Raw genomic sequence first — 65,784 nt, 5'->3', positions numbered from 1 at the left:
GGGTGTCTCTAACGTCTTCGTTGATTTTAAGTACTATAGTTTGAAAACGGGTAAATTGTATTTACATGAAATCCTCTACAGTTCGAAAAGGGAAGTTTCGTTTGATTGGCAGGAGTATCCAAGATTGATGCACGTTAGTGATATCTCCTGAAAAGCATCTGTTAATTCGTCAACTCCTGTCAGGGTCTAAAGTATGAGAATAGTTAGATTATCAAATTCATTCGTGCCTTGTGGACAGGAAAAGCCACGTTGAACATTTCTGAACTGAAAACTTAATGTAACCACGATGTTTTCATTTTGTAACAAGTTTCTAGTGTTTTCTGAAGCCAAGACAGAAATGAAACTGGAGCGAGAGTTACAATCTGAGTCTCAATATTAAGTGATAATAACTTTTGTGTGCCAACGTTATTTGAGTAGAGTAATGGTATAATCTTCCTTACATGAAGCCACTCGTACTTTAGAAGTAATCTACATGCTATATATCCTATTTTAAGGAAATCACGAGTATTACATCAAATAATATCCTTAATTATGTTCTTACTGTTATTCTTAATAGAATATTAATATTCTTACAATATCATATAGTCAATGTCCTTCCAACGTAAGTATCTTTGATACATTTATCAACCAATTCCGACTCCACAGACTAAAACTTAAGAATCATTATTAAGCTATGTATGCGCACTTTGTACCTAACAACTTGGAAATCGGATGCCACTTCGAGGGTGGTGTAGGCCGAGGTCCAAAACACTCTACAGAGCACATAAGCTTAGTACACAAGTACACTATTATTAATATTATTATTATTATTATTATTATTATTATTATTATTATTATTATTATTATTATTATTATTATTATTATTATTATTATTATTATTATTGCTACATAATGAAGAGTTTTATGAAATTTCCTTAAAAATGTATATCCAAATCCCTCATGTGTTACCTCTATTCCATGCGTCCGCTATACTCATAACTGAAATTCTTGTGCAGTATATATCGTATTTTTTTGTTTTAAAATAGCATGCCATCTAAAATGTACTGAGCTTTTTCCCCAAGAGATTGTGTTAGTGTCCCAAATCTCAGGCTTCATAGGTTGGAGTGGGTCTAGACCATTGTAAACCTGACAGTTGACGCTAGTAGCTTCGATAAAGCTAACAGGTCTCGCCAGAAATTAAACTGGAAAACCATTTTGCGTGTTTTGTGCAAGTGACAGAGAAACCGAAGCAGTACCTCCCACAGCCTGTATCGAAAATCATAGTATGCCACAAGTCATAGGCGCCGACTTGAAGAAAATATTGGGGGGGCCAAAACAATGAATAAATATATAATCATATTCAGCCGTTTTCTACCAATTTCTTGATAAAGGCCCCCTTCCCTCCAGATCTCAATCTGCTGCATCCGCTCCGCTGCTAAATTCATGACATACGTCAAATTTGTGTAAACGCATTAAAACAAATTCAAGTTCAAATTCTGGGAACTTCACTGCACCACATTAATCTTCACTTGTCATATCAGTGTTACCATAGTGTTGGTTGAAGCTTCAGTGCTCTATTAACTCTTTTAGGATTTTTGGTAACGTTTGTTAACATGGCGTATTATGGTCTTTGACCTCTTATTTAGGTTCTATAACAGGTACCTAAGTCGATTTTTATTAGTCAAGTCAAGAATGAACCAAAGAACACCACAGATGCGTTTTGGAATCAGATGATCAACTTGGCTGCGCCAAGTGGGTGCGGAAGGGCGTGACTATTTACTTTTTCTTTAGGCAAATTTCAAAAACTTTTCACGCCTGTAGTTTTCACGATATCAGATTGGAATTGTATGTACTTTTGGATATTTCTCAAATTTTTGTGATATCTCTACGTGAAGCCGAGTCTGGGCACGAGGGTCGCAAGTGTTCCGAGGGGCTGATTTTTTTTTTAAATAAGTTTTCCCGATTTTTCCGGTTCAGGAATACGATACGTACATATGTGTGGCGCCATTGGAAAGGGCTTGTTATACTAAAGAAAATAACGTTTAAGCCATGACTCTAGCCTAAATAGTAATGACACAGTAAATTTTTATAATAAATATATACATATGTGTGTGTATAAAGATAGAGCCTAAATTCAGACTTTCAACAATTTTTCTGCCCTTTGTTTTTAAGATACAAGATTGGAATTCCGCACACGTATTATGTATATAACAATGTATTTTTGAAAAAAAAAAATCAGATCCCTACGTCAACCCAGGCCTAGGCCAGAGGGGCAAAGTGTTTTGGTTGGATTTGCAAAAATACTTCCGAGTTTTTCCCTAATTATCTGGTTTAGGTGTATGATACGGCCATGTGAGTGATATCGTTGGAAAGGGCTTATTATACTGAAGAAAATGGCGTTTGAACCATGACTCTAGGCTAAATAGGAATGACGCAGTACATTCTTTAAAAAATATAAGGTATATATAGAAAAAGTTCGGGTATTATGGAATACCATTTTTGTTTCGCTTGTAACTCAGTTAATAATTGCACATTGAAACAAAAAGGAAAACAAGTATACGCCTTACATATTTGGCTTTATTTATGTATATCTTGATAAGGAAGTTTCGTTACAGGGGTGGGTAAAATTTATAATTTGTAAAGAAACCACTTTGGAGGGTAATACGAAATAGTCGGGTAATATGGAATACAAATGCTATATAGAAAAGAAAAAAGTTTTCTGTTGAACATACAATGAATATTGTGACAATATATGAAAATTCTTAATGCCAAGCCACAACTGATTGTGATTACTTTCAAAAGTCATGAATATAATACCGTACTCTGCTTCAGGATCGGCACAGTCATTGTGTGCTCATATTAAACATGATGAACGCTGGACCCAAGCTTACCCCTTGTATCATCAGAAAATTTGCTGTAATAAAAAATGCACTTAGCATTGTTGTCATCATAAATGTATGTTTAATTGCCCAATACCGATAGATATTTTTGTAATCGGAATACCATACGGAATACGGAATACCATGCTTTTCTTGCGGGTATTCTATATTGCCCTCCACGCCAGCTTGGAAACGAAAGAGCTGTTAAACGCATTCGAAGGCGTATAGGATAATGGCGCTTATCAAACTACCACTCTGTATATCCAACGTCATAGTAAATAAAGAATTATTGTTCTATTACATTTCAATAGGAAAATACAGGTTGTAAATTACTTACCTGTAAAAGTATTCCTGAATAAGAAATCAGATTTTCACGTCTACCAACACAACGAATGTCACAATCACACGGAGACTAACTGTAGAGCATCATGGGGACGTGAGGTAGTAGTTTCTTTCCTCTCCGCTTGAAAGCAACACATCACAGGCGAGCTAATGAGGTATTCTATATTATCCGACTATTCCATAATACCCGAACTTCCTCTATTTATGTACATATATGAAAAGATGGGTCAGTTTCAGGCTTTCAAAAATTTCTCCCGACCTCAGTTTTCAAGATACAAGAACGAAATTTTGCGCACGTATTATGTATATAACAAGATTTTTTTAAAGATTCAGATCACTACGTGAACCCAGGCCCAGGCCAGAGGGGCACAAAAATTTTGATTTTTTTTTTCAAAAAAATCTCGTTTTTTTAAAAAAATTTCTTATTTCTGGTGTATAACACGGACAAGGCAGTGGTACCGTTGGAAAGTATGATCTATCCTGAGAAAAACGAGGTATGAACCACGATCCTATGATAAATAGTAAGGAAGCAGTAGCTGTTTGAGCGAAAGTCTAAAATTTACCTCAAAAAGTGGAAATCAGTAAAAAGGTTAAACGCCGATTTAAAAACAGTGATTTTTATCGAATAAGAAGGCTATTCCTAATGTTGAATTAAAGGCACGACGTAATTTACGACATAAATTATTGCTCCTCTTTGGTAATTCTTCCTCAACTGAATTATATTGGGGGGGCGAGGACCCCACCTTTAAATATTGGGGGGGCCAAAAGTGCCCTGCCCCCCCAAAGTCGGCGCCTATGCCACAAGTTATATGCCATGAACATACGAAGTCAGATTGCTGACTCGAAACCGCTGAAAAGAAGCTATAACGCTTTAGTTTGATTCCAATGGTGTCACGAACATGCGAAATGGACCACTGATGACTCGAAACGTGTGATATGGTCGGATGTGTCATCGTTGAACATATTAAAAATCACAAGGCATCTTCATATGTGACGTACGCCCAAGGAAGATATGATCCACAGTATCTCCGCCCAACTGTGAAACATAGTAGCGCCTCAGATATGGTGTGAGGCGCAATAACCTGGTTTTCAGTAAGTGATGTATTCACGCTTACAAGTCGCATCACACCCTGTGATTGTATCCCTTTTAGTGGATTTTTGCATTCTACGGTTCGGATGTTGTTTCCAGGCAATGATGCCATATTCCAACATGACAATGCGCCCATTCATACAGTTACAGCTGATGTGACGCAATTTGAGGTACATTAGAATTAAGTTGAACATCTTCCTGGACTGTCCAATTCCATAATTGAGCATAATTAAACATCTATGATCCGATTTCGAGATAGGAATCCGGCGTAGATTTCCGTCTCGGTCGTCCCTTGAGGAAATGAGCTTGTGCTGCAAGCGGAGTTTCGTAATCATTTACTTCCTGCCATTCATCAGCTTTATAACTCCATCCACCCATGAAATCTGTTCTGTGAACGAAAGATAGTTCGTGATCGTCATCATCTCTTAAGCCATGCTTTTCCATGTGCCTTGGTTAAATTTTTAAATATCTGTATGAATAGATAGATCCCGTTCGGCACATTTCTAGCTCGCTTTTTCAAATTGTAGATATTTCATTCAAATATAATTAGCCGTTTTCATGTTATCTATATATTAAAATGCTAGCTTATATGTTTGTCTTCAAAGAAAAGTTTATATGTTTGTCTCCAATCCTTTCGACAATGAGAATTGGAAAACCACAAGTGCTAGAAAAGTGCCATCTTCACTGGTTGATTTCAAATTTTTTGTAGATTGTAAAGTTGTAATTGAATATTTTTTTAAAAAAACGTGGCCGTTATTTTTTGTTACATTCTTTAAGGGTACACTGAAAGTATTGATTTTTTTAAAAAAAAGCATCATATCCTACGAGTTATACATTCCAACACCACATAATTGTATACAGGAGTAGTATATCTCTCGTTTGTTTCATGGCCACATAATAATACGTCTGTGAAGTTGTCCCGCCCACCTAACGAATTTTCTTTTTTATCTACATCGTTAGTTTATCGTTAGTTTACATTAGTTTTGCTAAAATTATAGTTAGTTTTGCAAAAATAACGATTTTATTCAAGAAATAAATGGGCAGGCCAACTTCACGGTTCCCCGCCCACAAACGAATTTCAAAAGTTTTTCATATCACATCGTTAGTTTATCGTTAGTTTATGTTAGTTTTGCTAAAACTATCGTTAGTTTCGCAAAAATAACGATTTTATTCGAGAAACAAAGTTTCCCGCCAACTGTGAATTAGCCCGCCCATATTGAATTCTCATAAAATTCCAACTCACATCGTTAGTTTATCGTTAGTTTACGTTAGTTTTACTAAAACTATAGTTAGTTTTGCAAAAATAACGATTTTATTCGAGAAATAAACTTCACGGTTCCCCGCCCACAAACGAATTTCAAAAGTTTTTCATATCACATCATTAGTTTATCGTTAGTTTACGTTAGTTTTGCTAAAACTATCGTTAGTTTTGCAAAAATAACGTTTTTATTCGAGAAATAAAGTTTTCCGCCAACTGTGAATTAGCCCGCCCATACTGAATTCTCATAAAATTCCAACCCATATCGTTAGTTTATCGTTAGTTTACGTTAGTTTTGCTAAAACTATCGTTAGTTTCGCAAAAATAACGATTTTATTCAAGAAATAAAGTTTCCCGCCAACTGTGAATTAGCCAATCCATATTGAATTTCCTTAAACTTCCAACTCATATCGTTAGTTTAACGTTAGTTTACGTTAATTTTCTAAAATTAACGTTTGTTTTGGAAAAATAACGATTTTATTCGACAAATAAAAGTTCCCGCCAGATGTAAACCCTAACAGCACATTTACATAACAGGCATACGTAAGAAGTATATAAGGCACATACTGGACACATTCTCATGTATCTGAGGGAACATGATAGGCGTATGTCTGCTATGTAATTGTGTTTACATTTGGCGGGAACTTTTATTTCTCAAATAAAATCGTTATTTTTGCAAAACAAATGTTAATTTTAGCAAAACTAACGTAAACTAACGATAAACTAACGATATGAGTTGGAATTTTATGAGAATTCAATATGGGCGGGCTAATTCACAGTTGGCGGGAAACTTTATTTCTTGAATAAAATCGTTATTTTTGCGAAACTAACGTAAATTAACGATAAACTAACGATGTGATAGAAATAAGTTTTGAAATTCATTTGCGGGTGGGGAACCGTGAAGTTGGCCTGCCCATTTATTTCTCGAATAAAATCGTTATTTTTGCAAAACTAACGATAGTTTTAGTAAAACTAACGTAAACTAACGATAAACTAACGATGTGAGTTGGAATTTTATGAGAATTCAATATGGGCGGGCTAATTCACAGTTGGCGGAAAACTTTATTTCTTGAATAAAATCGTTATTTTTGCAAAACTAACGATAGTTTTAGCAAAACTAACGATAGTTTTAGCAAAACTAACGTAAACTAACGATAAACTAACGATATGAGTTGGAATTTTATGAGAATTCAATATGGGCGGGCTAATTCACAGTTGGCGGGAAACTTTGTTTCTCGAATAAAATCGTTATTTTTGCGAAACTAACGATAGTTTTAGCAAAACTAACGTAAACTAACGATAAACTAACGATGTGATATGAAAAACTTTTGAAATTCGTTTGTGGGTGGGGAACCGTGAAGTTGGCCTGCCCATTTATTTATTGAATAAAAATTTTATTTTTTCGAAACTAACGATAATTTTAGCAAAACTAACGTAAACTAACGATAAACTAACGATGTAGATAAGAAAAAGAAAAATTCATTAGGTGGGCGGGACAACTTCACAAACGTAATAATAATGAAAAACGAAGGATAACCATTTCTCCTGTCTAAGATGAATCTTTAATGTTTGGAGTGTTTTGTCCAATTAACACCATATATCACCGACATACATACTACGTGCAAATAGAAAGAAAACACTGATTATACATGAATTACCAATTCCAACCGGAAGTAGGCTCAAATCTTGCAAAGATGAGAGATATTGAAAAAATAATAAAAAAAAATCTCCCCTTTCTGTACCCTTTGCCGATTTTTCAAGACGCCTTTTCCTTGTGTCTGTAAAGGGACATGTACAGATGTTGTGAGGAATGACAAGGAAATTCATGCTCATACGTGAATGATGTGCTGTGTAGAGAGCGCAGGTTCAGTTAGTTACTCTTTAAAATTGAATGAAGACTTTAGAGACACCCTGTAGCATAAGCGATATTTTTTAGACGAACATGAAAATTGAATCGGAACGTCTATTTACGAAGGACGTCAATGTCACTTCCACATAAACTATTCTAATACAACTGAAGGAAGGTTCATAAATACATAATTGCAAGACCAAAGGCTTCATTTCGTTACGGTCTTCGCAAAATTTTCAGATTCCAACACAAAAATGGGACAAGTAATTATGGAAGCTCTCAACTAAAATTCAAATTTTGAGTTGCGTTGACACGAACCGCTACGTAATGAACCACCAAGATTCATAAAAAGGATAAGTAAATGATATGGGTGTCTTTGAAGGGAATTAAAGGATATAAATATCCTTTTCTTTCGCTTACATAGTTTTCTTTCAAATTAAACAACTTAAAACTTTTTTTTTTTTTTAATGTTACGTTCTATTCCATTTCCTTACTTGTTGTATGGCCTGTGTCCCCACAGATGTGCAACACTGTTAACGCAGAAGGTGGTATGCAGGAGTAACAGATGGCGGAAGAAGATAGGAACCAGTATTGAAACTGATAAGTCTTCGTTCCAAAGGAAATATGGAACACCTCCTGGCACGAGGAAACAGCAGATAATTGATAGGATTATGTAATGCCTTAAAAAAAAGATAAAAGTTTTTTAGATAGAAATTTTTAAATTTTACATGTAAATACTAACAATAGTACATTTTCATACACTTTAATTAAATTTATCTATGTTACAGTGAATTAAACTATGTATTATAAATTTATTTAAGAGTAATAAATTGATTTTTGAAATTATTATGTTCGCTTTCTTATTCATTGTAATTTCTTAATCTTTAGATTTTACAAAGTCGTATTCAACTATTGTCAAATATTTTGTAATACTATACCTTAAGAACTTTAAAATGCATAATAGTGCGTTTCCATAAAAATACCATCATATTTTATAGTGTTATTGGTTGTTTGGATAATCGTATTTAAATGAAATTAGTCACATTTGAAAGAAAAATTCATTTTTTTTAACTGTACCTCATAGACATTGAATGTGGGCCCCTCGAGTGGCGATGCAGGCATCAAACGATATTCCCATTCACGCCACACACGTTCGAACATATCTGATGAAATGGACTGAATGGTAGCACGATACAATCTTGCACTTCTTGCAGGTTTTGAGGCAAAAGTGGTACATAGACACAACCCTTCGTTGCATAGGAGTCTGATGTTGAAACTTTTGCCTAAAAGCACATTGAACCTGCAACAAACTCTGCGTGCGGTGATATTCCAAAACACCCCAAATTCGTTCTTGTGGGGTCGCCATAACTCTTTTAAACTTATTCTTTAATAACAACACAACACAACGAAAGGAAATAAATTTACGTTTTCACATTACGGCATAACAGTAGGAAACATAAAAGCTTCCCAAGTGATCTCCACCAGAAACAGCAACTGAGTGCTAAATATCCAACAATGAACCGATATCGGCAATATGTTTTAAAGCTTCCTCAAATAGGCTGAAAACTAGGATTAGGGATTAGGATTTAGATTTCTGGGCTTTCGACTAATCACAAAATAAACATAAGTGAATTTACTTTTTCTGTGTTTGATTCCGTCCATTATTGACATTCCTGTCCATTGTTGACATACACAAAAATATTTGAGTTTTTCTTTCAAATGTGACCAATTTCATTTAAATAGGATTATCCAAAATGGCGTAATACCACTTTAAACTATGACAGTATTTTTTGAACACGCTGTATAATATGTTCAAGATATCTAGTTTGTAATTTGACGTTGCCTAATTTGTGAGTATTTACTTGTGTCCAATACCTTTTTCTGCTTCTAGTCGCAATGACATTTCAAAATATAATTTGTACTTTACATTGCAGCAAGTGATACTTAAAAATAGGGACAAAATAATAATCTTTAGTAACATTGTATATGCAGTAAAAATGGAAAGGCGTTAATAATATGTCCTTTCCACTAGTCTAGCATCAAGCGCAAGCATCTTTGCTCTACGTTATCCTGAATCCGATTCTCGGCAGGAGAGGATTAAAATAATTTAAACGAATGACGGTAAAAATGAAATGAAATCTTTGAGTTTTACGTCCCACGGTTATGCCGGTTAGGCTAAAGGAGACGGTGATGATGAGAGATGAGTGAAATGGTGGAATGAAGAAAGTAGGGGGAAACGGGAGAACCCCGAGAAAACCCACGAGCACGGTGTTTGTCCACCACAAAGTTCACTTGGCGGAGGCTGGGATCGAACCCGGAACCCCAAGCGCCATAGGTGAACTATCTACCACTGAGCCACCGCGCCCCCCACGAATTACGGTAGTCTGGATTCCATCTTAAACTGTAGGTCGACGTCTCATATAGTTTTAGTGCTGAAAAGGAACATTAAATTTTTACGAACAAAAAAGCAAACAAAAGATAATGTCGTTAGATAACGAAATCATTATGATTTGTGAGGATCTTTGTTAGACCTTTCCATAGATTAAGTCTAGTTGAAATAGATGGAATCGTTTAGGATATATTCTGATTATTTGATTCCGAGATAATAGAGGAAAATGATTTTTCATGATGATGAGCAGACAGGCCAGTATTTGCGGGGGTCTAGGGAGACGGCCCCTTAAAATTTTACTGGTCGTCCTAAAATTTTCATAATAGGCTTGCAAATGAACTATAATATGGTGATGAACTATAATATGGTTGTATCAGCCCCACCTATATTTTTGGGCTGGCTACCGGCCTGTGAGGGGAATGTCGTTTGTTTCTAATCTGATGTAGTTGATAGTTTATATTGAGTTAGAATGGCTTTTCTTATTATTTATTCGTAATAATTAGTATATAACTATGCTGTACATGAAAAATAGACTGTTAATTAGCATATTGTATGTATTGTTATTTGATCTCTCCTAACAGTGTCACACATTCTTTTAACAGTGATACTCGTCTACTTGTAAAATTTGCAACCTTCGGGAGGTGTTCATTTTCCTGTTATCGTTCCTAAGTAAACATAGGTTCTCCCTTGTGGCTAAAAGATTAGCACTCTCTCTTTGGCTCCAAGAGATCCGTGATCAATGTCAGGTAGAAGACTATACGGATAGGGTTCCACAAACCTATGTCACGTCTAATCTCAATGCTGTAAAGAAACGCTAAATGGGACACTCGGTTTACTGAAGGAGTTTGCTCATTTTGGAGAGATTTCATCTCTAAGCTTCTATCTAAAGCTCCATTCATACTTCAAGAGATTAATGCCTAGACATTTTAAACAACTTGTATAAATTTTACTATTTATTATGCTTGGAAAGAAGCAGAATATTTCTTTCAGAGCACAATGAAAACGTCTCCATACATTTGTGCGTAGTTTGTTTAGAAATAAAATGAATTTTGTATGAATGATTCATCTAGAGATATGAATATGAACACATCAAAATTTCAAACTTCTTGCTCATCTTTCATTTCAAGCGAGCTAATTACGTTGTCAATTGAATTTATGAATGTAATGATATGAGTTAGTAACCAGGGTAGGTTTTTGGAAGATAGAGTCGATAGTGATGCTAAAGCAGGGGCTGCTAAATATGCGATTCGAACTGGCATTGGTCGCTGGAAGTGTGACGTCAGGCGGAAGAGAGGAAATCGCGTCTTCTGCTTTTAGCATATACTTTTTGTATAGGGAAAGTGCGCACAGTATAAAGCGAATAAACACTTTAGCCCTAATTCGCAGATATATCAAGTTATTACAATAAACCTATCAACTTCAGATTAATATGTCATAACATTATACATACCAACTAACATCGATTTATTCCTTTTATTTACACAAACATATTCCATCTATATTCGTCCATTTCGTGTATACGTCCATAATAATCTTTTCCATGACAACATGTCATGTCAATAACAATGTTTTTTCTTTTAACTATATATAGGCTATATGCTTGATTATTGCGCCTCTGATCAGTATTGACAAAATAGGTACAGATTAATTATAATAGGGATATATCGCTGTAAATGTCGCCCAGAACGGGAATTCCGTAACAGTATTACAGTGAAGGAAAGAACCCTGGATATTTTCAAAACACTCACTTTTTGAATAGCCCTCGTACTAATTATTATTACATCAACTCTCGTATCAATTATTATTACATCAATATAAATATTTTTCTTTTCTCTTCTTTCTCCATATATATATATCAATTCATTTATAACAACATTTTTCTTTTATTACTAATTACGTATCATAAAACGTCGATTCATTAAAAATATTATTTATGGGTCTATTCAAAATTATAACTAACTGATGACTTACGCAGAGTTACTAGTTAATTGTTCCTCTTTTACACTGAGCGATAACATTCATATACAAACAACATTATTTACAATTAAGATTGCCATCATATCACACGTCAATAACACGATCAGAAGGTAATAATTACATTTAAAAGCTTCAATTTAAGTTCACTGTCATGGATTTCAAGTTAACACAATCAAAATCTCTTTTGAACATGTAAAGTAAAATAAAGGTAAACATAACATTCAAAGTTAATACAAAGATAAGATAAATTAATCACATCATAACATGTTGCTCAAATATAAAGTCCAAATGAAGTATTCATAACACAACTCATAACATCTGAGAGAATAAATTAAGAATTGTTATCCAAGTTTAATTTAGTTAACAGCGGGTTTTAGTTTAAATTATGATTAATAAACGAGTCAATTAAAGTACATTGAACACCACAATCTTGGTTATTTTCTCTTGATCCATTTCCTGTTTCATTTATTACTTCGGTCCTATTCCGACAGTTCCTGCCATCTCGAGATCTCCAATTGAATCTGTTTTGGGTCACACTGGTATGCATGACATTGTTACTGTAATTACGTCTTCCACGAAAGTTTCTTCCGTTCGTCCAACTGTTCCTCGGATTATTATAATTCGTTCCATTTCTACCGCTGGTATCGAATCTTCCATTAGCTCCAGTTCCAGTACGCATAACAAATCTTTCACTAATTCCAATGCCAGTATTGTCACGTGATCTCTCATCGCTGCGAAGATTTTCGGTATTCTCATTAGTTATATTCAGGTTTCTGACGGGAATCGGATTAGGCGGATTACGGTTACTTCCGCTAGGGTTCGGGAATTGATTCTCAAAGTTCTGAACTAAGATTATGAGATGATTGAAGTTTACGCATTGAGCTGACAACAGAATTTGTTGTAATTTATACGGCAATAAAATGCGTACGGAAGCAATTATTCTGGATTCGGGCTGAAACGGATTGACGAGTTTGAGTTCATTATATGCATTGATTGTAAAATCCGTAAGAGATTTATCGACCCGAGGTGAATAGTGTCGAGTTCGCACCATCGCATCGCGGTTAGCTAACAAGAAATCATTTTCGTAATTAGCCAACAGGGCCCGTTTGAATTCTTCGTAGGATTTTATATGGTCGCGAATAGCTTTAAACCACAAGGAACAAGGAGGAAGTAACAGATGTGGTAACAACTTCATAAATTTAGATTGAGCTATGCCCATAATTTCACACTCTGCTTCGAATTTTTCTAAAAACGAGCTTGCGGTTTCGTCACACTTACCGCTGAATTTTGTCATGGCCTTGATTTCGCTGACCTTGACATTTATTTTGCTATCGTTGTGGTTTCGTTGATGTTGGTAATAACCTATACCCCTTTCACGCTTATTTATTTCATTCTTCCTTTTGCGATTACGATCTTGGAAACGTCTTCTGAGGTTTTCCGCAGCCAAATCATCATCAGTGGAACCTTTAGAGGAAGATGATCTGTCGGTTTCCATTAATGGAGTTCTCGGGCAATGATACGATATTTCCTGTTGATTGGGAACATCCAAAACTTCCTTATACACAGGATTATTGTGGTTACCTTCCCTTTCTTGTAATAATCTCACTTCCTCCTGTATGTTGGTTATTTGTATACTATGTGAGTCGACCTGGGCAGTGATACTCACTATTTGAATTTTTTGTTGGTTTGTAGTCGACTCTAGGACTTCGACGGCTTGCTTTATTGATTCAGTTTCCAGGGTTAGCTGATCTTGTCTGCCCTGCCAATTATTGCTGAATTGCTGGAACCTGGTATCTATTTCACGCGTTACATCATTGGTGATTTTGATAATAACCTCATCAGTCAGTACATGTAGATCCTCTTTCAAATTATGCTGTAGCCTATCGAAATTTTCATGGATACCCTGAACTCTATCTGCAAGAGATTTGTGTTGGGTCAATATTTGCTCGAACTTCTCATCATTTGATTTCTTCATATGCTCCAGCATCTCATCATTCGATTTTTTCATATGCTCCAGCTTCTCATCATTCGATTTCTGTATCTGTTCTAGCTTTTTATTTTGTTGTTCGTATTTAGCATCTAGTAGTTGACTAATCATATCAATAAGATTAGAATGGGAACGTTCGGACACAGTTACGGCATTTCCAGACATGGTTTCAACTAAAGTACTGGGCACTTCTTCAATCTCCGAATCCTGCATAATTCCAGTTCTTTGGATTTTCTTTCCACTTCTCAAAGTAGTGAAACTCATAAAAGGTAAAATATGCACATAAACTCCGTTCTTACTATCCTTCGGAACTAAAGGTTTTCGGTATAGTCTCGGGTCTACGGCACCAGATAAAGCGAATAAACACTTTAGCCCTAATTCGCAGATATATCAAGTTATTACAATAAACCTATCAACTTCAGATTAATATGTCATAACATTATACATACCAACTAACATCGATTTATTCCTTTTATTTACACAAACATATTCCATCTATATTCGTCCATTTCGTGTATACGTCCATAATAATCTTTTCCATGACAACATGTCATGTCAATAACAATGTTTTTTCTTTTAACTATATATAGGCTATATGCTTGATTATTGCGCCTCTGATCAGTATTGACAAAATAGGTACAGATTAATTATAATAGGGATATATCGCTGTAAGTACCGGACACCTAAGGTTTTTTTCGAATCCACGAGATAAGTAAGAGGTACATCATGAAAGTAATGCAATCATATTAAAGTTGGACATGTATTATAAGAGCTGACATAAAAGAAACTACAACAATGGAGAGCATATATTTTTAAAATGAAAATGAAAATCCGGTTCAAATTCACACACACACAAAAACGTTACCCAGTACCGGACACAACATAAAATACATTTGTTTCCTTTTATGTGCAATGAATAGAAAGATATACAGTATGAACGTAAGACACTTCTATAAATATTTAAGTAAATAAAACACATTTCGTGTTATCGTTGCAGAAACAATAATAATACAAGCAAAGAAATGTCAAGCCGATATCCCAGTACTGAACAAGGAGTGTGAAAATGTGAATATTAGTCTTACCTCACCTGAACATAAACAAACACTAAAAAAATTGCACCGATCACATATGTAATAGTCAAGATTCTCTTGACTTGTGCATGCAACATGAGCCCATTTGTGACACAAAATACACTGCACCCACTCTTCGTCGGCTTCACGCGAGCAACAAACATTTCAAGATATTTCTGGAAACCTACAGCTGTCATCCATCCACTTTCTTCAACAATGAAAACACTATTCGTTGGCGCATCTTTCTTCAGTTCCTCAGATATCCTTTTCCGCGGAAAGACAAACAACGGGGGCAGAAACTGATCACCAGTTGCATTAATCGTGAGCAGTACTGTGATGTTTCTGCCTCTTTCTCCTGAAGTAATGTTTGCGACCTGTTTCTTTCCTTTCTGCGACAAAACTTTAGTTGCATTATCGTGAACCACCGACACTCCAGTCTCACCATAGTTAAATATAATAGAAGGTTTAAAGTTGTACTTTACAAGTAACTCTTCATATTTGTTAAAAAATAAATCAACGTGCTTTTTACTAATCCCCACAGCTTTCTGCATGCTCGTCGACTGAGAAATACGCAACGTCAGTTCAGGATGACGTTTCATGAAACTGTAGTAGAAGTTCTGTCCCGCACATTTTTTGTCTTTATTAAACTGATGATTAATTTTGAGGTGCTCTGCTAAATCGAAAACAAATTTCAAAAACTCCTTTTTGTTCATTGGCAGCAATTGGTTGCTCAAGTCCTTTAGATGATTAACAAGCTGCGAATCCATTTCTTCTGAAAAAGTTGTATCAAAACGGCCCATTTGAGGAGTCATTTCTATTGTATTTCCAATTTTCAAGTCTTTCACTCTATCCCCTGAAGTGCTCTTAGGTACCAGAAAGTTACGTGCTGCTACCCTCAAACTCATTTGCCCTTCCATGACTGCTTGCGTTGCCTTCTTCATATCATTTTCCACCCACTTCCCCTTTTTCTTGTTTGCCATCTTACCTGGAAAAAACAAGAACGAGAAACGCTACTATTATAAAGTTTCCGTAAGGACGACATTGTGTCCTTGTCCGATACTGGGAACATACATACTGTCCGGTACTGGGAAATTAACATGTTAGCATATAATGTCGAATCACGTAGTAACACTTTCCGTAATTCAATATTTATTATCATACTTGGGTACATTATACAATAAGAGAAGTCATATATGTAACAAAATGTTCGCGTACTTACCCGTACAGTCGACATAGTAGACAAAACTTAACACAAAGCACCAACATACACAGCAATTCAGCTACACACGCCAATATTTCGCTCCACACTGGCGTGACACAAGTCACAACTTGCTCACCTACACCTTGGACTTACACAATGGTGATGATAACCAGCAAATGTCTGTCATCTATCAGATACGGACTCTACTACTACTGTCCGGTACTGGGTAACGTCCGGTACTGTGCGCACTTCCCCTACTCCGAGCATGTTCTAACTTCATTTGATTGTTGAAACTTCATAGAGACAAAAAGTGTTACTAATTCTAACACTACAAATACGCAGGTTAAATTGCTATATTATAATAAATATATACTAATGTTATCATCCACTCATTGTTATTGTTTTATAAATATTGATAGGAAATGTTAGTGATAATTCTAATTGCAGCCATCAGAAGTAGTCACAGAACCCTGAAAGAATTTATTGATTTTCCTTGCATTGTGTTTCTGTATTGTTTGGGCATTATTTTTTTAGATTGAGATTGCTAAAATAAATGTTCTTGTTTTTACATATGTTTCTACCAAGGGCGCCGACTCCTCTGTTAATTTGAGGGCGGGGGGGGGGACATTCAGATGCAGAAGGTATATATATATATATGAAGATTTTAAGACAAATTGCACTCAAATTATGCCAAATATTGTATATTCATAAATACAATAGGGGGCCCACATGAGCTTGGGGGGTTTCCTTGCCGCTCCAGGATCGGCGCCCTTGGTTTCTACTATATTTTGGGTTTAGTTTGCGGAAAATGTGCCCGAACAAAATTCGTAAGCGCGAGTGCCAGGAGGCTAATAACTGCAAGTCTCATTAAAGGATCTGAACCAGAACCCGACTAAGCACGAGCCTGAGTAAGGGATGTGAGCCCAAGCAAAAATGAGTACAAGCCCTACAAACGCCAGTGAGCTCGAGTCCCACTGAGTGTTGAAGTCTGAGCCCAAGTAAGTGCTTGCCCGAAAGAGATCAGAGAGCACTAGCTCCAAGGAACCTAGTTAGTGCAAGCCTCATTGAATGATATGAGCCCGGGGCCAAATAAGCACGAGCTTCAACGAGAATAATGAGCACGAGCCCACTAAAGGTAATGAATCCGAGCTCACGAGTGAGCACGAGTCAAATCCAGATTAGTGTGCCCGAACCCAAGCAAGTGCGTGACCGAAGGAGACTAAAGAGCGGGAGTTTCAAGATTCTAGTGAGTTCGAACCTCATTAAAGAATGTGAGTCCTAGACCAAGCAAGCGTGAGCCTCAACGAGAATAAATAACGCGAATCCCACTGAAAATAAGGAACCCGAGCCCACATTAACGTACACCGGTGCCGTGAGTTTGAGCCCCATTGATGATTGAGCTCGAGCCCAGTTGACGGAAGATATCGCGCGCGAGTGAGCAAGTCTAATTAACATTAGTGACCCCAAACTTAACTAATCGCGTGCTCGCTCGAAATAGATTAGGGTGCGCGATCTCCAAGGAGCCTAGTGAGAGTAAGCCTCACTGAAAGATGTGAGACCGAGTAAACGCGAGCCTCATTGAAGGATATGAGCCTGAGCTTGAGTAACAGCGAGCCTTAACGAGAATAGTGAACGCTTTCCCCACTGAAAGTAATGAACTCAAGGACAAATCATCGCAAGCCCCACTGACGTCATTGAGCACGAGGTCATTAATGGTAGTGACTCCTACTCTAGTTCAGATCAGTGAGCCCGAGCCTCTTTGAGTGTAGTGAGCCCAAACCCAATAAACGCGTACCCCAATGAAATTAGTGAGCGCGAGCTCCCAGCAGTCTAGTAAGTATGATCAGGGCCGGATTTAGGGGGGTTCACCGGTGCACGTGCACCCCCTTTGTTGTAAATATACATTATCTAAAATGAGAAGCTAGCAGTGAAAATAGCAACACTTTCCGAAACTTTCTGCCATTATTTTTCTGTTTGGGGCTTAAGAGAAAGCAAAGCTTTGCAAAAGCAATACTTTAAGTCTATTTTCTGAAGGTTGAAGGTAAAGGATTCACCAAGCAAAACAATGTAACATTTGTCAAGTAGGACAGAAAACAAAAGCTAGGGAAGAGAACATTTTTTCCTGCATATCACTTGCGACCCTCTTTAAAATACCCTCCGTTCTATGTATCAGCGTTGTCACGGGTAAAGAATATTGTCGCATGCCACTTTGAAGAGTTTCAGTGTGATTGGTTAGTTTGGTAATTATTGGTGCACTCCCTCTCAGAAAATCCTGGATTCGACCTTGAGTGTGATCCTTATTGAAGGATGAGTCCTAGACCAAGTGAGCAAGAGCCTCAACGGAAATAAGAACGCGGGCTCCATTGAAGGTAACAAACGCGAATCCATAAGCTGCACATGTAACCATTTTAAACGTTAAAGCGAATATTTAAATAAGAATAAACGCAATGAACCCTACATGTTGGCATACAGAAAACCTATGTTTTGAGCGAGCATTACTGACGGAAAAAAGAGCAGGCAATCAGGTTTGTCTCAATTATTTTTTGGCTTCGTCGTGTTATAGGGAATAAAACGGGCAAATCCTCTTTTATAACATCTTTGCTCGTCCTGCATGATCTGCATCCATGACTAAAGTTATTTAAATTTCTTTCAAGTTCTTCATATGTTTGAAAAATAAATTATTTTCTCAACCTTTTACTTCTGTTCGTTCTTAACAATTCCATGCCAATTCGATATATACAGAGAAGAAATTGCATGAGTGCGGAACTTTTTTTTTTACAGGTAGCTTAACCCTTAACTGTTCACTATCTTTTCTGTCTGTTTCCGGCACTGCTTGCAAAACAATATATCCACAGACTACCTTCCGCGTAAAATTTACCAGAGTTGTCACCAGGAACCAACAGCTTCTCTGGATCGCGGAAAGCATGTACACAAATAACCACAAGGAACAATACCTAAAAATAATAGTCTTCAAACGCAATAGGCAAGATCAAAACATGTGTAACCAAATGGTTACGAAAACTCGTTAAGGGTTAAGAAGTTCGTGTTGTAAGTCTGTCTCATAATCTTTCGGTAAGAAATGAATAGAATAAATATTACCATTGTTTACATCAATTGTGTCTGCCCGTTTACACCGAGAAACTCACTGTCGTTGTACCAACAACGTTTTAGGAAAGGGGTGCTGTATCATACCTGGAGTCTTCCTTTCTCAATTCGAACTTTGAGCAACAACATAGTTATTTTTTATTCATTTTTGTCTCAATAATTACCCTTCTTTATAAATTTCATGCATCAACACCGTATACTGTATTCCCTACAATGTGTTTGTTTCGTGCTCTCTTCCACGTGACGTCACGTCGCTCAACAATTCTGGGTATTGTTTTCTCTCGATAGCAGAAAATGTGCTACCTGTAATACTCTATATACATTGATGCTAAAGCAAAGAAAACGTTCCCTAGCTTTGAAGTCATTGGGATTATATTCTTTCATTTTTTTCTATCAACTCGTAGCTCGAAGAGTAGATTAGCAAACAGAAAGAATTCAGTTAATGGTTTGGCTTTAACAGGCTGAAAATCATATAATTCAATTATGAAAGAAATTCTTCTCTTACTCTAACATTTAAGGAGACTCTACAATCTGATGTAGAATTTTACAAACTTGACTTAAGAAATAAGTCACCTGAGCGTCATGTGTTACATTTATGTAAGATTCAGTAATACCTGCTATATACCCCAGAACCAGTAACAGAAGTTAAGAAGAAGGATATGGAGGATTTATTACCATACAGTCCGCCAGTGCATCATCGATTTTTCAAGGAACTACCATCTGAATCTCCTACAAGAGCCCATGTAGTTTCACAAGTGTAAGTAGATTGTTTGAATTAGATTTCTTTGACGGCAGTTCCTATTTCCAGATGTTTCTTAAGACAGACATATGAGATAAAATTTTAAAAAGTAACATGAGTATACAAGCTTTTTTTTTTTTTTTAATCTGGGTTTAACATCCCATGATTAAGCACCGAGGCTGAAGGAGAAAAGGATGATGAGATAGGTGATAATGGTACAATGAAGAAAGTAATAGGAGAACTCCGAGAAAACCAATGTACAGTATACGGTGTTTGTCCACCATAAAGCCCATTTGTCGCGGGCTGGGATCGAACAGGAACTCCACGCACAACAAGAGGGTGCTCTACCATGGAATCATAGCTAGAGGTGTTTTCGAGATTATCCTAAATGACCCGAACTGAGAGAGAAATACAATTACAGAACATTCAGATCATAAAGAAATTAAGTCGCACAATTTTATTTCACATTAAAAGTATCAGGTAAAAGCATTTAGTAAATTTGTCCTTTCTTAACATGCAAATGTATTACACAAAGGATCTTCTCTTATTCTGACGTTTTCAAAGACTGTATTTTTTCCTGTACAGTCTTACCACGAATTATGAATTTAAAAAAAATCATCATTAATTTTACTCATAAAAATCATAATTTGTGAGTGAAACTGAACGAAGATTTTCTGTAATATTTTAAATTTCGTGTATGTTCATAATATAATTTTTAAAACTACATGGACGTGTAATCAAGAAATTGTTGGAAGCTAAAGCAAAATAGTGTAGAATCACCTGTAGTTAAATAATATAGTGTTTATTAGTAATAATTAACAGTTTGGATAAAATTACGAACAATTGAAAGCAAACCTTAGGGTAAATTAAAGTTTAAAATACTTTTTACATTTTCATCGTTAGGTAACAACAATATTTTTCAGAAAATGCTATTTTTTTCCAAACTCAAGTCTTATAATTTCATTACACCATGGAGAAAGGAAAACGTCTTAGACCTACAGAAACTGCAACTTCAAGCACGTCTGTTCATCCGAAATACAACATTACTCTTCCGAAATTTAAAAAAAAAAAAAGCGACAAATTGCACGTATCAAACATCGATCTGAATTTTTTTACTATTTCTCCATTTCACAAGTTTCTTCAGAGCAAACGAGTCAAAGGAAATGTTAAATCAAAGAGAAAACTCTTTGATCAGCCCGATGAATCATCCATTTGAACAGAGAATACTGCAGCTGAGATCAACCAAAACTTCATGCGCAGTGTGTCACGAATTGAATGAAGAACCAATTGACGAAGACTGGATTCAGTGCATTAATTGTAAACGATGGTGACATGAGCAGTGTTCGTCTTACGAAGGGGTTTAGGTTTCAAGTATGATAGGTGTTGAGTGCGCCCTCTTAGGGATCGCAAAACGCACTCTTTGGGACACTGGTCCTTAAGAGTACGCATTTGAGTTTTTTTTAACTTTTTAATGTATATCTTCATTTCTACATCTAGTAGTAAACTTTCCTATTTCTTACAATGTAGCCCAAACTTCAATTAAAATTTTGTATAATTTATATAATTTTTGCTTCATTACTTTCGGAGCTATTTGAAAATGAATATTAAGTGCGTGCTCTTTGGTAATATTCCTCTACATTAACATATTTTATCACGCTTGCGCGGGACTCTGCGTGTTGCTAGTTTTAAATATTATTTTATTGTGAATCTTTTAAAAAATCCAAAATTTTGCCGCCCCCTAAATTGTGCCGCCCTGTGCTCGAGCACAGAATAGTACTTACCTAAATACGGGCCTGGTTGCAATAGCAGCTCTCAGATGTTTCGTTTTGATTAGTTAAACTTAAATTAGGATTTCCACACTATAGAACACAAGATATAACAACTTACCTGTACTGAAACATGAGCAGAGGATTCTGCTTGATGTCGTCCATGTATATACGCTCCTGAGCTTGTAAATTCTCTGGAAGCCTCTCCAGCATTAGCCATCCGATATGGGAATAAAAGAAACCTCTTTTAGCATTGTGAGGATCGGCTTCTGTTTCACTGTACTTGTGGTGGGTTCTGTGATCTCGCACCCATCGTAGTACGCTCAACTACAATAAAACACAAATTCAATGTAAACAATACCATTAAGTTCGGATTAATTTCCTTCCTATTTTGACGTATTATGTTTATAATTTCTACTTTGTGCGTGTTACAAAACTGGCTTCAATTATTGTTGACTTATTTCAAAGTGATTCATGTCATATAACGTACTGCTTATTAACTGAATGTTCAAAATCTATATAAATAAAAATGAAAATGACTATGTTTCTGACTCAATCCCTCTTGAACCACCCGACCGATCTCAATCAAATTTGCACATAGGCGAGGTTCTGGTCAGGGATGGTTTTCAACATTTCACTTTGATAGTGCAACGTAAGGAAAGAAGAGTCGGAAAATATTTTAAAATGATCGAAAATGACCGATATTAATAATGACTCCATAGTTTTCGGGGTCATTGACACTTTCCCCGCCGTTCGGCACTAACAGCGACACTTTCGATGCCATTTATATCTAATTCAACCCGATAACTTGGGGGAGAGGGAGATATATAAAAATGATCGAAAATGATTGATATTAGTGCCGAATCTATAGTTTTCAGGGTCGTTGAGAGCAACAGTGACTTCCGATGCGGTTTAAATCCAAATTCAACGCTGTATGCCCAAAATGAAAGTATTCTCCCCGAGCGAAAAACGGGTTTTCTGCTAATATAATATAAATAAGAATGTTTCGCAACTTTATTCTGTTTTGGCGCAATTGACATTTTGTACATGGGCAATATAGTTATCATCCAAGAGGCGATGTACCCTCTTCAACAACAAGTCTGGATCCTAATTCGTGGTGGTAGAGTCTGAGGAACCGGAACGAACCGGGCGCGCCTGGCCCGTGCAGGACTCTGTAGTGCAGTGGATGCACCGAAAAGCTATCGACCAAGATTGTTACAGAAGAATCGATGATTAAGCTGCATGTGTTTTGAGTTCAAAATTTAATAAATAAATACTGCGACGACTTTCGAGCCATTCTGAGCTCTCCATTGGCAGTGCACATACGGCTTTGAAATTGCACCTCTTTAAAATCCATCAACTGCTTCCTGAAGACATGGGTGTCCGAAAAGTCTATTGTCATTGGTTCATGGAATCTGTAATTCCTCCAGAAGGGGAGGAACTCGATTATTGGTACTGGACTGATGATCAGGCGTTCTTTCATCTGGAGGCAAGTATGGCAAGTAACAGCACACATGTACTGCAGAAGCTGCCTCTGTATTCACATAAGATTGGTATTTGGTGTGCCATGTCACGTAGTAGCGTGTTTATTACTCGCAAAGAAAGAAAAGGAAGTCACTTCAGTGAAAAAAAAATAGATCATTAGCAGTAACAACAGATTGGAGAGAGAATCGTTCATTTGAACTTGGTTTGCTTTTTAGTTTAGCGCCTTGTTCAGCAACGAGGCTATATTATACGTGGACCTACAGCTTGACGTGGAATCAAAACATGAGCTCCCGTTGGGAATCGAACCTCAGGTCTCCCACGCCAAAGGCGCATACGCTAACTGCTTAGCTACGAGAGAGCTTCATTTGAAATCCGGTTGTTTGTTCTACTGTTTAAAAAAAGAAAAAGAAAAGAAAATGAAAGAAAGAGAACTGTATTTTAAAATAAGACTTGCAAGTGGAATAATTTCGATCTTATTCTTCTTTTATGTGTATGGATATGAATATAAGAAGATAAAGAGCGCAAAAGTATGATGTTTGGTGGCGTGTAATGAACGTGAAAATTCGAAAGTGGTTTAGAGAGGATAATGATATAGCCTTAGGAAAAACGTCCGTTATATAAACAAAAGGAAAAACAGTCAAGGTTAAAAAAATAAAGATTATTTATTAAGTGTGGCAACGTGACGATCTGGCTTTCATCATAATGGTCTACCAATTTAACTACTTCGAAGCTTATGAAGAGTTGTTATTCCAGTTTATTGATATCTTTTTTTTGGGGGGGGTCTTTACTGAACATACCTGTAAAAATCTAATTCCAATAGCATTTTCGTTTTTATTAAAACATGATTTTAGACTAATGTTAAATTTGAGAAGCTTACTTACCAGGTAATACAAAGACAACCTAAAACAAAATTATATATATATACAATTTTGTTTTAGGTTGTCTTTGTATTACCTGGTAAGTAAGCTTCTGAAATTTAACATTAGTCTAAAATGATCTTTTAGTATATCTTAGCTGAAATGCTCAATCTTCACACGAAAGAATACGTTTCTGGGACTAATCTCCGCAAAATAAATAAATTTCCTACCCATTTCAGATACACATATGTGTAAAAGAGAAATTATAAAAAGTCAGGTCGACTTAAATTCTATGGTAAGAAATTCGTTTTAAACGGTTGAAACGTTTACTTGCTTTTGCTACTTCATAAATGCAAAATGGCAAATTAAGATACGAGTACTTTAGAAATTAGCTACTCCATTCACATAAATTCTGCCCCTTCCACAAGGAAAGTTTCGAAAATGATTAACCCTGTGGTCACACAGTTTTAATATGGAGTTAGTATGCCGAGTTTAATCTCAGTAAGATGACAGACTCATGAGATATTCTATGCTTAGAGTGTATTTTTAATCCTCCTCTCTTTAGAATCTGATTTTAATTAAAGTAACACGATAAAAACAATTTACCTATAATTATAATATTTACAATCCCCACGTTTTTTTTCTTTTCACCCCGTTTTTTTTTCTTCTCGGCCAAATCTCAACACGTTTTAATATTTTTTAATAATACTAATTAGTAACTACTAATATTAATATTAATTTAGACCTACATAAATTATTATTAATGTAAATTGTAGTAGTGTAAGATTGTAAGTTTGTATGAAGTATTGTCTCTATGTAATGGTGAGCAATATTACTTCCTCTGGAGGCGTTGACTGGTACAACCTATCTCAAAATTGATTTTAACTAGATAATTGCGAAGTGCTTCATGATTTTTAAAATCTAAAATTTCGCGACACACCTTATGGAGCTCGTGACATATCAGTGTGTCGCAGTACACCGATTGAGGACCACTGATGTCGAATAATGCTGTGTCGTGTTCGGCCACTTAGCTCACCTCACTGCTCACAGTTCCAAAAGTCATGAAAATGAAATGAAATGAAATCTTTGAGTTTTACGTCCCACGCTTATGCCGGTTAGGCTAAAGGAGACGGTGATAATGAGAAATGAATGAAATGGTGGAATGAAGAAAGTGGGAGGAAACGGGAGAACCCCGAGAAAACCCACGAGCACGGTGTTCGTCCACAAAGTTCACTTGGCGGGGGCTTGGATCGAACCCGGGACCCCAAGCACCAGAGGTGAACGCTCTACCACTGAGCCACCGCTGCCGACCATCCTGATTGGGGTTTTTTAGGGTTTCCCTCAATCCTACCAGGCAAATGCCGGGATAGTACCTACTAAAACAGGCCCTGGCCGATTCCTTTCTAAATCCTTTCCATTGTTGTTGCTGTTGTTGTTGTTGTTGTTGTTGTTGTTGTTGTTAGATATCCAGTATAAAATGGCCTCAGAGCTGTATCTGGTAATTGTTAAATAAATAATAAAATAAAATAAAATAATTCATTTGCAAGCTTACCGCGAAAATTTCAGGGGGCCCGCAAAAATGTAGGCGGCCCGGCCCCCTTAGACCCCCCCTTGGATACGGGCCTGATCTGTAAGGAATCTGTGGCTAAATAACTTACGTCACGCGCAACCAATACTGAGTAAAAATGAAAATAACAAGAAAAAACATTATATTTAGCACAAAAATGCAGTAACAATAAATTGAGGAGCTCAGCGCAAGAGTGGTCTAACCCTCTCTACCACGAATTTCTGTATTGAGGTGCAATCTGTTGTTCACATGAAAGACTATCTAGGCATGATGTTGGTTAGACCACAATGTGATAATTTTAATGTGTACAAGTTTTGTGATTTTTTGCCCTGAGTAAATTGTATAAATAGCTGAGTGCAACAGTGGTCTAACCCAATTCAGCCAATCAGGAGAGAAAGAATGGTCACATATCAAAACAAACAATATGGCGGAAAATAGACAGTCCGTGGACATAGAAAGTCCCAATCTTGAAGTTGGTATGTCTAAAGAAGAACAATATCGGGGCAAAAAGAGAAAACGAAATGAACAACAATGGTCAAGGAACGTAAAAAAGAACAAAAGAAACAGTGGACAGGAATATACAAGTAGCACAGGAAAGAAAATATCTGCCCGTCAACCTGGTCCCCCATGCAGCTGTGTGAAAAAATGTTACGAAAGTATTGGTGAAAGTGCTCATGAAACATTGTTTCAAAACTTTTGGAGTCTTGCTGACTTTAGTATGCAAAATGCGTTCATAAATGGTTGTGTTAAAGTTAAGTCTGTGAAGAAAAGGTATGGTATGGACAAAGACAAGAGCAGACGTCAGTATACACGTGAGTATTGTGTGCGTGTTGATGGTAGTGATAAAAATGTGTGCAAGGAAGCATTTATTTCTTTGTTAGGCATTAGTAAAGGTAGACTTTCTCGTGCTGTGAAAATGAAACAAACTGAAGGTGTACCTAAGCATGATAATAGGGTTAAACATACTGCGAGGCCTAACAAAACGTCGCAGGCTCAGATAGACTTGCCAGTCATTATTCACGACAGAAAACACCACACAAAGCATTTCTGTCTGAAGGTCTGAACATTGCAACTATGTACAAACTTTATGTTGATTGGTTGAAAAGGGAACATAATGGGGAAAGTGTAGTGAGTGATTATATATACCGGGACATATTAAATACACAATTTAACCTAAGTTTTTGCAAGCCTGCGAGTGACACATGCAAAGTTTGTGACCTACTGAAGGTCAAAGTACAGTCAGCTGATGATAAGGACAAACAAGCTCTCCAGTGCCAACTTGACCTGCACCAAAGTAAAGCTCAAATGGCATACCATGAGTTAAAATGCGATATTGAGGAATCAAAGAAAGATGGTAGCAATATTAAAGTGATTGCGTTTGACATGCAACAGGCATTGCCAACACCATATATTCACACAGGGGAAGTGTTTTATAAACGACAGTTGTGGACATATAACTTCTGTGTGCATGATTGCACTACTGAAGATGCGTATATGTTTGTTTGCCCAGAAAACATCGTAGGTCGTGGGGCAGATGAAGTGATATCATGTCTACTTAAATATACACAATTTAATGAAACCCTACATAATGTGGACAGACTAATCGTGTATTCTGACAATTGCTTTGGACAGAATAAAAACATTTCGTTAGTGGCACTTTGGTTACAGCTTATACATAAACAATGTATCAAAAGAGTTGAACAAAAATATCTTGTTTCTGGCCATAGCTACCTACCTTGTGACAGGGACTTTGGTCTTATTGAAAAGAAAAATCGTCTACAGAAGTACGTGTTTACACCAAGTAAGTGGGCTGGTGTTATAAAACAACTTTCACGAAAACCGTTTCATGTTACAGAAATGCAGCAGAGTGATTTTGTTACAGCGAAGCCTTTGCTTGCTAAAGTGTGTAACAGAAAAGTTACTGAAAGCAAGCACCCAGTTCGGTTTTCTCGCGTTGCAGTGTTGAAAGTAACATGTGAGCATCCATGGAAATATTTTGTTAAATATTCCTATAGTGATGTAGAGGATTTTAGTGTGATAAATGTTGTTGAGGGTAAAGTTCGCCGTGAGAAACACACTCTCGAACTGCATACAATAGGTTTGCCTCAAAAGTACGAGAACCAAAAACCAATAAAAGCTAGCAAATTGAATGATATTAAGGCTCTACTGCAGTACGTTCCACCAATGCATCACGCTTTCTATGAGAACTTGATATCCGACAACTCACACGATTGTAGCGATGAGGAAGAGGCAATATTTGAGTTTCACGACTATCTCTAAAACAAAATATTGCGTAACAGTCTAAAATCTAACAGACCGGTGTGTATTAATGGTATTGATCTTGAAAGTAATCTAAAAATGACTTTATGTTTGCCTTTAGCTGCAAGAGAGCATTTTTTCTTATGTTTCTAAGAATGCTGCTTATACTGGGACAGAAGTACTTGTAAAACAATGATTAAATAACATGACTAGAACACTGTTGTAAAATGTTGTTAAAAGACACAAGTGCTGTAATAATGCGGAGTTTGCTGTGTTATCAACAAAATTTAGTAGTAGTAGCAGTAAACGAGTTATTCTTATAAGCATGGTGTGTTTTGGGAGTAATTAGATGTCCCGTATTTTTTGAGTATTGTCGCGTGAATAACGGGACATCCCGTATAATACGAGACAAATGGCAACTATAAAAAAATGCTATTCATACTCTCCATTATAATATGGTCGTAAGTTATTCACAACTTTGATATACATACGCGGTGATGTGGGGGGGGGCACTACCTCCGAAGGCTTCAGTACAAAATGTGTACAATAGCTTCATATACTTTTATAGTACGTTATCAGTTTGACCACCGCCCCAAATGCACCCTCCTCAGCGATATTGCCGTATTTCCTCCTATGTTCATAACATATGCAATATACATTGGTAAATAGTACCTTTTTTTAGTCTTCACGGTATTAATTTGGGATAGACCATTCTTGCACACAAACACCTGACAAGTGCAGCACTTCGGTGCAAAACTGGTCTAACCCGACATACAGAGGTTTCAGGAATCATTCTGCATCTATTTCAGCACCTTATCAACGAAAATGACAAAACAATGTTTCTCACATGATAAAGAGATTACTTGCTAACAACCTGACCAAGTACAGAAACGTTTTCTCTTTATCATGAAAAACCAGACTTTCTCAACTTTAGGTTTAATTTTCTCAAAACTAACAAAATGTGGGTTAGACCACTCTTGCGCTGAGCTCCTCAATTGTAGAAGACAATTAGACAAACAAAATGGAAAAAGTTTGTATGCTCTAGCTCCAATGGTTACGGAGTAATAGTAATAGAAACGGCTAAAATTTCGTCTTTCCCCTCCACCTCCTCCCCTCCCGTAAGGTCTTTTTCTGGCATCCGGCATTTTTGTGATTGGTCATAAGTATATATTCAGAAAATATCGGACGTCAAATTGTTACATGATTTGCCCTTAAACTCGAAAAGGAAAGCAGTTTTGTCAAGTTGATGCCTAGACTATTAACTCAATTTCTAAATAAAGTAAAAATACTACTTACAGTGCGACCAAGCGCTGGCTCCTTTTTCCTGAGGTCGCTAGTATCTTTTGTTTATATGGTAGCAGATAGTGATTTTAAAGGTGCTAAACCCATCCCAGAGTTCGGAGCTCTTAAAAGTAGCTCTAAGTAGCAGTATTACAACCCACCGACCCCCCAGAAGTCCGTCCTGGATCTGCCCCTGCCTCAATCGCCCCCCTCCCGTTAGAAAAATGAAACAATAATACATTTTTAGCTATAACTTTTTTCTTCTCTTTTTTACTGGTTATTTTTAAAATGTCAACCCTACTCCTTTCATTGTTGTTTCGGTGCAATCGGTAGGAGTGGTGTGGCTATAGGTGAATGGATTTATTGTTTGGATTAGAGATAAAATGGTGTTTTAGAAAAAAATCTATATACGCGAACGATGGCGTTACTCCATAAGGTGCGACGATCGGCATACAGAAATAATTATTATTTCAGAAATAATTCAATTCATAATATATCATATATTATATTTCATAATATATCAATTTTTATTATTTCAGAAATAAAAACTTGTGTTTCCTTCGAACATTAAACAACACGGCATGACCATTTGAAAATAAAATAATTTATTATTATTATTATTACTTGTGTCAGTGGCATCGCAAGCGGTGGGTTATGACCCAGCGCCTCACACTTTTAGAGGCCTCTCAAAGCCAAAGAACCTAAACACAATTTGACACTGATTTTATGAAAACTCATCGATTCAATGTAAATAAAACAATTATAAGTTCGGATTTGTTTACATAAAACATTACATAATGGTGGCTTGAAACAAACTTATAATCTATTATTGTAACATCAGGGCATTAACATAGGCGACAGTAAGTGAGCTTACTTTAACATTGCAATAATGAAAGCAAACAAATCTCTCATTTGTTTAGCCCTAATAACATTGTTGAGATTAATTCATTTTGAAAAGTTATTATTATTCAAGGTGACCAGACGCCCCGTTTTAGCCGGGACAGTCCCTTTTTTCCAACCGTTGTCCCGTTTTTATCTGATTCTCGAACGGGACGCCTAAATGTCCCGTTTTTAAGTAAAAATGACCTAGGTGTCCCGTAATTATTATTCAAAATATAAATCGTCAATGCAAATTCTACTCTCTTCCGTACCAACACTCATTGGGAAGTTTCAACCGTGTCTAGAACTTCTGGATTTTCAAATGGGAATTGAGTGTTCGTGGTTCAAGTGGGAATTGAGTGGGAATTCTGAGTGTTCAACCAGTTAAAAGAATTGTTGGGTAGAACTTGCAATCGGGAACCACTATTTGTTGTGTGGTACACGTAAAGTTAGAAACGGTGTGTTATCACTCTTACTTGTGTATTTTGTAAATTGAGAACACTGCTGAGTCCCAAAATGCAATCTGGAAGTCAGATATCCCCCTTCCCCCCGTAGCCGACTCCTATGCGTCCCGTTTTCGCAAGTGAAAATTCTGGTCACCTTGTTATTATTAGCTATTTGAAAAAGAACGGAGGCGTTACAAACTTTTCTTGCCCAGCAATCCGCGAACATTTCTCGCCAATATCATCGTAAGAATTTACTACGCTGCTAGCTGTATGTTACCATAATAAATTGAAATTAATTTCTTTATAATAAGCAGCGTTCGAAAAATGCTTCTGCAAAACGTAAGTGTAATGTATGTAATACTGAAGTGTATCATTTCTGTAAACCTGTTAGATTTTACTATGATTTGACTGCCGACTGATTTTGTCTTTCTTTCTGGTTCTTTACCGGAAACAAAGGAAATATCTGGAGTAGATAACACATGAAGCAGAGGTTAAAAGGAATATTCAGGTGGTGAGGTTAATGCATGCACCTCGCATATTTCGGTGAATTAGAAACACCTGTCAGTTCCTTATCATACTTTTCGTGGAAACATTCGAAATTCCATAATCCGGTCTTATGAACTCTGCGTAGATATCTCATTCTCATTAGTGTCCGTAATTGGTATCGAGTTGTGTTTTGTGTACTCGGTATGTATAATTGGTAGAACAAATAAAAGTTAGCATTTAACATTCTGGTTGCAAAATCGCTGAAATCTCGGGTTCAAATCCTAGATTCTTCTATTAGTCCTAGTTTTTCTATTAATTCTATGAATCCTGGATTCAATATAAACTATTGTTCTGCGAACTACAGACTATAAATCAATGTTACTGGCGAAAACTCCAATTGTCCATCAATTACCAGTTATCCGACTAAATTTATCGAATTCCCTCTAAACACAGTAGGCCTATTAATAATATTGCACATTATTAAATTAATAATGAACTGAATAATATTTCAAAGTTATCGTACATTTCATACGACATTCGATTAAACAAAAATGCGTGGATGGTATTTTACTTGGAACGCAGATTATTGAAACATATTCTGTAGTTGGTAACCCTGCTGGCAAGATATGTTTTGATGTTAGTTTCACTTGTGGCCAGGACCCGCTCACCGCTCTGTCGACCAGAATGTCTAATTGTAATTAAGTGATCTTCCTTCGGGAAATCTTTAGTGTAAATCCTCTCAAAATAAGGAAGGTAGGTGGGTAACTAAGGGTGGTAGGTAACTCCACCGACAAACTTTGGGAGGTGATTCCTTATATGAAATGAAAGAAAAAAGTTCTAATGAACATGGGACGAAAAATGTCTCCTTTCAGAGTTATGAACCGCCGAAAATTCGAAAATTCACGTTTAGAAACACTCTGCCTTAGAAACTACAGGACCGATCCCAAGCGGTTTAAGGAATTACAAAGGAACTAGTATGCGAACTATCTAAATATCCATGTTTTACCATCCTCCGTTATCGGCGAAACGAACTGTAAAAAGGAAATTGAGGAATAGGGATACTCCTTTAAGTACTAATAACGCGTTCGTTTCGCCGATAAAGGAGGATGGTAAAACATGGATATTTAGATAGTTCACATACTAGTTCCTGTGTAATTCCTTAAACCGCTTGTTATAGGTCCTATAGTTTCTAAGGCAGGGCGTTTCGAAACGTTTTTTCGAATTTTCGGCGGTTCATAACTCTGAAATGAGACGTTTTTGACCTATATTTATAAGAACTTTTTTCTTTCATTTCATATAAGGAATTACCTCCCCAAGTTTGTCGGTGGAGTTACCTACCACCCTGTATATATATATATATATATATATATATATATATATATATATATATATATATATATATATATATATATATATATATATAATATGTATTTTATAGTCTTGACAAGATTCATAATAATTGATTTTCATGGAAATACGAGTATAATTTTGTCAATTTTCCGTATTATTTTTCTGTGATACAAACAAGTGATATAAACTATTCTTGTTGATTTTCTCATTCGTTATATAATGACAGATTCCCAGTACCGAGAAATCCCCCAGGAAGGTTTTATAGTTTGTTGGTCCATTGTATAATAGAAAATATTTCAAAGCAATAATTTTGCTGTTGTGCAGTTACATTATGTTCTTTTGAAAATACTTGGTATTCTACAATGAATACAACTTCCATACATGTCTGCTGGTATGTGAAGTTATCTAAAAACCTCTCGAAGTTATTCCGTAGGGCATGCGTTCTTATTATATGTCCACACAGCTGCTTTCTGAGGTGCAGTATTAGATTTTGGACTACTACACCTTATTTTACGTTGGGATCTATAACACAGCAACGATGCAGAGTTACAAGCTGTGCATTACTACCTGACCTACATAGATATGCAGGGTTACGCATGCAAAATTTCATCGCTATACGATATGTGGAAGTGGGTCAGGGCAAAACTTCGTCGCGCACTTCTCGTTAGCTCTCGTAAAATGAAAAATCTGGGAATCTTCACCTGTGTCTGCTTTTTAATTAGTGAATATAGGCAATACAAAATCAATACATTATATATAGAATTCATTGTAAGGATCTTTCAGTCTCTAAAGGATCCTTTTTGCAGCGAAAAGCCAATCATCTAAGATTGCAGACTAATGTAAATAGCAGAAGATTTATTATTCTTATATTCTATCAGTGGATGAAAATTCAGATCTACTGAGAAATCAGTATGATTAGCAACGCTGACTCAGAGACTGATATACGTACAAGCCGTACTTCTCTCTACTCTACCAAGGTAGCCAAGGGCAGTGATGACTAGTCGTTACCATCACAACCCACTTCAGCATAGCTTTTAACTAATGAGAAAGCTTCCAGAACGGAGTATCTCTTCTCTACGAGAACCAGTTACGAGTTACCAGAACGAGTTACCTGAATTGGCTGCCCCTCCCTTATGGTGTGAGCTTTGGACGTACTCAGTAGCAGATCTAGCTACGGGCCGGGGGCCTTGGGCTCACCCAATTTTTGTGATAAAAATAATTTAAGTTATTATTTATATCGGGTGTTGCAAAATAAGTGTTACAACTCTTGGGAGGTGACTCCTGTCACTGAGACAAGAAAAAAAGTTCTCTTCAATTTTCTGCTATCGGACATAGTTTCAGATCTACAAGGTGCCGAAAGCGTGGGAAAATGACTTTCGGACGCCAATAGTTCGGAAACTATCCAACATAAAGAGGGCGGGTAAAAAATTCACTGAAGAAGTCATACCTGGTCTATTAAATTTTGCATGTTTCACAATCCTACCGTGCACGCGCAAGGGATTCCCCAAAGGAACGTAGGGAGTCCCGGATAATCTGCCAAATGAAACTTGGTTAAATGGATATGAATTGATAGGCTTTCTACCAGGTAACAATAATTCGTTTGTCTTAAGTCGTTATCTAGAACGAATACAAAATGGCGGACACCTTTATGCCCGTTGTGTGTGGTTGCATAATCGCCAGGAACGGATGCTGGCCAACAGTGACGTTCTGAGTATTAATTGTAGCGTATTTGTACTCAAATGCTCTAGAAAGACATCTGGAGTGCCGGTAGAGCATAAGAGATGAAGCAGGGTGATTCACATGTGTGGAAACACTTAACGAAAAATGCCAAGAAATGCACTCATACTCAATAAACGTGAGTTCAAAGCGTCGGAAATGTAAGGATTAGCGTCAAGAACATGAAAACCATTGCCAACTCACCAATAATATTCCCTCAAACCGATGCAATATGATGTGCATGGCTGCATACCAATAAGGATGAGGCCAAGTTCAAATTGTGCAATGGACTCACAAAGAAACTGGGTAAACTAAAGGAATGTCACTAGTGGGATCGCATGATCGATATTGAAATGTGGCCAATGTGTGTGTTGATATCAACATGTAGCTAATGGACAAATGCCAACATGTCGCACTACTGCCGGGACATCGTCCCACGTGCGAAAAATAGGAAAATAACTACTCGGGTCTTGAATCTGAGGCCGTGGGCTCCCAGTAGGATTGGAAACTGCGACCACGCGAGCAAAAGCGAGCGCTCTAGCCCTGAGGTTCGAAGGAGCCTCACTTTCTCTGTATTCATTTCTTTGAAGAGTACCCACTTTGGCAAGCCCTCTTGTACAGCCTCCCGACATACTTGTGTGTTTCATTTTGTTACTTCTACTGCACAGTTGTAAACAATCAGAGCTTTAAGACGTTTCTTTTTATTTCTCATGTCGTTTTATTTTCCATATCTATGGTGTTCCAGCTGTAGTGTTAAATGTGCCAAATCGGTTCATTTTCGTCTTTGTCTTGGGATGTGCACTGTGTGTAAGACGAATTTCTGGAGGTGTTTTCCTATATTTCGAGTACGTCATATGTCTCAGAAGACGTGGGACATGATACAAGTTTGTTATTTTCACGCTCTATCAGAATTTGAACCATGCATTATGAGATTTCTTTCCATATGTGTCGACTGTGGGACAATGTCCCAAACAAAGAGGGACATTGATACAATAGTGTTCTAGTTACGTTCTACCAAAAGGTGCACCAGATGTAATAGCAGAATGTACAACGTTATTTTCCTAGTTTTCGCACGTGAGATGGTGTCCCAGCAGTAGTGCGACATGTTGACATTTGTCCATTAGCTACATGTTGATATCAACACACACATTGGCCACATTTCAATATCGATCATGCGATCCCACTAGTGACATTCCTTTAGTTTACCTAGTTTCTTTGTGAGTCCATTGCACAATTTGAACTTGGCCTCAGTTGTTGTATCCTTATTGGTATGCAACCGTGCAGATCATATTGCATTGGTTTGAGGGGTATTATTGGTGAATTGGCAATGGTTTTCATGTTCTTGACGCTAATTCTTACATTTCCGACGCTTTGAACTCACGTTTATTGAGTATGAGTGCATTTCTTGGCATTTTTCGTTAAGTGTTTCCACACATGTGAATCACCCTGCTTCATCTCTTATGCTCTACTGACACTCCAGATGTCTTTCTAGAGCATTTGAGTACAAATTCGCTACAATTAATACTCAGAACGTCACTGTTGGCCAGCATCCGTTCCTGGCGATTATGCAACCACACACAACGGGCATAAAGGTGTCCGCCATTTTGTATTCGTTCTAGATAACGACTTAAGACAAACGAATTATTGTTACCTGGTAGAAAGCCTATCAATTCATATCCATTTAATCAAGTTTCATTTGGCAGATTATCCGAGACTCCATACGTTCCTTTGGGGAATCCCTTGCGCGTGCACGGTAGGATTGTGAAACATGCAAAATTTAATAGACCAGGTATGACTTCTTCAGTGAATTTTTTACCCGCCCTCTTTATGTTGGATAGTTTCCGAACTATTGGCGTCCGAAAGTCATTTTCCCACGCTTTCGGCACCTTGTAGATCTGAAACTATGTCCGATAGCAGAAAATTGAAGAGAACTTTTTTTCTTGTCTCAGTGACAGGAGTCACCTCCCAAGAGTTGTAACACTTATTTTGCAACACCCGATATATAATTTTAAAGCTTACACTTAACTCATGATATACGTATCATAGTTTGAGGTCTGGCTGATCCCCCAGTTTGTACCTTCTAGATCCGCCTCTGCTTGTCTGCCTGCAAGTATATAATCCTGATGATTAAGTCTGTCTATGATCTAATTAAAGGTACTCATTTTTAATATCAATTGAGTTTTTCTTTTTCTTTTTTCCTTTTTTCTTTTTTTCTCTTTTTTCAAAAATAACCCTTGTCAAAACAAAATTTCTCTGAACAATGAAAAGAAAACTTTCTCTAGTACACACTATGAGAAACTCTGCAAATCTGTTTCCTTATACGTGTCTCTGATACATTCTAAAACATGCACAATCATGCAGCTTCCTATTCATTCTTCTGAAAAAATCCTGTTTTGACAAGGGATGTTCTTGCTACAAGTCCTTCGATTTATGTACTACAATGGTACGGAACGAAATAGAGTGGGAACCAGGTTACCAGGTTCCAAATTGTCTTCCAAGAGGGGATCATGAACAATATGCCATTCATTATATATATATATATATATATATATATATGGTCCTCCAAGTACGAATCGAAGTCCTCTGGCCTTGGTAGATCGATGTCACACTTATCAGCGTTTTCCCAAATTGCTGTTTGGTTTGGAATCTCTTTATATGTTGTTTCGGAGCATCACTAGTTGGAGGTAATCTCTCCATTTTCCTAAAACTAGGAGACTATCTTCATCACAGGTGTTCACATTAACCTTAAGGAGGTTTGTGAAAAAGAGTTCTGCAGATTCAATAGCGCTTGCTAATAAAGGAATCTGTCCTAGGAAAAATAAAAGTTCACAGTATTCTGGGTAAGTAGACCAGTTCTTTGATGTTCCAACTGAATATAAGTTATATCGCATCCAAGTAGAACGTGGTAAGCCATTATACCTCTCTTCTCATTCACAGATAACTAGTGGCAAAAGTGGTGAACTGGAATCTTCTTGTCTTTGAAGTCCCTGCCATCATGTACAATTCTTTACAAGAAATTCTGTCATAATGGTTTATCAACAGCAGGAATACATCATGTCTCTACTCATCACAACAATTCTTTCTGAATTGTGATTCACTGCATGAAGTATCATTCCAGAATTTGCTTCTTCATGCTTTCCTTCAAGATTTTGATCATCAATCCCGAAGTTTGACCTAACAGTCTTCTGATCTTATAAATTAAAGGAAACAACAACAAAGAGTTTTCAAGGTGATAATTCCAGCAATGCAATATCTACTTATGGTCTACTTACTCAGATAACTATGACCTTTTATTTTCCCTAGGACAGATTTCTTTATCAGCAAGCGCTATTGAATCTGCAGAACTCTTTTTCACAAAGCTCTGCAAGGTTAATGCTAAGACTTTTGATGACGCTAGGCTCCTACTTTTAGGGAAATGCAGCCTGGAGAGATTACCTTCAACTAGAGATACCAAACAGCAATTTGGGAAAACGCTGATAAGTGTGACATCGATCTACCAAGGCCAGAAAACTTCAGATGGTACTTGTAGGATCAAATTCTAAAGCCAGTTTTGAAAACACTCGAAGATATTCGCAAGGCTTGTTTAGAGATGACCATGTGTAGCTGTCTATGCAAGTTTGGCATGCAAATGTAAGAATCGCGGTTTCTTTTGCACTCCAATGTGTAGGTGTCCGAGTGAATGTAAAAACTCAATATCAGTTAATGAACAGAGTGACAAAGAAGACTGAATGATGCCTTAAAGACATCACAAAATTTATTTATTTATTCGAGATATAAGATCGATATAACATTGCTGAGAACTAATTCTAGAAATCTAATAATTTGTTCTCTTGTGTAGAGATTTCTTAAGCATATGGTTTCCTTCTATTACGTTTCTTATTATAGGTTTATTGTATTATAGCAGCTGTACACAATCTCAATAAGAAGAGAGTGCTTCTTCTGTAAACAAGATTTAACAGTTTAAAAATTGATCATTTATAAAGTATGTTAGCCATATCGTATTTCATGCTTTTTCTCTTACCGTTACAGTAAGTATTAAGAGGGAAAGGTGGTAATATATATATATATATATATATATATATATATATATATATATATATATATATATATATATATATATATATAATGAATGGCATATTGTTCATGATTCCCTCTTGGAAGACAATTAGGAACCTGGTTCCTACTCTATTTCGTTCCGTACCATTGTAGTACATAAATCGAAGGAATTGTAGCAAAAACATCCCTTGTCAAAGCAAGATTTTTTCTGAAAAATGAATAGAAAGCATCATTTGCTTTCTATTCATGTTATAGAAAGTATGAAGGTACGTTTATGCGTGTTTTAGAAGGTTTCAGAGACACGTATAAAGAAACAGATTTGCTAATTTCTCATAATGTGTACTAGCGAAAGTTTTCTTTTCATTGTTGCCAAAAAAAAAAAAGAAAGAAAAAGAAAAAAACTCAATTGATATCAAAAATAAGTACCTTTAATTAGATCATAGAAGACTTAATCATCAGGATTAAATACTTGCAGGCAGACAAGATTATATATTAATCATCATCAGGTGCTAATATCTGCAGTTCGTGGGAAATTAAATCTTCGGCCGTGCGGTGATCACTTTCGCACACGAGAGAATAAAGTTACTTATAACTCGAGCACTATTAGTCGTACGCTAATATAAGTATACATTTTTTGAAAGAGTATAAAATGACGAAAAACGTTTAGAGGAAACATTTTTCCGAATTCGATCTGTAAAGAATCTGCGGCTAGAAAACTGATGTCACACGCAACCAATACTGAGTAAAAATGAAAATAACAAGAAAACCATTATATTTAGCACAAAAATACACTAACAATAAACTGTAGAAGACAATTAGACAAACAAAATTCAAGAAATTTGGATGCTCTAGCACCAATGATTACGGAGATATAGTTAGTAATAGAAACGGCTGAAATTTCGGCTTTCCCCTCCACCCCCTCCTCTCCCGTAATGTATTTTTTTCTGGTATCCGGCGTATTTGTGATCAGTAGACTTCGGATCGATATGCACTAAAAAACGGCAAAATATGCATGCAAATATGCGCTAAAAATTACGAAAATATGCACTGAAAATATGCAAATATGCACTAAAAATTGTAAATATGCACCAATCAAAAGCTAAAGTTAAATGAGGATTTTTTTTAATCTTTAGAGAAAAAGGCTGTATTACTTAAACTACATATTCTATATTTGTGTATAACAATGATGCATTCATGCTACAATATACAACTATGTAGTTTTCGGTGTTTTCTTGCTAAAACGTTCCTTTATTTGTTAAAACATTACTGTACATGGAAAATGTTCCTTCCGTGTCACGGGTCGTTAAGGGACAGTATTTCAAAGAAACAATGTTACTTCCCGATAAATCTGAAATCCGTGCGTCGTTGTTCCCAGGAACACTTTATTCACATTAGACAAGAATTTTATGCCAGAATTTTTCGCGTTTATTGAATGTGCGTTTCGAAGAAATGCTTCTCCGATTGGTCTTCTGGGCGTCTGCTTCGTTATTGAATCAAACAGCTCAAATGCACTGCAAAGTCCTAATCATCGCTCTTCTAACCTCGTTATGAACTGAAATGAGTATTGATAAAAGCAAGGTCGCTTTTAATGTTTTCAGCTCCGCAAGCGTCCAAGGCTTCTTAAATAAATTTGGTTTCTGTGGGTTCAAACAGTTCACAGTCAGTATGTTAAATTAAAATACATCTTATATATATAATATATATATATATATATATATATATATATATATATATATATATATATATATATATATATATATATATATATATATATATATATATATATATATATATACAGGCGGGCCCCCTTTGACGCTCAGGTATAAACTGGATAAAATGTATTTCAATCCTGCTTAACACTGGGTAAAGCTGCAAACTATGGTTTTAGCCCCTCCCTTGATCATATCATGGATCCGTCATTGTTTCACAAATAATGTGCCAAGTATCTGTGAATAAAGAATAAATATACTAAGAGAAGTAAATAAACATTTCTGGCATAAGCACATAATAAAACCTGCCTACCGAAATTGAACAGGACTCGCAAATATTTCCGTTAAAGGTTTCAAAGTTAACCAAGATAGCTCTATGCTTAGAAAAATAAATAAGGTACATACATATAATGGACATAGTGAGATAAAATAAAATGTTGTATATAGGCCTAACGTATTCAATTATTTATTTATGTTACGAATTAATACATATAAAACTTACAGTAAACAAAAAAAAAGCCCACATACGGTTTCAAAGGCCAAGACAAGAAGTAGATGCTATGCCAGGGTGTCTATCGGTCACGAAAGTCCCGAAAGTCCCGAAATGAGAAAACGGTCACGAAAGTCAATAAATTTAGCTTTTGGGTCACGATTTTTTTTTTAAATCTGTACAAATATACATACATACTGGAAAATTTTGTTCTACAAAACATCAAAATTCACAGCCAAAGATGTCTATGGTCAGCTTTAGACGCTACAAAATCGTTACCAAATCGCACGCATGAAAATTCGGCCTAATTCGCATCCAACTTCGCTCTTGAGAATGTTCCGAAATTTTATGGTTTGATAAAGGAAAGGTCACGAAATTTCATTTTGGAATTTTAGTAGACACCCTGTATGCCCTTTTTAGCGCTCCTCCCTCTACTTTTGGCTCCCTTTTGATCTATTGTGTATATTATGCTCCTTGTTCCTGTCTCTAGAGCAGCTAGAGAACGCGTTATTGATATTTGCAGATAACTATGTAAATTGCACTTCGTTCAAAAGTTCGCACGGTATCTAGGGCCTTACATGGTGGTGGACTAAGAGTAAATGTGTAGGGTGACAAGTAAACGAAGATCTTTACAGACAACGCAGTTCATATACCTAACCTCTCACAGAATGTCTAAAAAAAAAAAAAAAAAAAAAAAACACTGTATTACGGAACTTGAAAATTTCTGTTAAAAAGTGTATTTTAATATCCGTTGCTCGCAGCACAGGTTCCGCCTAATCAAGAGAATTTAACACATTTTGTTTTACCTTTAAATTCATAGGATCGTGAAATATTTCCGTTTAAAATAAATGTTCGTTTAATAAAGGGTCTGTTGAAGGCAATTTTTACTGTAATAGAAGTCTATATTAAAAACCCTTATGTTCTTGTTTAAAAGAAAATAAATCCACTTGAAATTACTTTTTGTATCAATTTTCTGCTGCCGTAACATTGTCCTCTCAAACGGCAATAATTTACAATTTAGACTATAATATTGATCATTTAAATGGAATAAAGTTATTTGAACAAGGAATAAATGGGAAGAAGGGAAAGTTATCGAAAACATAACTGAAGACTTAGTAGGGAATTTACGTTTGGAGACAGAGGTGTGTATGAAGCCACATAAGCTTATATTTAAATACTCTCATATTTAGAGCTCATTTTTGAAAAGGTTGTTCATTTATTCCCGAAATACATTTTTCAACGGTTTCTTTGGGATGAACTCTGTCAAGTATGCAAAAAGAAAGCTACATCTAGGCTGTTTCATACTTGCGTAAACTTTTTACCAGACTTGAAACTGCTATGAAAATATAAGAAGAGAAAAAAGTTGCTGAAGTTTGAGCTTTTGCTGTCGAACAAAATAGAAATGTCCTTTTCTGAAAACAAGCTTACTTACTCGAAAGTATTACACTTTTCAAAATATATTTTCATGTTGAATTGTTAACGTTTCTCAGCTTCAATCTATTGCTTTAGAAGATAACTTCTAGAAGATTTTTCGAGCCCATTTAGTTGTAGTGCGACACCTTTGTCCGATTTTTGTCCACCCAAGAAAAAAATTATACCATTCAAATTATTAAAGAGGGCCTTTTACAAATTTCGACCACTTCGATCATATGTAGTCCGACATGTTCAAATTCGAATTTTAACTGGCTCAGAATTTTGTCCATTTTTGTTCGCCCAAGAAAAAAATGTACCATTCAAATAAACGAGGGAGGGCCATTTAAATTTTCGGCCACTTCGATCACCTGTAGTGCGACATTTTCAAATTTGAATTTTAATTAGCTCAGAATTTTGCCCAATTTCCTTACATTTTTGTACCATAAAAAATTGTACCATTCAAATTAACAAAACAGGGCCATTTCAAAACTTTGGCCACTTCAATCACCAGTAGTGTGACATCTTTAAATTCGAATTCTAACTAGTTTAGAATTTTCCCTATTTTTTGTAGATTTTTGTACCATCAAGATAGCTGAAATTCGAATTTGAAAATGTCTCAGTACAGATAATTTCAGTGGCCAAATTTTAAATGACCGTCCCTGGTTTATTTCAATGGTGCAGAATTTATTCTTGGTGGTACTAAAATGTTTAAAATCCGACACAATTCTGAGCTAATTAAAATTCGAATTTTAAGATGTCGCACTACAGGTGATTGAAGTGGCCGAAATTTTGAAACGGTCCTCCCTCGTTTATTTGAATGGTACAAATTTTTTTCTTGGGTGGACTAAAAAGGACAAAAAAATTGAACAAAATTCTGAGGTAGTTAAAATTCAAGTTTTAAGATGCCGCACTACAGGTGATCGATGAGGACAAATTTTGAAATGCCCCCCCCCTCGTTTATTTGAATGGTACAAATTTCTTTCTTGGGTGGACAAAAATTGGACAAAATTCTGAGCTAGTTAAAATTCGAATTTGAAGATGTCGCACTACAACTAAATGGACCCAGATTTTTCTTTTGGCATTCTTATACTGCCACAATTTCAAATCTACACACACACAACAGTAACAACTTTTACTTCTGAGATGGATGACCTGGAAATTTTGTTGTGGGTGACTTGACACCGTTATTTATATCTTCTTTCAAAAAGGTGACAGTCACGCATCATTGCCGGGAAGATGAATCACTCACCCTTTTGTTATTTTTTCACATGACCTTGGAAGATATTCTAAACCGACAACAATCAACCATTTTAAGTTCTTGAGTCTAATTTATATTAGAAACTTGAAATTCCATTTATGAGGAAAGTTGTTGGACGTTAAAAATTATCAATTTGGTTGTTCCTTTAGATATGCATTTATATGCAGTAACGACATAAACATGCACTAACCTCCGAAATATGCAAATATATGCACTATAAAACTCTGTTATTTTACCCCAAAACACCTGAAACGAATTTCTGTTTAAAGAGCATATCAATATCACATCAGGAAAAAAACATGCAAATATGCAAAAATCCGAAGCCTAGTGATCAGTGATGGGTATACAGGGTGGCCCATTCTAATATTTCCTCGGAGATATCTAGAAAACGGTTAAACATAAATGAACCAAACAAAAACTCAAATAGGAAATGCCATGGGACACATCATATGGTGTTGTCGCGATGTCCCACAGTGTCGCTATTCTTGGGGGCCCAGGGCTCAACTTTAAAATTTTAAATGGAAACATGAGTGGAGTGATACCTCGTTCGATACATCTTTAAATATTAAAAAGTATTGTGGTAAAACATTTTTCATATGGGTCACCGTTTTCAAAATGGCATGGTCCCTGTATCAGTTAAAACGTCCAGTGCCTTTAATATGAAAACGGTTGGAGAGAAATGAACAGAATAAAAAGTAAAACAGGAAAGTGTCATGAGACACGTCGAATGATGTTGTCGCAGTGACCCTCATGGCCGAATTTCATTAGGGGTCAGGGCCCAACTTCGAAATTTTAAATGGAAACATGGGTCGAGTGTTATCTTGTTCGATAGATCCTTAAACACTAAACAGCGTTGTGGCAAAAGATTTTTCATGTTTGTCATCGTTTTTTAAATGGCCATCAAGACATGGTGTCTGTATCAGATAAACGTCCAGTACCAACGGTTGAAATAAATAACCTAATAAAAACTCAAATAGGAAATACCATGGGACACATCGAATGATATTTTCATGGTGCCTCCAGGGCCGCACTTCATGGGCGTCCAGGGCACTACTTCAAAGTTTTAAATGGAAACATGTGGTGAGTGACACCATGTTCGATAGATTTTTAAAAACTAAAGAGCGCTGCGGTAAGAGATTGTTCATATGGATCTGTTTTCAAAACGACCAAAAAGACATGGTACCTGTAGCAGATAAAACGTCCAGTGCCCATAAAATGAAAACGGTATTTGAATATCTATCGAATGATATCACTCGCCCCAAGTTTCCATTTAAAATTTTGAAGTTGGGCCATGAGCGCCCATGAAGGGCGGCCCTGGGAGCACTGTGACGATACCATTCGATGTGCCTCATGGCATTTCCTATTTGAGTTTCTATTTGGTTATTCATTTCAACCGTTTTCATATTAGTGGTACTGGACGTTTTATCTGATACAGGCACCATGTCTTGGTGGCTATTTTGAATATTGTGACCGATATGAAAAATCTTTTGGCACAATTCTGTTTAGTGTTTGAAGATCTATCAAACGAGGTATGATTCGAACCATGTTTCCATTTAAAATTTTGAAGTTGGGTCCTGGGCCCCCATGAAGAGCGGCCCTGGGGGCACTGCGACGATACCATTCGATGTGTCTCATGGCATTTCCTATTTGAGTTTCTATTTAGTTATTCATTTCAACCGTTTTCATATTAGTGGTACTGGACGTTTTATCTGATACAGGCACCATGTCTTGGTGGCCATTTTGAATATTGTGACCGATATGAAAAATATTTTGCCACAGCTCTGTGTAGTGTTTGAAGATCTATCGAACGAGGTATCACTCGAACCATGTTTCCATTTAAAATTTTAAAGTTAAGCCCTGGGCCCCCATGAATGGCGGCCCTGGAGGGCACCACAACAATACCATTTGATGTGCTCCATGGTATTTCCTATTTGAGTTTTTGTTCGGTTCATTTGTGTTCAACCGTTTTTGAGATATGTCCGTAGAAAGATTAAAATGGGCCACCCCGTATGTCGGATGCTCAATTTTTAAGCCTGACGAACATCGTGCTCGTGGGTTTTCTCGGGGTTCTCAAGTTTCCTCCCTCTTTCTTCATTCCACCATTTCACTCATCTCTCATCATCACCGTCTCTTTTAGCCTAACCGACATAACCGTGGGACGTAAAACTTAAAGATTTCATTTCATTTTTCAATTTTTAAGCCCCAATGCCTAGACTATAATAAAAATCTTATAAAGGGTGGAAGTTTTTATACCTTCTGCCTAGTCAGTGGCAGTCGAATTGCAAAAATTTACACGAGTACTTATTTTGAAGTGCTGGGTATAATAATAATAATAATAATAATAATAATAATAATAATAATAATAATAATAATAATAATAATAATAATAATAATAAAGAAAAATTAAGTTTATTTCTGCCCCAATCCGAATGTTTGCTGTGAGTGGACACCTGCTAAATTTCTTACCTGATTGCTTCCAACGACATTCCTCGGTTCAATGAGAAATGGTAAAATTTATTGCTCTCTTATCGAAAATTTAGATACAATTAAATGTAGTCTACTATACAATGTGTTTCAAAACAACACCGACAACGTTTGGGAGGTGATTCCTGACACCAAGATAAGACAAAAAGTATAGGCCAACCTGGGTGCAGAAATGCTTCCTTTCGGAGTTATAGGCTGCCGAAAACATGAAAAAATTAACTTTAAAGGCCAATAGCTCCAAAACTATGGGAACTACCGTAGTCATGTCAAAACGTCACTTAGGAACTAATATGTGCCCTATCCAAATATCCAAGTTTCAGAGTCCTGCAGTACTTCCGCAACCATTTTTATAGAGGTAGTTGGTGAGTACTTCAGATTATATGCCCCTAGAAAAATTTCATCTACAAAAATTGTTATGTGAGTACCTTAGGATTCTCAAACATGTATTTTTGGATAGAGCATATATTAGTTCTTTAGTGAAGTCTTGACCCGACTTCGGTAGGTCCCATAGTTTTGGAGCTATGGGCCTTTAAAGTTCTTTTTTTTTTTCATGTTTTCGGTAGCCTATATCTCCGAAAGGAAGCATTTCTACATCCAGGTTGGTCTATACTTTTTGTCTTATCTTAGCGTCAGGAATCACACACCCCCAAACGTTGTCGATGTTGTTTTGAAACACTCTGTATAAGCGTTTAACCAGTAAATCCATTCCTCTACTTACGCAGATCAGATAATTGTTTTTAAGATGACTTACCAGTAAATATTGTTGCTAACAAAGAACTACTAAAATTTCTCATTATAATTATCTTGTTGTTAGGATATATCTCTTAGTGAAATAGCCTATAATGTATATTGTCCATGCGTTCTACATTGTGAAATAAAAAATTCCCTGCTGCTCTTAGGTGCACGTGGTCTCAGGTTCGATTCCCCGTGGAGAGCACAAAAATTTAATTTCATGATAATTCACTTCGATTAATAATCCGTCTCCTTTAGCCTAAAAGGCATGAGCATTGGAGGTTAAGCTGAAATTTCAGTTCGTTCATTCATTTCGTTGGGAGACAACAAGTTTAGCAGTCAATTATGATATCAGAGGTGTAAATGATGAATTGAACAAGAATTAAAACAATCTTAGAAATATTGACTAGTTAATAGTGTACTACGTACTTACTATAAAGTTAGACAGATAATTATTACATTTCGGTTTCTTTTATATTTCTAGAACACTGTACGAGTGTGAATGGCACCGATGAAGGCCATTATGCTCAGAAATATTACTAATAAAACTACCATTTTGCTGAAACTGCCAAGAGTTCTTAGAGCGAGTAGAGCGAAATATGACCTTTTCGATTAAGAAAATCAGACCTGCACAGCATTTGTACTAATGTCGTATAATTAATTCTGTCATAATTTATTCAGTCACTTAACAGTAATTCAGTAATTAAGATTTTAAAAATTACAACATAATCTTGAAGAACTTTTTAGTGCATACAGATATTGATTAATCACAATTTAACACAAACTAGCAGCGTTCACCCCGCTTCGCTGCGGTCACCCCGGAACGCAATAAACTTTGTTACTTAGATAATTTTTACTTTTTCGCTTTCAAGTGATATGATAAAAACCATAGAAGATTGCAGTAAATGTTAACATTATATCGCCTGTCATTTATGTTAACCCGCCCCGCTTCGCTGCGGTCACCCCCGAACGCAATAAACTTTGTTACTTAGATAATTTTTACTTTTTCGCTTTCAAGTGATATGATAAAAACCATTATAACGCCTGTCATTTATGTTAACCCGCCGAGTGACACGGTCATGCGGGTTGCATATAAATACGTTTATTTTTATACCTATGATGAACTAACAAAAGATTTGTACGTAATGGACACCTGAATGGTCAATTATCTCAAGACACTGGTAATTGAAAATTAAAGTGATATGATAAAAACCATCTAGGGTCCAAATCCTAATAACCCCCCAAAAATAAAAGAAATTGGTTCAGCCGTATTAGCGTGATGAGCGGACAAAGGATTTGTACGTTCTCTTTTATATATATAGATTATTGTAGATAATAATCACAAATCTATCTTGAACAATGTGAAAGATCGAGAGAAACAAGGAGATAAAAATTAAAAATTAAAAATAAATTTCAAGATACTCATACTATTTTGTGTTCTTACCTGATGTGCTATTGTGAATCCTATTAAGAGAAATAATTCAAGAGGCCATTTAGCTTTGTACGACCTATGAGCCCATAATCTATGTGCGCCAGCAGTTATACAAATTCCACTGTAAAGCATTAAGAAGAAGGCTACGAAAGAAGAAGTACAAAACATTTTATAATATAAATAAATTGTCATATTTCACAACTATCTAAAAGTTTGTAACTTAACATAACGGATAATTACTTGGAGGAAAATGTATGTGCATCTCTACAGATCGCAAAGGAATAATTGTGTGACACTGTTAAACTGGTCTTCTACTCTATTCGCATATACTGGGAAGTTAGAGAACATTTCCTTCTTTTTCGGAGAACACAATGGTGCATACAAGGATAATCAGCGTATATCAAACGTTTGTAAATAATTTTACTTATTGTTTTGCTATATATGTACGTAGAAAAAAATATACACATATGTATTTGTTAATGTTTCAAATGGTACGATAATTACAGTTAACGAAAATATTTAGGATGTTCCGTTTACATTCGTTGCCTTCAAATTAACGGCTTTAAAATATGCTTATTAAAAATTATGTATAGTGTAAGATCAGAATTTACTTTAAAAGTAAAATGTACTATATAGTTCTACAATATTTCTCGACAATTGAGGTGTTCAGAACACAAGAGAATTAAGTCCAATTAACAATGTTGGGTGAAAAAAAGACAGACAATTTGTATGATACATATTAAAACATGAACATTTAATACTGCCTTTCACATTATAAACATTATTTACAATATCTGCTCATAAATGCTTTAAGCTCTGGAAAGAGCTTCAGATAGGGATCTTATTCTGCCCCATATACCACAGTACTTCACACGAAATATTCCATGAGACTTTTTCTCAACTTTTTATTCAATAATCTACAAAAAATACTTCTCTAACTTCTAAATATTTCTTCCGCCATTCCTATTTTGCTTTCATTTCACTATTTCACTTCATGTTATCAGTAATAATACTAACCAGGTATCAGAAACTACTCACCTGTTGTATTTTCTCACCTCCTACTTCTGTATTATATACCGTTAGCTTCGTTTCAACCGCCGTGGTTTTTGCCTTCCCAACATTTATTTTCATATCCCATATTCTTCACAGCTCTTCCTCAAGTTTTCTAATATTCTATTGATGTTCTTTTCAGATTCATGCACCATATCATCTAGAAACCATATACACCTAATCATTCCAAGTGCTACCAAAATACCGAATTTATTATGTAGGCTCGCTCTTCTTCACTATCTCTTTCGGGTAGATAGTAGATTATGTAGATAAGGTCTGCGAGAAACATATTTTTCGAAGTTTTCTTCACCGATTACACTTAGCATATCTTGCGCCCTTACCTCTCCTGAACCCTAGCGGTTCTTCCTCATTCCATATAACCTCTTCAGTATTCGAAGCACAACTTCTGCTGCATGGGTAGCAATGATTTTGTGGTCCTCACACCTTTCTGAGTTCGATTTCTTAGTCAACGGTATCATGATCATCTTCAGGAAATCTTTTGCTCACTCTTCTGTTTCATATAATTAATTGCAGAGTCGGAATAATTCCTTCTTTCCCTGTCTACCATATGAGTTCGATTCGTATATTATCTATCCAAATTGCCTCTCCATTCTTAATTTCGTATATAATTTTTTCAAACTCATTTCGATGAATATTAAATCCTCCTGTACTTCTATTTCTACTTCATCATCTAGATCAGGCGATTTATCCCTACTCTCATAGAATTTCTCGATGTATTCTTTCCATCTTCCTAAGATTTCACAAATCTCGCTGACTACCTTTTCCTTCTTATTTTCTCACTCCATTTAACACCTCCTTCTTTCCTTGAAGTTTTATAGATTTCACATCAGTGGTCGAAGTGAGACGGTGTGCGGTGGTATGCCATACCACCTCTGGTTTTTCAGTGATGAAGCCATACCGCCTCTGGTTTTTCAGTAATAAAGACATACCTTCACGGGAGAGTAAATGCTAAACACCTTTAATAAATCCATTTTTATAGACAGTAATTGACGAATAGTTCTGCATGTAAAAAGATTTTATTTCTTATGTAGAAATAATTTCTAAGTTGAGAATACCGACATTTTCGTTATCTTTTTCCTACCTTTTGTTTATAAATGAGGTGTCTTCTAAGAAGATCATCTAGTTTATATTTTGATGTGCCATATTGAATTGTTTCTTTCGTATGCACATGTGTGTGTCTTCTTGTCTTAATTCATAAAGCTAAATGTCGTGTTTTGAGCATGAGCGGATTTAGGGATTGTCTGCTGCGGGGGCGATTCTTTCGGGCCTTTGCAATACCTCTCAGTCGAGGGGGGGAGGGGGTCCGGGAGCTTTTCCGCAGGAAATTGCTAATATAAAAACTCCATTTTTGAGCATTTTCGTGTATAATTGTCTATAACACAACATAATGGAATATTTTTAAATTTTATTCAGAAAGTTGTTGGCGAGGGATAAAAGTCTCTCCATGCCCCTTCCCCTAAATAAAGAGAAGCTCTCCAGTATTTTTCGGTTATTATGTAAATATAAATGCAATGTTTTAGGCAACATACCCTCACTGTATTTCACTATTTAGATAGCCGGTATGTCGAGTTAAAATCGTAATAAAACATACCACCTCTGCTTTTTATCCACTTCGATTTCACATCCTTGTATCTTCACAATCAAAAGTGATTTAACATCGCCTTGCAGAGTATGTAACCACGATTTAAGTCTAGGAATTGCAAGCAGCATAGAAATCTGCAATATAGTTTTTATTTTGACTTGAGAAATAAACAGCAAAGTTTGTGGTTACGGTTCAGATTCGTAGCATCACTATAATATAATCTCTGAAAAGATTTGGATTCTCAGTTTTTCGACTTCTTGTCTCGTACGTTAAGGCAAGCATCATAATATGTACAGTGACTGGTTAGATATTCTGGTTTTGAAAATAGACTTTGTAGTCTCTTTGTTGGAACATTCACCTCCAGAGATGAGCTAGAGAGAAGAGAAAGAAAGAGATATAATGGCAATGACATCTCTTTGATTTACTATAAAAAAAAAATAAAAAAACTATACTCGATTTTCAAGGCATATAAGAGAAGAGTGGAGAGATATAAAAATCTGAACTTCTTAAAACGTCCTAGAGAGACGCAAGTGTGATTAAAACTAGAATTTTAGGAATGATCCAAACTGGATCAAAAGATTGCGATCTTGGCCAATAATTTGCTTTTGGATCAGAGGCCCAAAAATTTTTGAACGGCCCCAAAATCCAGTTTTCGTATTTTCTACGGAATATTTCTAAGCACATCATACTGACTTAAGTGATAGGTTGGGTTTGGCTACACTATATGTAGTTCTTCAGATATAAAGCGTACAAGCAAATTTTTTAATCAAAATATATTGGATCTTGGATCAGGGGCTACAAAATTTTTGAACAGCACCTAAATCAATGATATAGGAATAAGCATATCATACTGAGTTTAGTGATAGTTTGGATTTGGCTACACTAGGCCTATATTTAGTTCTCCAAATATAAGGCCTACAAGATAGTTTTTGATTGAAATATATTGGATCTTTTGGTACAATTACCAATATAATAACGTAGTTTCTCTCTCTTTCCATAATTTTAGTATTTTGAAGCATTCTAACGTCCCCATATAAAACTCCGAAGTAAAAAGAACATTTCCCCTTCAAGATTTAAATATAAAAAAATGCTGTTTTCCGACGAGGGTTTGAACCAACAAGCTTCTCATTATACATTCAATACTCTACTCATCTATTAAATACAAGTTCTTCACCACACTTCAAAAGTTAGTATTCCTGGAACGTGAAATACTTGCTTGTCAGATTTAATATATTTGCATTTTAGCAAGATATATAAACGTGTGTCTGTTGGAAGTTGTTTCGTTATAATTGAACATTGATTATGGATTAAAACAATAAATATCCAGATCTAATTAATAGTTTATTTTATGTTATACTATATATAAAGTTAGAAGTTTGTTTCTTTGTCTCTGTATCCGTGAGTTTACTCGAAGTTCTTCTGTTTCCTCCGCATTTTTAATCTTTCATTGTGTCAGTTTCCAACATTTATTATCAATCTCTTTTAGCCCAATGATATAATGGCGGGACGTAAAGCTAAAAGGTTCATGTCAACTCTATTTTGCCCATAGAAATGCACACTGTTGGCTTGTATATTTATAGGATAGGTATGTCATACTTTTATGCAAGTAACTTTAGAGTAGAGACCACTGAGTCTATAAGCTATTGATAACACAGCCACACACACACACACACAAAATAAAAGTTCTGTGCATGGGACCTCAGGGTATGAATTAGATGTATGTGTAACACAGAATCCAAATTTCGAAACCTCATGACGATTGATCGTGTGAGTTTCTTTTTATGAACGAAAAACTTGAGCGATTTCGGATAGGGAGAATATACGTAACACAGCCATACGAAAAAAAAAAAAAAAGTTCCGTTCAGCGAACCCCAGAGTACGGATTTCATGTATTTCGTTACACAGAATAAAAATTTCGAAACCCCAGAACGATTAACCGCGCCACTTTTTATGAGAGAAAAACTTGAACAAATTTGGATAGAAAGGATACATGTAACACAGCCTTACAAAAAAAAAAAAAAGGACTCCAAGGTATGAGTTCTATGAAGTGGACTCCAAGGTATGAATTCGATGTATTTTGTTACATGGATTTTGAGCAATTTTATATAGAGAGAATACATGTTTTTCGCCCAAAACTAAACATTGACACGTTCAATTGTCCTGGGATTTGAAAATATGGATTATGTTAAACAAAATACATCGAACCCATACCCTTGAGTATGGTGCTTAGAACTTCTATTTTCATTTGTGTGGTTGTGTAATTAGAACTAGAAGTAGAGTATTAAAGATGCCCATTCTTCGCACAAGAGGAAAATGTTTGTTTGAAATATTTTAAAGCCCTTCCGCACTACGCTATTTATTTGAATAGAAATGATTTAAAAAAAAAATTAGTTGGACCCAAGTGACAGTTTTGTTCAAAAATACAGTTCAGACAATGGAGTATTTTATATTTGCGAGTAACTTAAACTGCATTTTCTCCTTATGAAAGTTTCCTCGGCACTGTATAGGACGGGAGCGCACAAACAGCAGGCTGTCTTCAATTGTGGTATAAAATATACCATATCGAGTGTACACAAAAACCATTTCGATGGTGTCACATTATATCAAATAGTTTTGTGGCACTAATAGCAGGGGTAAAAGTGAGAAGGAACGAGGGAGACCCCGTCCCCCACTTCCAAAAAATATCTGTGGCTCTCCCTACTTTCTAAAAAAATACAATGGGCAAAGATAGGTACAGGGGATGGCATGACGTCATGCGTCCTCCTACCTTTTCAGATCTACTTTTACTCCTGACTAATAGAATCATTTCATGTTACAAAAGAATCATGCACTACCAATAACACTTTAATAAAATTTTCCACATTTACTCCACAATATTCCCATGTGGCAATGACACAATTATTAGGAACATAAATGGAAAGTCGTACATCTAGATGCACTTTCCGAGGACGTAGAAGTGTTTGAATAAGCGTGTCTGTAGATGTTCTTCCCGATTTACTGTCGGCTTCGAATGGAGTCTACGTACGTATTCAACATTAAAGCGGAAAGTACAAAATATTTGCATATTCTCTGCATTCATGAAATTATTTCTTATGCACTGACTCTGGCAAATTACAAATAGAATAAATAATACACATCGGATATGAAAACTCATTCCTTGAATGGAAAGAGAACACAGCGGAATCAATACAAAAGGCTTTGGATACAATGTGCTCCGTGGGCACATCTTCGATCAATTACGCACTGGAAAATAAAACGTAGCATTAGAGTAAGAGAACATCTTCGTTTCATGTGTTTGTTTTCACACTGTTGGAGTGTACATTAAATAATAATAATAATAATAATAATAATAATAATAATAATAATAATAATAATAATAATAATAATAATAATAATAATAATAATAATAGTGAATGCGGTCTATTCTAACACGAGTTAGCACCTAGGCTGAGTAGGCTAGAAACTAGGACGCTACGTAGTTTAGGGACGGAAATTTTTATTCCCTCTTCCTTGTCTTATATATTACAGAATTAACTAATTTATTGTATCAAATACTTTCTACGTGGACGTTTCTACTTTATACAATACAGCACAGTTTGCCTTTTTAGAAGTCAAAATATAGCACAATATAAATACACAATTTTCTGAATTATTAAAGCAAAGTGGACAATAATACACCCGGTGTACCTTCAAATTCGGTAAGTAGAAATATATTTAGCATTAATTTACATTACTTTTTGCGAGAAGGGGAAACAAAACAACTCTCGAAGTATAGCCCACGGATCAGAATATGCTAATCCGACAATGCCTTCATTAATACAAACATTAATCATTTTAAAATTAAACAAGGATAATTTTGCAAAAATTAAATTAGAAAGCCCTGTTTAAAATTGCAGAAATGTCGTACACACACGAACTCTTTTGACAAAGTTTATATTATTATCAGCACTTATATTGTGGTGGTAACCGATTGTATTCACATAGATTATACAATCTTACTTTTTCGTACATGCATACCGAAGGTATGTAAATCTTAATTGACGCACATCGTGTATATAAAATTAATATATATAAAGTAAAGTTACGTTTGTTATACTTCTTGATATTTCACTTTTTACGTAACAAAGATTTTAAGCTCATGATGTATTTTATATTTCATGAACGCATACTTTCACTTCTTTGTGCGCAAATGGATTATACACAGTTTATTTTTTAAATCAAGATGAGTTGATTAAAAACACCAGGTTCACGTAAATGCTAACTATGTTCAAAAAATCATTATAAACGGTTCGAATATTTTCATATTTCGTCCATTTTATAAATACCAAATAGATTTCTTTTTTGAAAAAGAAAACAGAAATTGCTTCCTGACCGCCTTCAGAAGCAGAGTTTTCAAAAACAGTGGAGCTCGTGGTCACATTTGTAAGAGTTTTGAGAACGAGAATCATCTCTATAATATAAGTTTCGTGAGATATTTAATTTTTGGCGTACTACATAGTAACTTCCCATTTCCGTTAAAATACACATTTTAATTAGAGTGACATGAAAGCCCGGCTCAACCCAGGTGCTATGTTTGAAAGTTCATTTCAAGCAATTTAGTCGCTTTTCTGTAATGTTGAAACACATAAGATCTATTTCAGTCTATATATTGACAAAATGTTGTAGGAATATTGTTCCTTAGAAGTGGATCTTTGATAACGCTAGAGCATGGGACCATTTTCTTTTAATCTGGAATTTATATATGCATTTTGATCACATTTAAGTAGATGTTTCGAAAATGCTGAAACACGTCTTCCGTTAGTTTCGATTTAATATTTTCAGTGACAAATTTCACATCTCTAACTGAAAGGAATCCTTATGTTTGAATTTTCTGAATAGATATTGGGAAATTTTAATATTACTGATCTATAGAATTACGAGATAAAATTAAGGATATTAAAATTAAGGGTAAATTTAAACATTGAAACGACTCTCCTTCAATATAGGAATCAGAAAAAAAAATATTGTTTGCTGACCAGGATTTGATTCTAAGACTGTTTCATTATAATGTTGTTTGTAGGATATTATAGTCCTAATCCTAAAGTTTATAGTTGACTTTGTTGATATAACAACGGGAATCTCTGACCTCAACAATGTACAGCATCAGTACTACTTTTCTGATACTATCACTATATCAGAAACAAGCAACTTTTGTTAAATTAAAATTTATATCGCCTTACTGATCATCAATTGCTATCCCAAGACCATATCTATCTGTATCTACTAAAAAGACGCATACAATACTTACAAAGAGCTTGGATAGCGTAATTAATACGACGTCTATTTCTTAACTGGGCTGACTAGGTTCCATTCTCGGTAAGACAGAGAGCTTTTTTTAAAAAAAATATCTTCTTTATCTTTGTCCCAAGAGCATTCATCCTCTTTGGAACGTATACACTGTTTCAAGCAAGTACATTTCCATGTTGAGAAAGGTTTCATATCCAGTCTTGTAATTATGAAAATGTTTGATATTGAAACGGTAATTTGAAGTTCGTTTTAAATGTATTAATAGCGGAGCGTGCATTCTATATGTAATGTACCATTACAGTTGAAAGTAATGGCAATTTTTTTTTACGCACCCTGTACCTAGTAATTTTTTTTTTATTCAATTTCGGTTTAGCTACACAATTTATTTACTCCCTTTACTTCGAATTAAATATAATGAATCGAAAGGTTTCATTAATAACCATATTTCCCACTGTATAATATATTTATTTATATTTTGATTAAGTGTAAATCCCATTTTCTGATATATAAGTTGAAAAGTTTCCAGGTTTACCATTCTGACGTCATACCGAAACATAGTTCTGTCATTGGATATAAATTTTCTTAATTTCAGACCAATGTAGAATTTAGTCAGGTACCTAACCTTTTCCCTCACCCCCTCTCAGTAGTCCTTAGTCACTTTCAGATCCGGTTATATCTGGATTTACCAAATTTCCATTCGCTTTGTAATTTCCGCGGCTAAAGTTTTCTTTCTGATTGGAGGAATTCTCCTACCTCTGGCTTTTTCGGCGCAATGTTATCGGAATAATCAAGAACGACTCTACGAGCACAGCCGTGGAAATCAACTACGCTATACTGGCTGGTAAAGACGTGGATTTCGAGTGTAAAACAGGTAAAATTTAGACTAAATGTCATCGTAAACGTCGTGTGATCAATCAGGAGCCAGGAAACCCATATTTTTGTTGAAAGAACTGCAAAACCAGGGGAAAATATCTGATTCAGGATTTCGGTTTGCAGGAAGCCATGTTTGCTGCCCAGCTATAACAGCAAAAGTGAAAGAGTGACTTTACTTTTTTTCTTGTTATTCCAAATTCAATTAGGGATTAGGGAAATTACGACCTGATTAGTGCATGTTGGTCGTGTATTAAGTAAATGTGATTTATTATTATTTATTTCGTAATTGCATGTATGTAGTAGGTTTAATAGTACTGTAAATAATCATAATGGCAGCTTAAGTTAGTTCAAAAGGGCTCCTATCCCCTTTTCTGAATTGAACCGGTTCTAGCGGGGGAATGGGTTAGTTATTGTTCGTTTTAGGGCCTTTTCCCCTTTCAGGGGAAGGGTCCCTACATAAACCTCCTTAAGGTGCCCCCCGGGCATCAACTTTTGGTAGTCATTATGTAAACAATTGGTCAGGTCAATTGGACCTAGTGTTTACCTTTCTCATTTTGCCCCCTCTAAATTTAATAGAGCCGACGGTATATATAAGAAGGGAGTATTTATTTTGTCAACATGCATGTAACTAAATGGTGCATGTTTGGTTTAGTTAGTTGTTTTATGTATAGTATTAGCAGTGGTGTATGTAGTTAGTAGTTTTGTGTGAGTGTGTGAATTTTCGATTTGGACAGTGTATAAATATGTGTTAATTTAGTACCATTTTCCTAACAGAAATAAACCAGAGTAAATATTAAATTTCTGATTAATGAGTACAAGTATACATTTCAGTACACGGTAAATTATGCCTCCACTACAGCGCCACAGCGTCCGGTTTCGGTACTCAATTGTTTGTTGACAATACGACATCGCATAACTTAGTGATCTAGGTTGTTGGATTTTAGTCATTTATTCAAAAATTACTTTCATTGGACATGGATTTCGGGTCAGATGAGTATACCTTCGTATAAAATAGCATGAGATCTTACTGTACTGAAAATTTCAGCTTGCTAGGGTCAGTAGAAATTGAAATATCCGCCGAAATAAAGAATACCTATTTTTTTTAATAGAAGTAAAGCCCATATGCTGTTACTGTTTGGTTCAAAATGTAGTATTAAATTCTTTTTTCCCGTGGCTGTCGAAAATTCCATTGTTGCTTCAGTTTTATCAACAAATCAGAAATAGATTAATCATTGACAATTTAACTTTCCGTAAATACATGTATGATTTTTTTTTTAAACCTGCAAGGTAAATACAATTTGGGTGCTTCGAAATAAAGAGTACGTGGTTCGATGAATGTGATCGTGTGGTGGTTTGAGCGTGATAGATTGTGATAGTTATATATATATATATATATTTATTACTGCGTAATGTAGATATGTGTATGGCCTGCGTGTAAAATGTACGAAATAGGGTGTTTATAAAATATTACTTCGTGCGAAAATTAGTAGATAATGAATGAATGTAATGTTATGTTAATAATATGATATATAATATGAACGAGATGACGACCCCTATATTTAAATGGATAGGCCTAGTGAATTTTATATAGTGAAAATATGAATATGTTTACGAAAAAAAAAAAAAAAATCTCTCGCGTTTTGACTTCCACACCAGTGCATTCATCCAACCGAGTTTGCTACTTGAATGTAAATTATAGTTGGGAATTGTGTGTTACTTTGCATTTATGTACCTCATAATAACAGCCCCAGATCTTAAGCCTTTCAAGAGATAGAGTAGTATCATGTGGGAATTACTTCTAAAGGATGACAGAAATGATAATTAAGAAAACCAACTGCTATATCCTGTGATCATCGAAAAGTACAGGTTTCGGTCATTTGTATCTTTAGCATTCATAGCCTCTCCGAGATTATTTTTTTTTTTTTTTTTTTGTTGCTTACCTTATTTATTTATTGTGCAGTGTTCATATAACTCAGTTCGGACTATCCGATTAAATTAACTGCTACTAAATGTAGCGTACCCGGACGTCGACCCCTACTCCCCTTAAGTATTTTCATGTCTTTTCTTAGTTTAATTAGATGAGGGAAATTAACGACGTCCCAGACGGTGGCATGTCTGCGCTGGGTAGCCATCGGTGATGTTTCGGTAATTGAAATCACCGATCCAAAATTCAGTTTATTTATTTAATTTTTTTTTTAATTTTGGCGAATTACTAATTAGGGATACCTTAGCTATTACTCTAATTTCATCCCTATTCTGGAATCTTCTAGTTTCCAAGAGGTCGGATGATTTTTTTTTTCTTGAAATTCTAAATTAGCGCCTTCTCTAACCTTCCGGACGATTTCCGGGAACCTGCTGGTTTGGGCCGGATACGGGGATCGGATTTCAATCTTACAACCAAACTCTTGTGGGATTGGGATCTGATGGACACAGAACTTGCATCCTTGGCAGCAGGGCGTTCCTTGAGTCTACGTATTTGAGTAGACCACCCTTTTGGCATGTTAAGAATATTTTGGCTATGGATTTGTCGAGATAGAAATTCGACTTTTGTCTTTGTAGCGTTAGTTATTTCTCACTTAAGTCTTTGGCGCCACTATTCTTCGTCTTCCTTCTTCTCTATCTCTCTCTGTCTTCATTACTTCGAGATTTTTTTTTTAATTTTTCAACCTTGCCCCCCCCCGATTTCTGAAACTCATGAAAATGTACAATATTCCATATCACTTATTTCGATCGTATGTACTAACTGAGACATCGAGGGATGCAATTCGTGGAGGTATTGCAGCACATCTCGGGACCATTTTCGCGATATTCAATCCACCACTGGAGAAATTGATGGGAAGGTACACTATGCTTTCGGATTCCTAGAAACATTCGTTATTCATGGATCATACAAATTATATCCATTGACAACTGATTTCTGGTTTTTTATTTCTATTGATTGGTCATATAGTGTGTATGTATTAGTAGTCTGGGCCCACTAGTTTCCAATAACATTGATTTTTTTTTATATACATCTATATATGTGCTTACATAGTTTTAAAAGTTACGTGCCTGCTCAATTTGTTACATTTCCACCTCTTATGTCACTAAATAACACCAACTATTTTTTATATATATATATATGCGGATCTTTAGTAAATTGAAAATGATTATTGATTATCGGGTTTATACATAGAAAGTACAATGTTGCAACCTTATGAGAGAAAAAAGTGAATTTTGATAGTCAGGGTTTTTGTTTTGTCTTTGAGCCAATAAAATATAAACATTTATAAAATATGAATACTTGTCGAATATGAACGGTTATGTAGAATTTAAACGTCGACAAAATACTACGATGGATATTAAAGTGAAATTTATTGTATTGAATAATATGAATATATATATATACGAGTATGTATGTAATGGGCTCGGTATTTACCCTGGTTTTGTTTAGGTTGCCATAGGTTTTTGACACCCGACCGTTACCAACTATTTGTGACATATAGTGTTACCGCGTATATTGTAATAAATTACATTTTGTTGAGTGGTTACTGATGTCTGTAACTATTAAAGTTGAATATAATGTTAAATACCGCATGTAAGTAAAACGAGTAGCAGGTCGTAAGATAAGTAAAATAACCCTAATCCTCATCCAAATTTATTCGCAAGATCAAAGTGAAATTAATAACCTACGAAACAGTGTGCCCCACCAACGAATCTTCTATCAGTAGACTCTGAAACAAATCCTTCCCCTACGATCAGAAATTTAACTATTCAGTGACTAGAATCTTTTGACTACAAGATCTATACTATAAAGAAAATTACTGGTCTTAAATTTAATGAAGAGAAATTTAGTTGATAACTTAATGTGAATACCGGAATATGGAAATATGTTCTCAATATCTGTGACTGGATTCAAAATTTTTTTAACCTTGATAAACTTTGAAATTTTATATTGAGTGCGTCGAGTGACGAAATGAGAAATATAAATATATATGTGATATGAAGCGACTATTTGTCTATAGCTAAAACAAAAACAATTAAACACTCTCATGGACACAAACCACAGTGCGAAAAGAGAGTTGGAAAAAGGAGCTATTATCGATGTGAGAACAAAGACTCATAAAATCGTCGAAATGTCTCCTCTTGGGACAGAGACCTAATAAAATGTTACTAAAGTGTTTTTTTTTTTGAATGATTAACCAATTATATATATATATATATATTTTTTTTTTATTTTATTTTTTCTTTCTTTTTCCGCAACGATATATATATATATTCATTACATTGAATCCTAAATGTATTGATCTTTGAATTTTTTTTATTTTTGTCTTTCATTTTTTTTTTGTCAAATTCTCTTTTATGTAATTCAACTTTTAATATATATATAGGAAGAGAAATGTGTTATTTGGTCTTGATAAAATTAGCGAAGTTCTATGCATGTTAATGAAACATTCTTTCCATGTATTAAATTTTTTCCCTGTTATGTCCAACTAATTTTTCTTTTATTGAAATGTAATAAATGTATATAGTAATGTAGTTAGGTTAGTTTAATTTAACTAAATACAACCCGAAGTATACATTGTCCTGTATGAATGTGTGTGTGAGTGAAATGTAGGTTTAGTATTAAGTGCATCCATTATTTTGACATATATGTGTGATTTATTATAATTAATGGTAGTTATCAATTAAACTCATTGAATGTTAATACTAACTTAAGTTGGCTCTATGAAGGAAGTAAAAAGGACTGAAGTAGCCTGAACGAATGATCAGCATGGGAGAACTGTGAGAGTCAAAATCTTCTACGAATATGTAATACTCTGATTTTTTTTTTTTTCTTTGTGGTCGATTCTAACATGCCACCAACTTCGTCGTTTATTTTTCAAATATTGGATATTAGTGGAAATATTGAATAAACTGTAGAATTAAACTTTCTCATCTATCTCAGATCTAGATCGGGATAATTTGGTAGTTAGGGTTAAATGGATCTAGATCGGGGATGTATGGGTTAACATGTGTCTACCCTTGATCACCTTAATACCAAATATTAACCCAATAGCTATTGGAATTCGATAATTATTCACTTTTCTTTACCATATTTTTCAAAATATTCAGTAACAGCTTCCTCTTTATCACCTTCTTACTTTACCTCTTTCCTTTTCTATTTTCCTTTTCCTTTCTTCATCCTCTTCTTCTATTTTTTAATAAAACTGAAAAGGGGGTCGTGACTGGGAATCCTAGATGTAATAAACACGGTCATGTATTTAGTTATTTTATTTCATTCTCTTTAGAAGTCCGATAAAAAGTTTTCTCGTTTCGATCGAATCTAGTATGTTCAAAATTAAGAAACGGCTAATATATTCCAACGTAATTAGACATAAGCTGATAGCTTCATGAACATCCCCACCAGGGGTGAAGGGTTCCCACTTACGACTTATTCTTTTCTTCAAACAGTTTTAGACTGACAAGCAGTGACAGGAGTCGTTGTTATGGAAACGGTAGTTTCTATGGCAACGACGACTTTTCCCTTTTACAGTTTTAAATTGGCGACACGTGACAAGACTGTTGCTATGGTAACCATGTTTACTGTGGTAACGGATCTGAAAATGCTTATTGAATAATACCAGTTATCATGCCAATCAGTTTGAGTTGGTGAACCGCGATAAGAATGGTTGTTATGGCAACGTTTGTTTCCATGGCAACGGATCTCAGTTTGAATGGCAACCGATAGATTTGAAATTTTTTTTAAGAATGTCAAAGAGTGAGGTTGAAGGCATGTTGAATTGATTACAACATTGAAATTAATAAGAGAAATTTTATAGTCAAATGAAATAAGTAGAGTCGTTGGCTACTTTGTCATTTTTGTTTCCTTTTCTAAGGGGGAGAAAGAGAAGGAGTGTCCAAATTTTTCTAAAATTAGAATTAAACGCTAGAAGGGTTTCAAGGAAGGAAAGAGAATGGGAGTCCTTTAAGTCATGAATAATACTTGTCTGGATAGCAAATAAGTATTTTATAGTATATGTGTATTTTTGCTATATATATCTTGTCTTTTGTAAAGTGTAAAGTGTCTCAAAGCTATGGCAACAAAAAAGGTTGTGGTGTCACAGGGCGAGTGTGAAGTCACGTGCACTCAATGCACATTAGATGAAAGAGAGAAAAGATCTCGCGCCCCGCGAAGATTAATTAGATGCACCGGTTGTGGACTAAAATGGATCCACTTTGCTTGTTCCAATTTAGATGACACTGCTGAAAATGCAGAAAAGGTGCAAACCGGCGAAATAGAAAAATATTGTGAGGATTGTGAAAAGGACCGAGGCCAAATATCTCCAGCGGAGATATCTGACCTCGACGATGAGGAAAAAAATGAAAATCACAGTGATTCTCGGGATCAGACGGCAAACCCGAAGGAAGGAATGTCATCTGGAGGGTCTGACACGTCTGCATTAATTCGCCAGATGATGGAAATGATGCATGAAAAATTTTCTAACATGGAACAAAATAATACAGAAATGAGGCGTGAGATAAATCAGAATAGTGAAAACTTAAGGCGTGAGATAAATCAGAAAATAGATCAGAATAGTGAAAACTTAAGGCGTGAGATAAATGAGAAGTTTGATACCTCGAAACGAGAGACCGACGCTCGATTCGAGGTATTAAACAACAAATTTGACCAGATTTGTTTAGACTTTGCTTCTTCGATTAGTAAATTGAAAGAACAAACGTCTACTGAACTGGAGCAGGTTAGATACCAGGCCCAACAGTCTACCGAGCAGCTCAGAGACGAAACAAATGAGAAACTAAACGAAATAGATGTAAGGTTTGAGGGTACAAACAAAAGATTTGGTGACATCGAACGAAAGGTTGAACAGCAGCAGGCTGAAATAAGTAAATTGAATGTTGTAATATCCGACCTATCAATAGAAACTAAACTAGAGTCGGTTGATCAAAGAATTAGTCGAATTCAAACTGAGGTAGACAGTATTAAGGGGAAGATTACTAAACTGGAAATCGTCAAGTCTGACATCTCCTATCCTTTTCCTGATAGCGATTCTATAGGGAAAAATTTCCCCGAAACGAGTAACGTCCTCCCGGGAAAGAGTCAAGTGTTGCCTGATGCACGGGACACAACCATGTATTGTCCCCCGCATCAGCCAACCTCGAAATCATGGTTGAGTAATTTCGATGTACCGATGCAGTCGAGTGTTGTGACTACAACAGTCACTAGCGTAAATGCTCACTCTACCTTTGGAATGGTACAATCTTACAGCGTGCTGCCAGGAGGGGAAAGGAGATGTGCCGGACCGTCAGTTACTGCAGTGGTGGGTCCTAAATTCGAACCTTACATGGTCAATACTAATTATAAAACCTCTCTTGGTCATATGGGAGCGTTCAGTTCAGTGACCACTCCGTCGGTGACAAATCCGGTGACAACCCCAACCGCTCAGGATAATGCGTTGATTCCACTAGATTCTTTTCCTGCCCCGTATAGTATGAGCTCTAAAGTTTCCCTCCGGGATATTGAACGTTTCCCCACTTTCGATGGGAACATTACTAACGGGTTACCTAGAGTTTTTCTGCGAAGATTGCAGCAATATCTAGACATGTACAAACTTACTGATGGAGAACGCCTACAAATAGTTGAAAAATGTTTGATCGCCGCTTCGGGCGCATGGTTTGCCTCGGTTAAATACCAAATCCGGACGTTCGGTGATTTTTTGATTCTTTTTCAAAGAAGAATATTGTAATGAGCACATCGAACGATTCCAAAAAAGAAACTTACAATCACTCCGGTATGATCGCTCCAAGTATGGATCCCTCTTGGACTATGCTTGGAAAATTATCGAACTATATTATCAGATAGCTGAACATCCCTCTCAGGCCGAACTGGTAGATATTATAGTTAACGCTCTTCCACCTGATGAGTCCCGGGCCATAGCGTCCCACTTGTGCCAAACGGTGCGAGAAGTCACCTCACGTTTAGCTGCCTTGTGCGGTAAGGAAGTTGGTGGTCCACCAAAATGATACTTCGCCCGACAGGCAAAGATTCTAAAACCGACGAAGACGAAGGTAACGGCAAGTTGCCAGACAGATTTCCTGAGTTATACCCAAGCTGGATCTCGTTATCCTAGTGGGTATGGCTCAGAAAAACAACAATAATGGCCGGCGATCAACAATCGCCGGAGTTATCGTCCCTATGACCGTACCAACATGGCATCGAACCCGGATAGGGGCGATAACACCAGGAGGAATTTTAACAGGACGTACGGAAGAAGGGAGAACGGTAATAGTCAGGGCAATAATAATAACAATAATAGTAACAATAATGTAAATCGACCCCAGAATTCAATCCATTCGCAAGTGCGTGGTAACGGTGAGCCTAGAACAATATTAAATGGAAGTGATCGTCGGGAAACTGCATCCTAATGTCATCAGATATACTAGTCGACGGCTGAAGCCTTACGAATTGTCTCTGTCGATTTCTCAGTTAGAACTTCTGTCCGTTCTATTGCTATATGAACACTACTGAAAAAAAAAAAAAAAGTATCGGAACTCACAATTTTCGAAATTTAAAGATTTTCAATTGTACAGAAGATAAACGTAATGAATTACTCGCGCAATACCCCAAGTAGATATAATATACTGTCCTAGTGTGACTGGTAATGTTTGAATGAGATGAATGAGTGTGTTAATTCAACAAGCATCAGTAGTTAGTATTCCCAATTAGCAAAATTTTGTTATTCTAACAAAATTTTGTTAATGGGCCGGGGAAAACTGTAATGTACCATTACAGTTGAAAGTAATGGCAATTTTTTTTTACGCACCCTGTACCTAGTAATTTTTTTTTTATTCAATTTCGGTTTAGCTACACAATTTATTTACTCCCTTTACTTCGAATTAAATATAATGAATCGAAAGGTTTCATTAATAACCATATTTCCCACTGTATAATATATTTATTTATATTTTGATTAAGTGTAAATCCCATTTTCTGATATATAAGTTGAAAAGTTTCCAGGTTTACCATTCTGACGTCATACCGAAACATAGTTCTGTCATTGGATATAAATTTTCTTAATTTCAGACCAATGTAGAATTTAGTCAGGTACCTAACCTTTTCCCTCACCCCCTCTCAGTAGTCCTTAGTCACTTTCAGATCCGGTTATATCTGGATTTACCAAATTTCCATTCGCTTTGTAATTTCCGCGGCTAAAGTTTTCTTTCTGATTGGAGGAATTCTCCTACCTCTGGCTTTTTCGGCGCAATGTTATCGGAATAATCAAGAACGACTCTACGAGCACAGCCGTGGAAATCAACTACGCTATACTGGCTGGTAAAGACGTGGATTTCGAGTGTAAAACAGGTAAAATTTAGACTAAATGTCATCGTAAACGTCGTGTGATCAATCAGGAGCCAGGAAACCCATATTTTTGTTGAAAGAACTGCAAACCAGGGGAAATCATC

At 35.8% G+C, this 65,784-nt stretch overlaps 2 protein-coding genes across 2 annotated transcripts; one reads left to right on the top strand and one right to left on the bottom strand.

The window, feature by feature from the left end:
* Window positions 1-15,801: 15,801 nt before the first annotated feature.
* Window positions 15,802-47,674, bottom strand: LOC145677546 (acyl-CoA desaturase-like; the record flags this gene model as incomplete). Its single annotated transcript, XM_081748013.1, has 3 exons — window positions 15,802-15,805; window positions 21,753-21,958; window positions 47,544-47,674. Coding segments are annotated over 3 exons (341 nt in total), but the record flags the coding sequence as incomplete, so codon positions are not given.
* LOC145677545 (uncharacterized) lies at window positions 25,717-26,688 on the top strand. Its single transcript, XM_081748011.1, has one exon. It carries the CDS (start codon window positions 25,965-25,967, stop codon window positions 26,601-26,603), a length of 639 nt encoding a protein of 212 aa, XP_081604137.1. The 5' UTR covers window positions 25,717-25,964; the 3' UTR covers window positions 26,604-26,688.
* Window positions 47,675-65,784: the final 18,110 nt, after the last annotated feature.

The sequence above is a fragment of the Thermobia domestica genome, unplaced genomic scaffold (genome assembly GCF_964235325.1).
Source record: "Thermobia domestica unplaced genomic scaffold, izTheDome1.hap1.1 HAP1_SCAFFOLD_1023, whole genome shotgun sequence".
NCBI classification, from domain to species: domain Eukaryota; kingdom Metazoa; phylum Arthropoda; class Insecta; order Zygentoma; family Lepismatidae; genus Thermobia; species Thermobia domestica.
Note: the sequence above shows the minus strand (reverse complement) of the source record. Positions and strands in the feature narration are given on the sequence as shown.

Bases quoted from the DNA above. Each gene is read 5' to 3' on its own strand.
- LOC145677545 (XM_081748011.1), top strand. From the start codon at position 25,965: ATGGCGGAAAATAGACAGTCCGTGGACATAGAAAGTCCCAATCTTGAA.